Consider the following 62,307-nt stretch of genomic DNA (forward strand, 5'->3'; position numbering starts at 1 on the left):
CTGTCCTCTTGGATTTTTATGGAAGCTTCATGGCAGCAGCATTCTTCCCCCAGAGGTATAGGGTGAGACCCTCTCAAGACTCACAATCAGAAAGGCAGGGGAACATTAGAGTGAAAGGAGGGCAGGACAACGTCAGAGGCCTGTCCCTGAGGCCTAACGCCCCCAACATTATAACAAAAAACTGCATCAAGGGCTATGGGAATTAAGATGCAGAAACTGTGGATGAAAACCAAACAGGGACCATTTGACTTCCTCTTTTCCAACTTGGATGCATTGATTTCCTTCTCTTGTCTAATTGCTCTGGCTAAGACTTACAGTATTATCTGAGTAAGAGTGGTGAAAGTGGGCATCCTTGTCTTGCTCCAGTTCTTAGAGGAAAGGTTCCTAGCATTTTCCTGTCCTGTATGACATTGGTTGTGGGTTTGTCATCTATGGCTTTTATTATGTTGAGGGATGTTCCTTTTATACCTAATTTGTTGAGAGTTTTTATCATGAAGAGATATTGAATTTTATCACATGCTTTTTCTGCATATATTGAATATTAAATTATATTCAACTTAATACTGGCTCCATCATCCAGGCTGGAGTGCAGTGGTGCCATCTCGGCTCACCACAACCTCTGCCTCCAGGCTTAAGCAATCCTCCCACCTCAGCCTCCCGAATAGCTGGGACTACAGGCACTCGCCACCACACCTGGCCAATTCTTGTATTTTTTGTAGAAACGGGTTTTTACCATATTGCTCAGGCTGGTCTCCAACTCTTGAGCTCAAGCAATCCACCTGCCTTGGCCTCCCAAAGTGCTGGCATTATAGGCATGAGCCACTGTGCCCGGCAGAGTTATCGTTTTTGTTATGTTATAGTTTCTATTGATGTGATGTGTCACGTTTATTGAGTGATGTGTCTTGAACTATTTTTGCATCCTTGGAATAAATCCCTCTAGGCCGTAGCATATAATCTTTTTGATGTGCTGTTGGATTTGATGTGCTAGTATTTTGTTGAAGGTTTTTCTGTCTATGTTTATCAGGGATATTGGCCTGTACTTTTCTTTTGTCTTTTTTTTGTGTGTGTGTGTGAGACGGAGTCTCGCTCTGTTGTCCAGGCTGGAGTGCAGTGGTGAGATCTCGGTTCACTGCAAGCTCTGCCTCCCAGGTTCATGCCGTTCTCCTGCCTCGGCCTCTGGAGTAGCTGGTGCCCGCCAACACGCCTGGCTAATTTTTTTTTTTTTTTGTATTTTTAGTAGAGGCGGGGTCTCACTGTGTTAGCCAGGATGGTCTCGATCTCCTGACCTCGTGATCCACCCACCTTGGCCTCCCAAAGTGCTGGGATTACAGGCGTGAGCCGCCGCGCCCGGCCTTGGCCTGTACTTTTCTTTTTTTGCTGTGTCTTTTTCTGGTTTTGGTGTCAGGGTAATGCTGGTATAAAAATAACAATTTCTGTTCTGTGAAAGACACTATTAAGAGATGAGAAGACAAGGCACAGGCTGAAAGAAAATATTTGCAAACATATATCTGATAAAGGACTGTTATCCAACATATACAAAGAACTCTTGTTTTCCTTTTTTTTTTTTTTTTTTTTTTTTTTTGAACTTTTAGTTTTGATTCAGTGGATATTCGTGCAGATTTGCTAGCTGGGTATATTGTGTGATGGTGATGTTTGGGGTATGAATGATCCTGTCATTCAGGATCAGTACCCAATAGTTAGTTTTTCAACCCTTACCACCTCCCATCCTCCCCCCTTTACTAGTCCCCAGTGTCTATTGCCGTCTTTACGTCCATGAGTACCCAATGGTTAGCTCCCACTTATAAGTGAGAACATGTAGCATTTGGTTTTCTGTCCTGGGTTTGTTCACTTAGGATGATGGACTGCAGCTGCATCCATGCTGTTGCAGAGCATAGGAATTTTTTTCCTTTTTATGGTTGCATAGTATTTCATGGTATGTATGTATCATATTTTATCAAATCCACCATTGATGGACACCTCAGTTAATTCTATGTCTTTGCTATTGTGAATAGTGCTGTGATGCACACGTGAGTGCACGTGTCTTTTTGGTAGAACGATTTTTCTTTTAGATATATGCCCAACAAAGGGATTTCTGGGTTGAATCATAGTTCTGTTTTAAGTTCTTTGAGAAATCTCCAAACTGCTTTCCACAGTGGCTGAGCTAATTTACATTCCCACCAAAACTATATAAGAATTCTCTTTTCTCCACAGTCCGGCCAGCATCTGTTGTTTTTTGATTTTGTAATAATAGCCATTCTTACTGGTGTGAGATGGTTTTTCACTGTGGTTTTGATTTGCGTTTCTCTGATGAATTAGTGATATTGAGCATCTTTTCATGTTTCTTAAGCACTTATATATCTTCTTTTGAACAATTTTTCTTTTGCTTGTTGATTTGTTTCCATTCCTTATAGATTCTGGATGGTAGACCTTTGTCAGATGTGTAGTTTGTGAATAGTTTCTCCCATTCTGTAGGCTATCTGTTTACTCCAAATTATACAAAGAATTCTTAACAGCCAATAATGATAAAATTAATGATCTAATTAACAAGTAAGAGATCTGAATAGATATCTCACCAAAGAAGATATACAAATGGCACATAACTGTCTGAAAAGATGCTCAACATCATATGTCACCAGGGAACTGGAAATTAAAACAACAATTGCATATCACTAAACACCGATCAGAATGGCTAAAATCCAGAACACTGACGACATCGAATGCTGGTGAGAATGTGGAGCAACAGGAATTCTCCCTCAATGCTGGTGGGAAAGCAAAACGGCACCACTACTTTGGAAGAGTTTGGCAGTTTCTTACAAAACTAAACATACTCTTACTACACAGTCCAGTAATCAAGTTCCTTGATATTTATCCAAAGAAGTTGTAAAGGTACGTCCCCACCAAAAATGCACATGAGTGCTTATGGCAACTTTATTCACAATTGTCCCAAACTGGAAGCAATAGGTGATTGGATAAACAAACTGTGATATCTCTATATCATGGAATATTATTCAGCAATAAAAGGATATGAAATATATATATGTGTGTGTGTGTGTGTGTGTGTGTGTGTGTGTATATATATATTTTTTTTTTTTTTTTTGAGACAAGTTCTGGTTCTGTTGCCCAAGCTGGAGTGCAGTGGTGCAATCTTGGCTCATTGCAATCTCTGCCTCCCAGGTTGAAGTCCTCCTCCCACCTCAGCCTCCCGAGTACCTGGGACTACAGGCAGGCACTATTATGCCCAGTTAATTTTTTAAAAAATTTTGGTAGAGATAGGATTTTGCCATGTTGCCTAGGCTGGTCTTAAACTTGTGAGCTCAAGCGATCCGCTCACCTCAGCCTCCCAAAGTGCTGAGGTTACAAGCATGAGCCACCACACTGTCCAGGACATGAACTATTAAGTCATGCAAAATCATGGAGAAACTTTAAATGTATGTTGCAAGGTGAAGGAAGCCTGTCAGAAAAGGCTACACACTGTTAAGATTCCAACCATTTGGCATTCTGGAAAAGGCAAAACTATAGAGACAGGAAAATGATCTGTAGTTGGTGGGGGATGGGAGGGAGGAATAAATAGGTGGAGCACAGAGGATTTTTTGGGCAGTAAAACTATTTTGTATGATTCTGTGATGATGAACATATGCCGCTGTGCATTTGTCAAAAGCCCTAGAAGTACAAAACATAAAGGCATAGCCTGGCCAGGGGCGGTGGCTCACGCCTTTAATCCCAGCACTTTGGGAGGCTGAGAAGGGCGGATCACCTGAGGTCAGGAGTCCTCAAGACCAGCCTGGGCAACATGGCGAAACCCTGTCTCTACAAAAATACAAAAATTAGCCAGGCATGGTGGGGTGTGCCTGTAATCCCAGCTACTCGGGAGGCTGAGGCAGGAGAATCGCTTGAATCCGGGAGGCAGAGGTTGCAGTCAGCCGAGATCGCACCATTGCACTCAAACATGGGCAACAGAGAGAGATTCCGTCTAAAAAAAACAAAAACAAAAACAAAACAAAAAAAAAAAAACAAAGAAAACAAATAAACAAACAAACAAAAAAAGTTGCCCTAATTTAACCTAATTAAAATTAAGGATTCAGTGAATAATAATGCATCATTACTGGTTAATCAGTTGTAGCAAATGTATCACAATAAAGTTAATGACAGAGGAAACTGGAAGAGGGGAAATGAGGATTTGAAAGTGGGGGAGGAAGTATAGGAGACATTGTATTTTCTGCTTGGTTTTTCTGTAAAACCAAGCTCTAAACATAGTCTATTAGTTTCTAAAAGGTAATGAAATGCTTGAAAAAAAGGTAAAGCTATTGAGAAAAGTAAGTCATGGCCTTCAATAGTTGGTAATGAGCACAGCACATTGATCGTCAATTTCTGAATCTACATTAACAGCTTAATTAGTTTCTGTACATTCAACTAAATGTATAAGAATAGACAAAGAACTAATTTTCTAAAAACATGTATAGAAGGATTCTAAAGAGATACTAAATCAATCCGGCTGTTCTAGGTGGTGATACTTTTTGGAAATGTTTATAAATGTGCCAATCCCAATTATTTTTTTTTTTTTGTTTTTTTTTGGGTTTTAAAATGTCATTTCGATTCTTAGGAATTGACAGGGTATTTATGAAATTTGCATAGACATTAAGTATGTTTCCATAAATTATCTTCATTTGTTTTAAGGAAAATATGGTATACACAACAGATGGATGCTTGATGGTTTAGATGTGGCTTCCGAACTTCGTGTTAAAATTTAATACCGGAGTTGGAGGTGGGGCCTAATGGGGAGGTGTTTGGTCTATTGTGGGGTGGCTCCCTTATGAGCTATGTCTAAGCCCCTCCTGGGGGGTGTGGTGAGTGAAGTTCTTGCTCTGTTAGTTCCGTGAGAACTTGGTTGTTAAAGGGAGCCTGGCACCTCCTCTCTTTCTCTGTTCCTCTCTGCGCCATGCAGTCTCTGCAAACGACGTCCTTTTCTTTCTCATGAGTGGAGGCAGCCGGGGGCCCTCGCCACATGCCCAATCTTTCAGCCAACCGAATTGTGAGCCAAATATATTTCTTTATAACTACCATGTCTCAGGTATTCCTTTATAGCAACACAGATGGGCTAAGACACATCCCCCAGATAATATCAATCTAGTACATAGACACAAATAAATATAAGATTAATATACTTTCTAATACCTTTGAATTCAATTGTGAGTAATATATAGAAAACATGATTCATACAGCACCATGATCTTCCCCAATATTACTGAAAAATTATTAAGAAATACTCATTATCTTATCAGCATATGAGGTAATAAAAAATACAGCTTTAGTAGTTAAGTGAAATCAATAGGTACGCAAATGTATTTTATTACCTGAGCACGAGCCCCAATTTGGAAAATGACACTTATGACTTAACATTAATTTGACTGACATAATCTAAATTGTTTTGAGGTATAAAAATAGTTTTCCTTCAAATCATTCAAATCAACGACTCAAAAATATTTTTTTAAATATGCCTGATGTTCAAGGACTACTCGCCTATAAGATCATTGATAGGCTCATGCCTGTAATCCCAGCACTTGGTGGGCAAGGTGGGCGGATCAACCTGAGGTCAGGAGTTTGAGCCTGGACACCTGGTTGAAACCCGTCTCTACTAAAAATTACAAATTAGCTGGCGGGATGGCGGATGCTGTTTCCAGTTACTCCGGAGGCTGAGCAGAGAGAACCCAGGAGGCAGAGGGCTTGTATGAGCAAGGATTTGCGCCATTGCACTCCGGCCTGGGGGCAAAAAGAGCAAACTCTGACTCTTAAATATATAAAAAAAAAAAAAACATTCATTCCCATAATACTCTACACACTAACACTTTGGTTCAGTAGTAGTTGAAATTATGTCTAAGGTAAATCTAACTTTTTCTCTGTCTTCTCACACCACTTGTTTAGAATCTTAAGGTTAGAATTGCCATTGGTCTTGCATTTATCCATGTACTACTCTTTACAGGGATCCTAAATTCATAAACTTAAGTTGAAGGAGATGGTAGGAAAAATATTATCTAAAGGCAATTTATTTTGTTAAGGATTTATACCTTTTTTTTTTTTTTTGTCTGAGAGGAGTCTCGCTCTGTCGCCGGGCTGGGAGTGAGTGGGGTGTCATTCTTTGTCGTGTTGGCGTGGACCGGGATCTCAGCGCTCTTATAGCTGCTCTGTTGTTTCCCGGGTTACTTGTCAGTCTGTTGTGTTCAGGTGTTGTTTGAGTGCTGGGATACAGGACCCGCCACCATCGCCGGCTAGTTTTTTGTTATTTTTTTTTTAGTAAAGACGGGTTCACCAGTGTTAGTAAGGTGGTTCGATCTCCTGGACCTCGTGATCCGCCCAAACCTTTTTTTTTTTGAGATGGAGTCTCATTCTGTCGCCAGACTGGAGTGCAGTGACGCGATCTCGGCTCACCGCAACCTCCGCCTTCTAGGTTCAAGCAATTCTCCTGCCTCAGCCTCCTGAGTAGCTGGGACTACAGGCATGCACCATCACACCCAGCTAATTTTTCTATTTTTAATAGAGATGGGGTTTCACCATGTTGGCCAGGATGGTCTCGATCTCCTGACCTCGTGATCTGCCCACGTCAGCTTCCCAAAATGCTGGGATTACAGGTGTGAGCCACCGCACCTGGCCTAACATTTATACTTCTTTAAGAGGATCTGTCTCACAAATTCTTTTTTTTCACTCTGTCACTCAGGCTGGAGTGCAACGGCACGATCTCGGCTCACTGCAACCTCTGCCTCCCGGGTTCACACCATTCTCCTGTCTCAGCCTCCAGAGTAGCTGGGACCACAGGCGCCCACCACCATGCCTGACAAATTATTTTTGTATTTTTAGTTTCACCATGTTAGCCAGGATGGTCTCAATCTCCTGACCTCGTGATCCACCCGCCTCGGCCTCCCAAAGTGCTGGGATTACAGGCGTGAGCCACCACACCCGGCCAGATTCTTATCCTCTAAGTCTAAGCCAAATAAACAACACTAACCAACATACTTTCAATGGACTAATTACAAGTTACCATTCTGTGGAAAATAAAACATTTTGGTTTTTCATTTTCTAGGTGTAAAAATTGCTTAGGCTGCATTATCCCTAAAGGAGTATTTATATTGTAGCCCCCAGTACTATTGCCTAACTCTTCAATTTTCTGTACAACAGAGAATCAGACACAATTCGAATTCTGTATTCCCCATTTTAAAAGCTGGCTTAGGCTAGGCACGGTGGCTCACGCGCCTTGGGAGGCTGAGGCAGGTGGATCACCTGAGGTCAGGAGTTCAGAACCAACCTGGCCAACATGGTGAAACCCCTTCTCTACTAAAAACACAAAAAATTAGCTGGGCATGGTGGCGTATGACTGTAATCCCAGCTACTTGGGAGCCTGAGGCAGGAGAATCGCTTGAAGCCAGGAGGCGGAGGTTGCAGTGAGCCACGATTGTGCCACTGTACTCTGGCCTGGGTGACAGAGTGAGACTCCATCTCAATAAATAAATAAATAAGTAAGACTAGCTTAAAATAAACATGTATGGAAAATGAATTTACCCTTAGTAATAAATTAGAGAGGAAACCATATACTGCCTGAAATATCCCTACAATTTAGCATTTGTGAAAGTTTTAGCATTTTATTCACATGTCTATGAATTGCATTAGGACTTCCCTTTATTATACAACTCAGATGATTTGTTCCAAAGTATAGAAACCTGACTTTGGAGTGAACACCCAGCTGAGTGTCTTTCAATGGAGAGCAGAGAGAGGTATGTTTGGTATGACCAGCGTTCAGAGCAACTGAATGGAACCTCCACAGCAGGCAGTAACACTGACACTTGCCAGCTGATGTGTGAGGAGGCTTCGTCAGAGGATGAGTGTCTTTAGTATCAGCTGAAACAGGGAAGATCACTTTGTTAAAGTTATCAAGAATTTGCAAGAAATACTTTCCAGTGATGGTAAAAGCCATCTATATTGTCCTGAAAATCTCTAAGATGCTTTATATATAAGGTAATAAACCTATGGACAAATAGATGAGTGGAGGCACCCTTTAAGAACAGTTCTGGGGCGGGCACAGTGGCTCACACCTGTAATTCCAGCACTTGGGAGGCTGAGGCGGGTGAATCACCTGAGGTCAGGAGTTTGAGACCAGTCTGGCCTTGTCAGGCGTGGTGAAACATGGCAAAACACTGTCTCTACTAAAAATACAAAAAATTAGTTGGATGTGGTGGCAGGCACCTGTAATCCCAGCTACTTGAAAGGCTGAGGCAGGAGAATTGCTTGAAGCTGGAAGGCAGAGGTTACAGTTAGCTGAGATCATGCCACTGCACTCCAGCCTGGGTGACAGAGTGAGATGCCATCTCAAAAACAACAAAACAAAACAAACAAACAAACAAAAACCAAAAAAACCACTTCTAATAGGTGCAAGATTAGAAACTTTGATAAATAATTACAATTATTATTTAATATGATACAGTTGTTTTTCAGAAATTTAGCCTAATGAATGTTAGAGTTGTCTGGAACTTGACTTGATTTTTAACTACTGACAAGGTCACATAATGTGGTATGTTTTATGGACAATCCATATGCTTTGTTGAATATATATTTCTTCCCTCAACAATAAAACCTGTTCCATAGCAAGTTATACCCTTTGTTAGCTTATCTCCAGAAAAAACTGTGATGTCATACAAGAGTCCCTTTAAAATCTATTTGGATAATAATGAGTATTACAGTCATTCAAACTTAATTAAAATTAACAACAAACTCAAATATATGAAGAGATTTCTCAATGCCAGCTCACTTCTTTTCTGAGCCTCTAAAGCATTTTATAGATTTGTTCATGAATTTTTGAATTTTCAGTATGCTAGAAGTTTGAGTGTGTTTAAATCATGCATAGCCAGAAATATGCAGTTCTCTAAAGTACATCACAGGCTGGCAGTGTTGAAGACATGCTAAGTTAACGTTGTGACAACATGAAAGGCTGCTGTGAACTAATTCTGGCCATAGCACAAGAGTAGTGCATACAAGCACAACCCATAGGAGATTGTGTGGGTAAATGATATTTTTGCTGAGTTCATAGAAAATATAGGAACCATCTCGGTGTTCTGGGTTATGCCAATGGTTGAAAGCAGCAGCAGGGGGCTTTGTAACACCTGAGCTTAACATAGCTGGGCCTGAGATTCCTCACAACTGAATGAGGTTGAACTAAATGACTGGTGGATTCTCACCTAGCTACACTGCCCTTCTCACTTGTCCTCATGAGGCTATTGTAAAAATTTGATAAGGTCAAGGACTTTGCATGGTAGCTGGCATCTACTTAGTGCTGAACAGGTAACAGGAATCACTACAATAATAATAATTACTATTATTATCTTTTTGATTCAGAGTCTTGTTCTGTCACCCAGGCTGTAGTACACTGGCGTGATCTCGTCTCACCGCAACCTCTGCCTCCCAGATTCAAGCAATTCTCCTGACTCAGCTTACTGAGTAGCTGGGATTATAGGCGTGCACCACCACGCCCAGCTAATTTTGGTACTTTTAGTAGAGATGGGGTTTCACCATGTTAGCCAGGCTTGCCTCAAACTCCTGACCTCATGATCTGCCCGCCTCAGCCTCCCAAAGTGCTGGGATTACAGGTGTGAGCCACTGCGCCCGGCCCCACTACTGTAATTATAAAACCTATTTATAAAACCAAAGTAATCTACCTTAGGCATCAGTCAGGTCCCTACACTAGGGCTGTTTAGGAACAGGCTGGATGATCCTTTGTTGATAAGGATTTAGTAACTGGTTAGAACTAGGACTAGGACTCAGGGAGCAGGGGAAAGGAGTCTAGATAACTCTGTTAGTTCTATTTATGTGAAACAAATTACTGGAAACCTCAAATTACCAATTGATTTATGTTGAATGTCTCTCAGACTTCCTTCATTTCTGACCCGTAGGTTCTCTTCCAAAGGACTCTTTTAATTAGACAACAAATATCTCTTGATTATATCACAGTCAGAATACTATGCACCTTAAATACATTTGCAATCCCCGCCCCCCCAGCATTGCCATGTAAGGTTATCTAATTAGGGAAATGACATCCCAATATATTCAGAAGTCCAGGCCCCCCTCAATGGGAGGAGATTATACAGGGGTGGACTGCAGGAGACAGAAACTCAGGAGGTGTGTTAGAATTGTGTCTACCAAAATAGCCTTTCGGTCCCCTTCCAGCTTGGAAAATCAGAGATTCTAATTCACAAGAAGAAGCAGCTCAAGGTTTATCAGAAAGAACTGGGAGAGATGAGAGAGTGAAACAACAGGAATTGAGTACCCGCTGTTCACCAGCGAGAGTGATCTGTGTGCTTCAGCTGATCTGATTTTCACAAGAACTGGTAGCACCCTCATGAGGAGGTGCGAGTTTTCCAGGACTGCACACCCACATCTTCATTGCATTTCCTCTCCTTTTTGGCTGTGATGGTCTAGATACTAAACCTGACATGCCTCATTTGCCTCATCAGTGCCTTGCCTGTCCAACCCTCTTCCTTCTTTCTGCTCCTACTGCCCTTCCTTCCCTGCCACTAGTCCATCCCTGCCCCAGCCACGGCTGGGGACACTCACCCGCATACTGCATGCTCCCGTGGTGTCTCTTGCCTATTTCCTCCCTCCTAACCTCCTCTCTCTGCCCTCTCCTCCTGCCTGTCAAGGTGAGGAATAATCATGGGAGTGTAGGTGGGAAAATATGGACAGGTTTGACATTTTAAAGGAACAATTATATTAACATCAGACTTCAGATAAATTATGTGTTATTTATCCACGTTCATATAAATATTTGCCATGTGTATGAACACGTAATACTAATATAAGGGTTAAGATGCATAATTTTGTGTCCTATGTTTCTCAGTTCATATTCAGTTATTTTCTGATGGATCCACATTTCTACTAATAAAATTATGTTTAGAGCTGCATAAAAAGCTAGAAACTGACCAACATATGGTATTTTTCAGCAATGTTGGCTGCATGTGTATTGAAAAGTATTCATCTATTAAAAAGTATTTAACCTTTACCCTCATCACTTATTACTTGTCACAAAATTTTGCATTCAACAACCCAAATCATATCACAATCCTATTTTATCTTACTTTTAAAATTGAGTTACATAGAAAATTCTGAGTTCTTAAATGAATTGCGAGCTAAAGGATTCTTTTCAGAAATTTTCATTTTATTTTGTGCGTATGTAGTAGGTACATATTCATGGAGTATGTGAGATGTTTTGATTCAGGCATGCAATGCATAATAATCACATCAAGGTAAACGGGGAATCCATCCCCTCAAGCATTTATACTTTCTTTGCATTACAAACAACCCAATTATACTTTTTTAGTTATTTTAAAATGTGCAATACATCATTGTTGACTGTAGTCACCCTGTTGTGCTATCAAATACTAGATATTATTCTTTCCACCTAACTAAATTTTTGTACCCATTAATCATCCCTATTTCCCCTCACCCTCCACTACCCTTCCCGGCCTCTGGTCACCATCCTTCTTTCTGTCTCCATGAATTCAATTGTTTTGATTTTTAGCTCCCACAAATAAGTGAGAACATGGGAAATCTGTTTTTCTGTGCCTGGCTTATTTCACTTAACACTTTGACCTCCAGTTCCCCATCCATGTTGTTGCAAATGACAGGATCCTGTTCTGTTTCTACAGCTGAATAGTACTCCATGGGGTATATGCACCACATTTTCTTGATGCATTTGTCTGTTGATGGACACTTGGGTTGCTTCCAAATCTTGGCTATTGTGAATGGTGCTGCAATGAACATGGGAGTGCAGATATCCCTTCGATATACTGATTTTCTTTCTTTTTGGTATACACCTAGCAGTGGGATTGCTGGATCATTCGGTAGTTCTATTTTTCGTTTTTTGAGAAATCCCCCAAACTGTTTTCCATAGTGGTTGAGCTAATTTACATTCCCTCCAACAGTGGACAGGGGTTCTCTTTTCTGTACCTCACTGCCAGCGTTTGTTATTGCTTGTCTTTTGGATAAGAGCCATTTTAACTAAGGTGGGATGATATCTCATTGTAGTTTTGATTTGCATTTCTCTGATGACCGATGATGTTGAGCACCTTTTTATATGCCTATTTGCCATTTATACGTCTTCTTTGAAGAAATGTCTACTCAGATTTTTGGCCCAGTTTTTAATCACATTATTAGATTTTTTTCCCCATAGAGTTGTTTGAGCTCCCTATATATTCTAGTTATTAATCCATTGTCAGATGAGTAGTCTGCAAATATTTTCTCCCATTCTGTGGATTGACTCTTTACTTTAATTGATTGTTTCCTTTGCTGTGTATAGGCTTTTTAACAAGTGACCCATTTGTCCATTTTTGCTTTGGTCGCCCATGCTTGTAGGGTATTACTCAAAAAATCTGAATCTAGGCCAATGTCCTGGAGAGTTTCCCAGTGTTTTCTTGGGGTAGTTTCATAGCTTGAGGACTTAGATGTAAGTCTTTAATCCATTTTGGTTTGATTTTTGTATATGGCAAGAGACAGCGGTCTAGTTTCATTCTTCTGCATTTGCATATCCAGTTTTCCCAGCACGATTTATCCTTTCTCCAATGTCTGTTCTTGGCATTTTGTTAAAATTGAGTTCACTGCAGATGTATGGATTTGTTTTTGAGTCCTATATTCTGTTCTATTGGTCTATGTGTCTGTTTTTATGCCAGTGCAATGCTGTTTTGATTACTATAGCTCTGTAGTATAACTTGAAGTCAGGTGATGTGATTCTTCCAGTTTTGTTTCTTTTGTTCAGGATAGATTTGGCTATTCTGGGTCTTTTGTGGTTCCATGTAAATTTTAGGATTTTTTTTTTTTCTATTTCTGTGAAGAATGTCTTTGGTATTTTGATAGGGATTGTATTGAACCTGTAGATTGCTTTGAGTAGTATGGACATTTTAACAATATTGATTCTTCCAATCCATAAACATGGAATATCTTTCCATTTCTTTGTGTCCTCTTCAATTCTTTCATCAGTGTTTCGCAGTTTTCATTGTAGAGATCATTCGCTTCTTTGGTTAAGTTTATTTCTAGATATTTTATTTTATTTTATCTGTAGCTATTGTAGATGGGATTTTTCCTTGATTTCTTTTTCAGATTGTTTACTGTTGGCATATAGAAATGCTACTGATTTTTGTATGTTGATTTTGTATTCTGCAACTTTACTGAATTTACCAGTTCTAATAGTTTTTTGGTGGAGTCTTTAGGTTTTTCCAAATTTAAGATCATGTCAAATATAAGAATAATTTGACTTCTTCCTTTCCAATTTGGATGCCCTTTAGATGGGATTTTCCTTGATTTCTTTTCAGATTGTTTACTGTTGGCATATAGAAATGCTACTGATTTTGTATGTTGATTTTGTATTCTGCAACTTTACTGAATTTACCAGTTCTAATAGTTTTTTGGTGGAGTCTTTAGGTTTTCCAAATTTAAGATCATGTCAAATATAAGAATAATTTGACTTCTTCCTTTCCAATTTGGATGCCCTTTATTTCTTTCTCTTGTCTGATTGCTCTAGCTAGCTAGGACTTCCTAAAGGGTTCTTTAGAGTTTTTTCCTGGTTTGAGTTTTCTGATGAATTCCAGCAGATAGTTTTTCTACTTTGACTTTAGGATTAGTATTGCCCCACTGTGAGAACTGTAATACTGACTGAGGAGTGAGTGGTCACTGGGCCCTGTCCCTCGTTGGTTACACTGAAATTGTTCTGTAGCATGTGAATCCTTGTGTGTCCTACAAGAGTTGCTCTGTGAGTAAAAGGTTTCTTATGTTTATTTCACTTCCTTCTCCAGTATAAATTATCTGATGTTCCCCTATTCCATTTTAACCACACCAGGGGTATATGGAAATCCAATTCTGACACTAACTATCAAGAGTTAGCATCAGACCTCACATGTTTAAAGGCTCATTCCCACCAAGCTGCTCTTAAGATTTCAGATGCCAGGCACACCTTGGGGGGCCCCAAGCCACTTGTACTTCTACGCAACTGGCTGTAAAATCAGAGGTTTTCATTTCCCCTCAGATTCAATAATTCACTGAAGTGACTCACAGAGCTCAAGAGTAAGCAATAATTATGATTACAGGTTTATTATAAAACATACAACTTGGTAACAACAAATGAAGGGATGTATAGGGCGAGGTCTGGAGGGAATGTAAAGCTGTGTGCTCCCTCCCCATGGAGTCACTGCTGGTTACCCTCCTGGTCAGCAAAGTGTTCACCAACCTAGAAGCTCCCCTGAGCCTCAGTGTCTAGAGATCTTTCTGAGGTTTCATTATGTAGGCTAGGATGATTAAATCATTGACCACATAATCAAACTCAATCTCCTGCTCCTCCCACCCCCAGGTTGAGCTGGCTCAAAGTAACCACCCTATAATTGCATAGTTGATCTTTCTGGTGACCAGTCCCCACCCTGAAGCTATCTAGGGGCTCACCACAGTTACCTCACTAGCATGTCTAAGACACTCCTATCACTCAGAAAATTCCAAGGGTTTTTGAAGCTCTGTGATAGGAACTAAAGACAGTGTTAGATGTATTCTCTACTATACCACATCCTCCAGTATTTCCCTAAAACACCCAGGAAGCTTCCTCTTCCTGATTCAGAATGTCTATCCTATTTCTTGTTAGAGACTATTTCTCCTCTGGGTTTTCTTGTGCACACTGAAGCTGGACCTCTACTGAATGCTTGTTAAAGGTGATTACAGACCAAGGGCTTATCCCCAGTACAGTTCACTCCTGTTGTTTAAAGGATCAGTTAGGTGTGAAGGCATTTCCACATTGATGACAGGCATAAAATTTCTCCCCCATGTAAGTTCTCTGGTGTTTATAAAGTTTAGAGCTACTGCTGACGGCTCTTATGCACTTATTACATTTATAATGTAGGTTCTCCCAGGTTGTTCATAGACAGAGAATTGACTGAAGACTTTCCCACATATCTGACATTCATATGATTTTTCTTCTCTATAATTCTTTGTGTGTGTGTGTGTGTGTGTGTGTGTGTAAATACAGTGAGAGCTCTTGATATAGGAGAGATAAAGAAATTATTTAGGCAGATAGTGAGGGCCAAAGAGTACTCGACAGAACTTCCCTTCTAACAAAAAGCAGCCCAAGAAATCATTGCTTTTCTAACAAAGAGAAGCCTGAAAGATTGAGCTGCAAGCATCGATAAGGAAGCTGGAAGCTTTCACGGGGGAAGGCCTACAGCTACACCCATAGAAAAGGGCTACTTGGGGCCAGGCATGTCCACCATGGGGCTCCACCTTCCCTTTTTTTGTTACCATGTATACAGTAAGAAAGAAATAAGCAACATGGAGTAGCTACACACCTGCATAATCAAAGATTGGGGTGGGGGCTGCCAGAGATTCATGTCCTATGTAAATGGCACAACTGGTCCTAGCCGGTTTTTCGTGCCCTGTGTAGATCAGACACCATCTCCCCACTAGCTCATCTATAAAAACCCCCTGCATTTCACCATAGATTGGCAACCAATTTTCCTGGGATGCCTCTCTGTAGCAGAGAGCTATTCTCTTTCTTTTTTTTTTTTTTTTGAGGCAGAGTCTCACTCTGTCGCCGGGGCTGGAGTGCAGTGGCCGGATCTCAGCTCACTGCAAGCTCCGCCTCCCGGGTTTACGCCATTCTCCTGCCTCAGCCTCCCGAGTAGCTGGGACTACAGGCGCCCGCCACTTCGCCCGGCTAGTTTTGTATTTTTAGTAGAGACAGGGTTTCACCGTGTTGGCCAGGATGGTCTCGATCTCTTGAACTCATGATCTGCCTGCCTCGGCCTCCCAAAGTGCTGGGATTACAGGCGTGAGCCACCGCGCCCAACAGCTTCTCACAGTTTTCTAAAAATATCATTCACTCAAGGTCATCTGCATTTGTCATTATCAAAGTTCTGTCCCTCACCGACCAGGCACCTCCTGCACTGAGCCTATCTGTCTGCAGCCTACCTGGATTTGGGCTCTGGGGAAATCCTTCCTTCCCTCCACAGCACTGCTCCTTGCTTCAACTGGGAAATCATGAATGATTTGCAGAGCTGATGCTCTGTGGGCAAAGTTGCATGGATTTTGAATTCTGTGTGAGAACTGTGCAAAAAAATTGGTGCACATGTTGGGAAGGACATGATCTCATGATCAGTTCCTGACCTGCCATGAGCATTCCAGGGTTCTGGAGAAACAGAACTTTCATGAATACTTCCCGAACACACTTACTAATAGAAGATCCAGGCCGAGAGGAGAAATGTGCTCATCTGCTGGCAAAGGGTAATCAACTCAGGAAAAAGAGCAAGTCCCCATGCACCCATGGGTTCCTTGTCAGGAACTCAGCCGCCACTTGTCTTCCTTCACAGTCTCCCTCAGGATAGTCTGAAAACTAAGCAGACAAAGCTGAAGAAGGATGAAGAAACCATGAGAGCCTGGTCTTATTCATCCTGTCATGGACCTCCAAGCCTTCATCTGGGAGTGAGTGCCACCAGGTCCAACCCACATGCACCTGCAGGGTGACCTAAGACAAACAGGAGGAGCCCTTTTTCCCAGGTCACAAGGAAGAAGGCTTTGGCTACAGCAGCACATAAGGAACATATGAAAATCCTCATTTTACAGAAAAATAAGAGGACAATTATAGTGTTTTATGCTCTGCTTAGACCTGGTATTCAGGGAGCTCATGTAATTCCCTCCCTGAGGGCAAATCCTAGGAGGACCTGACTCATACCACATGGTGATTCTTGTTTGCACAACCAAGAACAAAACTTTGTGACTTAATACTTCTTGGTTAGGTGCATTAGCATCCTTCCGTAACACTCACCTAGCCCTGCAGAGCAACAACCTCACTGCTGTGCCCTGCCCTCACCCTCCCTGTCCTGTCCCACCCTACCCCCTTCCTCTCCACCCTGCTCTGTCCCCCAGCCCCCACGCTGCTCCCTGCCCGCACCCTCCAATGCACTTGCCCTCAATCATCTTGACTCCTCTACGTGTGGGTTCAGGCAGCACCAGAGACTCAATCCTAGCTCCATGCCCCAGGGTCTGAATGTGCAGCCAAGCACCTTTGGAATCTGTTAAACAGTGGACATAACAGTTCAAAGCCTCATCCCCTGTTGGAGGGTTCAGTGGCTCACTATATTAGTTTAGCAACAAAACCCCTTTTACCAAAAGGAAGAGGGAGTGAGCCCTTTCTAATGCTACTGCTGTGTCTCACAGTCACCCTACAGCAGTGGAGCTCATAGAATACAGGAGGAAGGAGCTTAGTTTTGGGGGACATTTGATTCCTTTGGAAATCTTAGTGAAATGGTAGCTGGAGTTCTGCCTTAGTAATTATCATTGGCAGGAACATCTCAGCATTTCATAATTTATGTTTTTGAAGCATTTGCCAGCAGTAGACTACTTTCCAGAACAACGTTAATAATTGGATGTATTGCATGGACACATAGTGATAATGAGTCATGAACAGGGTGGGAAGACAACTCCTTGAGTGAGGTCCCCAAAAGAGAAAAAAATTCCCATAGCATTAACTGAGACTCTCTGAATCAGTTACTTGCAATTGCTTATTTAATCCTCCGGGTGTGGTGGCTCACACCTGTAATCCCAGCACTTTTGGAGGCTGAAGTGGGTGGATCATGAGGTCAGGAGTTTGAGACCAGCCTGGCCAACATGGTGAAACTCTGTCTCTACTAAAAATATAAAAACTAGCTGGGCGTGGTGGTGCGTGCCTGTAATCCCAGCTACTGAGAAGGCTGAGGCAGAAGAATGGCTTGAACCCAGGAGGCGGAGGTTGCAGTGAGCCAAAATCGTGCCACTGCACTCCAGCCTGGGTGACAGCACAGCACTCCATCTCAAAAAAAAAAAAAAAAAAAAAAAAAAATCCTCACAATAATTGTGCTATTTATGGATCAGCTGTCCATATAACAAGTGATGTGAAGTAAGTTCTAAAAGCTTTATGAATGTGACCAAGTCTCATGCTACAAAATGACAGAACTAGAATTTAAACCAAGCTCTGCCCATCTCTATCTCAAATTTCTACATGTGTTTGTCTTGAGAGAGGTGGACACCAGAGCCAGGTTTTACCAGGTATGTCTCCTGTCTGACCAGCCAGGAGAGGCTTTTCCTTGTTATCACAGCCCTGTTTTTTCAGTCTGTACACACAGTCTCTACCCTACCCCACGCCCAGGTTCTACTCCATACCCCAAACATCAGCTTCCACGTCTCCCCATTTTTACTGTAAACCAATAAGTGCCTGAGACAGATCTTCATTGATTAGAGGTTTATTTTGCCCAGGTTGAGAATATACCCAGGAAAAAGAAATGCAAGTTACAGTAGGATCTATGACCTATGCTTTTTCCAAAGAGAGTTTTGGGAGCTTCAATATTTAAAGGGAAAAGAGCAAGCAGGAGGGGAGGAAAAAAGAGGAGGGAGGGTAGGCAGCGAGGCAAGTGCTTTCATTCTTGTGGGGCTCTGATTAGCGCTCAATGAATTCACATTTCGCATAACACAAGCATGTGGAATTACAGCTGTCTGTCTGGGAACAAAAGGAAGGCAGTTTTTGCCTGACTCAGTCTCCCACGCTTAACTTTCCCTTTGGCATAGTGAGTTTGGGATCCCAAATTCTATTTTTCCTTCACACTACTCATCGTTACGCATTGCAACACATACATACCAAGGACCAACAATTCTCAAGTCCATCTGACTTTTCGTATCTATTGATCAAGAGCCCAATCCCAGATGATTCCAAATATCACCTTTTCACTGGCTGTATTTGCCCTAACACAGACAGGTGCTACGTCAAAGCCACCCTTTGACTGACAACAATCACCAAGGATCTTCCTGTTCATAAATCTCGGTAAGATCACAGTTATCTCCCTATAATTAAATTCCATGGAGTGTTTCTCAGCCTTTGGGTTGGAACTAAAGCAGAATTGGAACATAACCTCTTTTGGGGAATTTTATTTTTCCTAGTATGCTCTGACAGTTCCAATTTCTGTCTATTATCAAACTATTCTAGTCACTCTGAACATGTGGATAATTGGAATAGAAGAGGGAGACCAAAATTAGACCCATGTAAATGCAGTCAACCAATCTTTGTCACAGAGAAAAAGGAGCCTTTTGACTTATAGTCTTCTTAACAAATAGTAAAGGAACAATTTGGTGACCATATGGGGAAAAACGAATATAGACATAAACTTTACACATAAAAAAATTTACTAAGAATAATTCATAGACTTAAATGTAAAATATAAAACTAAAAATCTTTTAGACGAAATGTTAGGAGAAAATCTATGTGGTCTTGGGTTTTGCATGAGTGTTTATACACAAGTCCAAAAGCATGATCCATAAAAGACAAAATTGATAAAGTGAGCTTTTTTTTTTTTTTTTTGGAGATAGAGTGTTGTTTTTGTCGTCGAGGCAGGAGTACAGTGGCGTGATCTTGGCTCACTGCAACCTCCACCTCCCGGTTCAAGTGATTCTTGTTACTCAGTCTCCCAAGTAGCTGAGCTTACAGGTGGCCACAACCATGCCTGGCTGATATTTGTATTTTTAGCAGAGACAAGGTTTCACCATGTTAGGTCAGGGCTTGTCTCGGAACTTCTCTCTCTTGTAATACGATATAGTATATATTATTTTTTTTTTTTATTATACTTTAAGTTCTAGGGTACATGTGCATCTAACATGCAGGTTTGTTACATTGTATACTTGTGCCATGTGGTGTGAGCTTTGCACCCATCAACTCGTCAGCACCCATTCAAGTCATCATCTTATATCATGTATAACCCCAATGCAATTCTTCCCCCGCTCCCCCTCCCCAGATAGGCCCCAATGGTGTGATCGTTCCCCTTTCCCGAGTGCGGGATCTCATTGTTCAGTTCCCACCTATGAGTGAGAACATGCAGGTGGTTTGATTTTCTCTTCTTGTGATAAGTTTGCTAAGAATGATGGTTTCCAGCTGGCCTATCCATGTCCTACAAAGGACGCAAACTATCCTTTTTTTATGGCTGCATAGTATTCCATGGGCTGTATACGTTTTTTTTTTTTGGGTGCCACATTTTCTTAATTCCCAGTCTGTCACAGGATGGGACATTTGGTTGATTCTCCAAGTCATTTGCTATTCGTAATAGCGTGCCGCAATAACATACGGGTGGCATGTGTCTCCTCTCGCTCAGTAGACATAAGTTTATAATCCTTTGGGTATATACCCAGTAGTGGGATGGCTGTGTCATGATGGTTGACATCTAGTTCTTAGATCCGTGAGGAATTGGCCTATACTGGTTTTCCATAACCTGGTTGAACTCAGTTTACAATCCACCAACAGTGTAAAAAAGTGTTCCTATTTCTCCACATTCCTCTCCAACACCTGTTGTTTCGCTGATTTTTTAATGATTGCCATTCTAACTGTGTGAGATGGTCATCTCCATTGTGGTTTTGTTTGCATTTCTCTGATGGCGAGTGGTGATGAGTATTTTTTCATGTGTCTGTTGGCTGTATGAATATCTTCTTTTGAGAAATGTCTGTTCATTCCTTTTCCCCCACTTTTTGATGGGTTGTTTGTTTTCTTTCTTGATATATTTGTTTGAGCTCTTTGTAGATTCTGGATATTAGCCCTTTGTCAGATGAGTAGGTTGCGAAAATGTCTCGAACTCTTACCTCAAGTGATCCACCCACCTCAGCCTCCCAAAGTGCTGAGATTACAGGCGTGAGCCACCGTGCCTGGCCGATAAAATGAAATTTATTAAAGTTAAAATTTTCAGAAGTGTGGAAGACCTTGTTAAGAGAATGAAAAGACAGGACACAGACTGGGAGAAAACCTTTGAAAAGACATAGCTAAAAGGGACTTGTATCTAAAGTACTTTGTAAAAATTAACAACAGGAAAACAAACAACCCAATTAAAAATGGGTAAAGATCTAAACACCTCACCAAAGAAGATATACAGGTAAGCAAGGTAAACATAGGAAATAAACAGGAAACATGCAACATCATTTTTCATTAAGGGAAGAAAAATTAAAACAATATGAGATAGGCCTGAACACTGATTAGATAGGCTAAAATCTTAAAATTAAAAAAACAAAAAAAGACAATACCAATAGTCATCCAGGATGTGGAAGAAAATAAACTCTCATTCATTACTGGTGGGAATGTGTAATGGTACAGACACTGTGGAAGACAGTCTGATGCTTCCCCCCAAAGTTAAATATAATCTCATTCTATGATCCAGCAAATCACACTCCTGCTTATTCAGCCAACTTTTAAAAAAGCTTATGTGCACACAAAAAGCAGCACATAAATATGTACAGCAGCTCTCTTCACAATGGTCAAAGACTGGAATAAATCAGGATGCACTTCAATAGGTGAATGGATAAGCAAACCAGGCTACATCCATGCAATGAAGCAATAGAAAAAAAAAAAAAAAGCCAGTTATCAACCCATGCAAAGATATGGATGAACTCAACTCTATCTATGTTGCTAAGTAAATGAGTCAGTCTGATGAGGCTATGTACTGTATGATCCCATTTACATGACCTTCTGGAAAAGGCAAATCTGCAAAGAGGGTAAACAGATCTGTGGTTGCCAGGGGTTTTGGGAGCAGGGAGCTTGAAGAGGAACATTCTTTATGATGCTTTAACGGTGGACACCCGCTGTTATGCATTAATTAAAACCCATAGAAGGTTATAACCCAAAGAATATGTGGTAAGGTATGCAAATTAACATAGTCACTGAGGAGGTTAGAGGATGTCAGGATGGAATGCAGAATGCGACAAAGAACCTAACCATGTCACAAATGTATGAAACAAACGTCCCACTGATGGTGGGAGAAGGGTGCTGATCAAAGTGGCTTTGGAAATGAGGGAGACCCAGAAAGCTAAAGGCAAAGGGACTGGCCTTAAATGGTGCTGTTTCTTTTAGAAAGTTCCTTCCCACAAGGGTAACAGTTAACAGTTCTGACGCCACTCTACCTCTAGTGTGGAATTGCACAATGAGTTAAATGCCTGGCAGATGGGCGTGAGCCTGGTTTGTCACTGCTGGAGTGAGAAGTCACAGATGGGAAGAGAAGCTAGAATGAGCCTTACGCTAATGGGTTAGTGCTGAAGACACCAGTGTGACTCATGCTTACCTTAATTTAGACACACATTCCAGGAGTCTGTATCCACGTGAGAATACACACATTTCCTTGTACTGTGAGCAGAGAGCACTGAGAAGCAAGGCTTCCCTTGTTAGGATGGCTATTATCAAAAGGACAGGAGATAACGATGGTGGAGAAAAGTGAACTCTTGTACACTGCTCTTGGGAATGTAATGTTTCTCAAACAAGTAAAAATAGAACTACCATATGATCCAGCAATCCCACTTCTTGGAAGATACCCAAAGGAAATGAAATCAGTGTCGTGAAGGCATATCTGCATTACATGTTTAGTGCAGCATTATTCACAAGAACCTTGGTTATGGAAACAACCAAGTGTCTCTCAACAGGTGAGTGGATAAAGCAAATGTGAGGTATATATAGAATATAAGGCAGAATGTTATTCAGCATTAAAAAGCAAGAAATTTTGCCATTGGCAGCAACAACATGGGTAAGCCTCGAGGACATTATACTAAGTGAAATAAGCCAGACATAGAAAGACAAATACTATGTGATATTGTATATATGTGGAATCTGAAAAAGTCAAACTCATAGAAGCAGACAGTAGATTGGTGGTTGCCAGGTGCTGGGGGTGTGGGAGGTGGGGAAATGGGGAGGTGTTGGCCAAAGAACACAAACTTCCAGGTATAAAACAAACAAGTTCTGGGGATCTAATGCACACATGGTGACTCTAGTTAATAATGCTGTGTTGGATACTTGAGTTTGCTAAGAGAGTAGATAGCAAGTGTTCTAACCCCACATGCACACGGGATGCAGGGGATGTGCTAATTAGCTTGATTGTAGCAATCATTTCTCAATGTATATGTATATCAAATCATCACCTTGCACACCTTAAATATATACAATTTTCATTTCTCAATTATGCCTCAATCAAGCTGGAATAAAAGTTTCTTCCAAGGACAGATTTTATTCAGAGGAGAATGCTCTGGCATATTTCAAAATGGTGCCTGTTCTCCTCCACCTGCCTGAAGCCCTCTGAGATTTCTCTCCAGGATTGACTGTGAGAATCTGGTGGAGCTCCAGGAGGCAAGGCTTACACATGTGCCCCCATGACTGGCTTCCCCTGCAGCTATCAGAACCATCCTCACTGAGCCCAGCGCCACCAGCTTTGCAGGCTCCCCTACCACCTGGCGCTCTGGTTCTGCTGCAGTAGTTGTGGTTCCTTTTTTTTTTTTTTTTTCAGACAGAGTCTTGCCCTGTCGCCCAGGCTGGAGTACAGTGGCACAATCTCGGCTCAGTACAACCTCCTCCTCCCGGGTTCAAGTGATTCTCCTGCCTCAGCCTCCTGAGTAGCTGGGATTACAGGTGCGCACCCACCCCCCCAGCTATTTTTTGTATTTTTAGTAGAGACAGGGCTTCACCATGTTGGTCAGGCTGGTCTTGAACTCCTGACCTGTGATCCACCCACCTCAGCCTCCCAAAGTACTGGGATTACAGGTGTGAGCCCCTGTGCCCAGCCAGTTGTGGTTCTTTGTATCTAACTGTTGGTCTCTCTACTCTGGGGGGCTGAGGCTTGTCCTGTGACCTCACTTCTCTTACGGATCTAGGCAGAATTCCAGATATAAGTTTTTAATATGATCTTCCAATAAAAGAAACCAGAGCTTCCTGGGGAAATCGATAACAATGGGATTGGGGCAGCAAAAATACAAGATTGGATAGTAAGATTGAAAATAAGAAAGTGCTCAAAAAACAAAACTAAACACACCCACGAAAATCCAATGTTGTCAAACAAAAGAAGGAGCTTTTGGAAAGCCCTCCCAGTGACCAAAGCAGGAACAATTTGAGCATCAAAATAAATAATGTAGTATTAAACTATAATCAAAAGCTTAAAATAACTATCCAGGTGTCCATGATGGCATATATAAATGATTAAATGAATAAATGAATGAATAGAAGTCTCTTATGCAGAAGAACTCCTAATGATTAATGCAGATAACCAATCAACAAGGAGGCAGCACAAATTGCCCATTTCTTAAGTGAGGGCTTTGCATAGTGATTTCCTTCCAAAGGCCACATGCAGTATAGACAGGGGAAAAGTAGCTTCCCAGTGAAGAAAGCTGATAAACATAACCTCAGGCAGGTGATCAGCATTAATGTGAACAGGGTCTTGGGAGCATGTGCCCTTGCTATGATGTAAGAAGAATGGCACTTTACCTCAGATCAACTTTCTCAGAACCGATAACCCCAATCTAACAATGAGAAAAACATCATTTAAACTGGAGGACATTCTCCAATACACCTGACCGGCACTCCTCAATATCATTCAAGGTTATCAAAAACAAAGAAAGTCTGATGAACTGCCACAGCCAAGAGAAGCCAAAGGAGACATCACTACTAAGTGGTATCCTTGATGGAACTCAAACAAGGGAAATATATCAGTCCTTTCTCACGCTGCTATACAAAACTGCCCCAGACTGTATGAAGCAAAGAGGTTTAATTTACGAAGCAAAGAGCTTTAATTGACTCACAGTTCTCCATGGCTGGGGAGGCCTCAGGAAAGTTACAATCATGGCAGAAGGCACTTCTTCACCGGATGGCAGGAAACAGAATGAGTGCCAGCAGGGGAAATACCAGACGCTTAGAAAATCATCAGATCTCCCAAGAACTCACTCGCTATCAGGAGAACAGCATGGGGGAAACCGCCCCTGTGATTACATTATGGCCCACTCAGTCCCTCCTACCACAAACCTGAGGATTTTGGGGATTACAATTCAAGATGAGATTTGGGTGGGGACACAGCCAAACTATATTAGGAAAACTAAGAAAATCTGAATAAAGTATGAACTTTAGTTTGTAATAATGACTTAATATTGGTTCATTCATTGTGATAAATGTATATCCTGATGTAAGATGTTAGCAAGAGAGGAAACATACGGATGGGTCTGGACAACGTGAAAAGTCTTTGTGATATCTTCCCAAATTTTATGTACGTCTGAAACTATTCAACAATAAAAGCTACTAAAAAACATTATTTTTTCAAACACCTGTTTGTTTAATTAGTTGTACTATTCATCACTAGTAATTGACAGTGATAACTGGTTGTACTTTTTTTTGAAACAGGGTTTCCCTCTGTTGCCCAGACTGGAGTGCAGTGGCACTGTTATAGCTCACTGCAGCCTGAAACTGCTGGGCTCAAGTGTACCACTATGCCTGGCTGTTTTTAATTTTTATTATTTACTTATTTTTTTTTGAGACAGGGTCTCACTCTGTTGCCCAGGCTGGAGTACAGTGGTGTGGTCACAGCCTCAGCCTCCCACCTCAGCCTCCCAAGTAACTGGGACTACAGGTGCGTGCCACCACACCTGGCTAATTTTTAAATTTTTTATAGAGACAGGGTCTCACTGTGTTGTCCAGGCTGGTCTTGAACTTCTGAGTTCAAGCCAATCCTCCCACCTTGGCCTCTTGAAGTGCTGGGATTACAGGAGTGAGCCACTGCACCTGGTCCCTACTGTTTTTTAATAGGAGCATTAAAAACATTTATTATAATGAAAAGTAAATGATACAGACTAACATATAATTCCAAATAATGTCACTTTAACATATTTTATGATAATGCATATAATTATTTGTTATGTGTTACATTATTATTACTTTTCATTGTTGTGTTGCTATGTCCTGAGCTCATTCTCTGTCTCTCTCTCTTTTTTTTTTTTTTTTTTGAGACAAGGTCTCATTCTGTCACCCAGGCTGGAGTGCAGTTGTGTGATCATAGCTCACTGTAGCCTTGACTTCCCCCTCTCAAGCTATCCTCTCCATCAGTCTCTGGAGTAGCTAGGACTATAGGTGTGCACCATCAAATTGTCGTAGAGATGGGTCTCTGTACGTTGCCCAGGCTTGTCTTCAACTCCTGGGCTCATGTAAGCCTCCTGCCCTGGCCTCCCAAAGTGCTGGGATTACAAGCATGAGCCACTATGCCTGGCCAAGGGTTCACTCTGTAAACAGCTGATTACCTTTCACCAGGGAAAGATGCAGACTTTAGAGAATCTATTTCAATTCACGGTCAACATTTCCAAAAGAGTAGCTTTATAAAATGATGCTTCAATGGTGAGTTCTTTCCTTGTGAGTGGCTTTCTTATTCCAAAGAAACTTCTCTTAGTTCTGTTTCATGAGCATCTTTTAGCAGTGATACAAATACTTGTCACTAGAAAAGCAATATTCAAGGATTGGAAGAATGTTAACAATTTATGATGATGATGTTTCACTGTGATGTTTTCTAAAACAGAAGTGATTTTTTTAGAAGTGTTTAAAAGAATATTCAATCTCATAATTTTCTAGATGCTTTGCAGAAAGTGATGAAATCAGAGAAACAAAAATTACAGGATACTGTATGAGTGATTTTAGGTGTTGTTATGTTTTGTAAAATAGAAAATTACCTCATAGAGCTATTATTGGAAGGAATTATTGGAAGCCCAAACACTGGAATGTTCCCAATTTTAGCTGATGTTATGATGTCCATATAGCTAGTCATGTAGCTAACGATAAAAAGGGATCTGTGCCTTATTTGTATAAAAAGTTTAAAAGGAATTTTAATGCTCTTAGGAAGTCACATTAAACCTGAGATATAATTAAGAACATCAGAAGTAAAATACTCTTCTGACCTTTCAATCTGTATAACAGAAGTAGCCAATCATGACCAAATGTATCATATCACAAGCTATGTTCTATTAGCTATGCATACTTAATAAATTAATAAACATATCTTATCAGTTACTGGTATTATATTGCATTGTAATTACTACAGTACTGGTACTGTTCCAGTAACTATATATATATACACACACACATACATATATATACACACACATATATGCACACACAATATGTTACTGAGTCATAAGAAATTGTCAAACATAGCAATTATGTCACTTGAAAACAACATACTCTAAGAAATATATTTTAAGAATATAGTTTTGCTGATGGAAAAAAAAAAGAATAAAAAAGTAGATAAAATTAAGAATCCTGGGCTGGGTATTGTGGCTCACACCTGTAATCTCAGCACTTTTGAAGCCTGAGGCTGGCGGATTGCTTGAGCCCAGGAGTTCGAGACCAGCCTGGGTAACATAGTGAGACCCCTGACTCTAATAATAATAACAATAATAACAAAGTATTCTGTATAAAATGACAAATAGAGGATAAATCAAGTCTTTTAACTGAACAAACTGGAAACCCAGAGGAAATGGGTGATTTCATAGGAAAATGTAAATTACTAAAATGGACCCTGAAATAAGGAAAACACAAACTGCAATTTGCATAAAGAGCTGTCATTTGACCCCACGACCATATGGGTTCACAGCTAAAGGTTAACTGACTTTCAGCTAATTCCGTATTGCAAATGGTCAAGACCTAGAAAAACAAACAAACAAACAAACAAAAATGGGATTCTCCTGAATTCATCTTGTGGTTTAATATGAATACTTGATACAGCTAACATTTCCTCTAATCCACGACTCCGATGACTAAAAACATGCATTACCTATGCACACCTATAAATCTGCTGCCAATTAAACGGTGACTTTCTTAACAAGGGAATGAGAAGTATTGTTGATGCAGTTACTTCCATTATAGCCAGGAAAAGAAGACTGTAGTGAGATCTGATTTTGCTATAAATAATATATTTAAATGTAATGTAGTGGATTCCACGCAGCTGTTTTCCACGCGTGTGCAGGGCTTTGGCCCTGTGGGAAAACAGACCAGCAAAACCTCGGCAACCGGGGCGCCCACCCTGCAGGCCCCAGCGTCTCAGCATCGGGGACTCTCCCAGAAACAAGCCAGAATCCGCAAATACACCCTGATAGGCGATGACCAGGAGAGGCAAAGCCTCGAGGAGGCGAAACTGCTAAAAGTAAGTGTTTTAAAATGTTCTCTGAAAAGTAAAGAGCCACGTGGGAAAATCCCAGAAAAGTGACCGCTTCCGTGGGCAGTTTTTAAGAGGTGTCCGAGGGCCGGGCGCGGTGGCTCATGTCTGTAATCCCAGCACTTTGGGAGGCCGAGGAGGGAGGATCACTTGAGGTCAGATTCGAGACCAGCCTGGCCAACATGGTGAAACTCCATCTCTACCAAAAAATGCAAAAAATATTAGCCAGGCGTGGTGGCGCACGCCTGTAATCCCATCTACTCGGGAGGCTAAGGCACGATAATTGCTTGAACTCGGGAGGCAGAGGTTGCAGTGAGCCGAGATCGCGCCACTGCACTCCAGCTGGGAAGACAGAGTGAGACTCCGTCTCAAAGAAGAAGAAAAAAAAAAAAAAAAAAGGAACTGTAGGGAAAGCCGCGGCAAAGCTCCCTCCTCTGTCCGGGCCGCTCCCCTCCGCGCTCCGCGCGACCTAACTCCTGGGAAGGGAGCTCGGTTCTTCCGCTCACGCTCGGTTCTTCTTCAGCACACAGTGCAAGACCACCTGAGCCCACTATTTTGGAGTGAGTTGCATGCATCGCTTCGCGGCTGCGCCAATGCGTCACTGAAATTCAGTGTACAGATTATGCCAAGCGGTAATTTTGGAAATTCAAACTGAAATGGAGCCTGCTATTCTGTGTCTTGATCAGAATGGATGGATATAAGAATCAAAGTTAAAAAGGGCAATAATACAAGATAATTGATTTCCTACATGTCAGTAAAGAACAATGGGAATTTGATTTGAAATGAAAGAAAAATCATTTACAATACCACCCCTAAAACTGAAGCCCATGTATAAACCTAACAAAATACGTACCAGTGTTCATTCAGAAAACTTTGAAACACAGATGGAAAAAAAATTAGATAAAAGCTAAATCAATAATTCCTCCAAACTTGATCTATAGACCCAGTGTAATTCCAATCAAAATCCCGGCAAAGACACCAATAAAATGTTTCTAAACTTAAAATAGGCAGTATAAGACTGAGGAGGAACAAAGTTGAAGAATTTACACATCCAGATTCCAAGACTTATAAATTTATGAAGAGAGAGTAACATTGGGGAAGAGATGATCACACAGACAAATGGAGCAAGTAGACCAACATAAATATAGCCAACTGATTCTGTACAAGAGCAAAAACTGCTCAGTGGAGAAAAGAGTCTTTTCCACAAATGGTGACGAAACAGCCAGATGACCTTGTGGGATCAAATGAATGTACAGATGAACTTTACAACTTACACAAAAATACACATAAAATTATTCATAGACTTAGAATTTAAAGTAGAAAACTGTAAAAATCCTAGGATAGAACAGAGAAGAAAATCTACCTGACCTTGTATTTGGTGATGAGGTTTTATACACAACACCAAAAGCCAATCCATGAAAGGAAAACATGATCATGTAGACCTTATTAAAACGAAAATGTCTACTCCATAAAAAACCCCATTAGGAGAATGAAAAGGCAAGGCACATACTGGGATAAAATATTTGGAAAACATCTATCTAAAAAAGGACGATTATTCAAAGTATACCAAGAAAGTAAAACTCAACCAGAAGGAAACAGACAATCCAATAAAAGTGGGTGATGATCTGAACAGACACCTCACCAAAGAATATATAAAGATGGCGAATAAGTATTACCAAAAGCAGCACAATAGCATATGTCATTAGGAGATTGCAAGTTACAACAACAGTGAGGTAGCTGTGTGGCTGTGAGGGTGTTTCTGGAAGAGATGGGCACTGAATGGGTAGACTGAGGATGGGCCATGCTCACCAGTGTGGGTGAGTGCCATCCGATCCACTGGGGGCCCAAATAAAGCAATGCAGTCTCTCTCTTTTTGAGTTGCAACTTTCGTCTTCTGTCCTTCCTGGCTCTCAAGCCTTTGGGCTCTGAGATTGCACCAGTGGCTCCCCACTTGACTATCAGGTCTTCAGGCTTGTGTGTTATACCACAGGTGTTCCTGGTTCTCCAGCTTGCGGGCAGTAGACTGTGGGACTTCTTGGCCTCTATAATCATGGGAGTCCATTCCCATAATAAATCTCACTCTCTCTCTTTTTTTTGAGAAAGAGTCTGGCTCGGTTGCCCATGCTATTGTCCTGCAGTGCCATCTCAGCTCTCACTGTAGCCTTGACTTCCTGGGCTTAAGCAATCTTCCCACCTCACCTCCCTGAGGAGCTAGGACCACAAGTGTGCACCACCATGCTGGCTAATTTTTTTTTGGAGACAGTGTTTCGCCATGTTGTCCAGGCTGGTCTCGAACTCCTGAGCAATCCACCCACCTCTGCCTCTCAAAGTGTTGGGATTACAGGCATGGGCCACTGCACTGGGCACAAATATCTCTCTCTCTATAGAGATATGTGTGTATATATATGTAAATATATATGTATATAAATATAAAATTCCTATTGGTTCTCTTAGAACAACTCAAATATAAAAACAATGGCAATAGCAATTGCTGTGGAGGATTAGGAAAAACAGGAGCTCATCACTGTGGGTGGAAGGCATAATGGTACAGCCACTGGCAGTACCAATGGTAGTTTTGTCTCAAAGCTAAACATAGTCTCACCATATGGTCTAAGAAAGCAGCTGTGCTCCTAGGTCAACAACTGCTTTGAAAACTTATGTCCAAACAAAAAAAAATGCAGTTGTGTACAGCACCCTCTATTCAGATACTTTAAGTTTCCAGATACTTTAAATCAGGATGTCCTTCAATAGGTGAGTAAAAAACAAGCTGAAGCACATTCACACCATGGAATACTACTCATCGATGAAAAGGAATGAGCTGTCAAGTCGCTCAAAGGCAGGAGTAAGCCTTCAATGTATACGGCCAGGTGAGAGTGGCGGAGAGAAGAGGTGGCGTTATTCTATTTACATGCCCTTCTGGAAAGGTGAAGGTAGAGAGGCAAGGAGATCAGGGCTTGCTAGTGGTTTGTGAGGAGGCTGTTGAATAGGGGAATGGGGAATGGCAGGAGGTCCCTGGGGCCAGTGGACCATGGGCTTCCTCTGGCTGTCAGCCATGGGGAGAATTTGCAGAGAAGCTTAGCTGGCTTATTAGCATGAGCACGGTTGCTTTCCCCTAGGAAGGTCTTCTCCCATCACACATGGATCTCTTTGGGGGCATTCTGGGAAGGATGTTTTACCCACACTTTGGGATTCCTCAGGACCACGTGGAGGCCCGTCCTCGGGCACAGACCCAGCTCTTCGTATTGGCAAGGTGAAGACGCGCAGATGGAAACAACTTCATTCTCTGGGGCTCAATTTCCCTCTGCAGTGAGACCAAGCTCCAGCATTTCATTCTCTGTTTTAAATTCAATTCCTTTGATCTCATCCTGCCATTCAATGGGTCTTAAGAAATGTTTTCCAGAACCTCAAGGGGTGGACGGGACACTTTCTTTAGGGAAAGGTTTTGTCACGCACATGGCATGCTCCTTGGTCCCTGCAGAGGCTCAGGCCTTAGGGCAGCTGCCTCGCTAGGCTTCAGGACCTCAAAGGTGTCCAGGAGGCCACAGGGGTCTGCAAGCGAGGGCAGGGGCAGCAGGCGGGTGCATCACAATGAGGTGTCGGTGACAGTGACGTCCTGCGGGTTCCCCACCTGCCACCTCCATCCAGGGAGGTCTCCCTTGGGCCCACCCCAGCCAGAGAGGCCTTGCCCGGAGTCCCCCTCTTCCATGCTATGTGCCCTGTAGCTGCAGTTTACTGGTGAGCTTGGTAGAGCACAGAGAGGATGGCGCCACCAGCTGGAGGGGGACAGGCTCCAACCCGGGGCCCAGGATGCACAGAGCGGCAGGGATCGCGGAAGCCCCCTCAGCTCTGGTGTCCTGGCTCTTCCTGCACAGGCTCTCCACATGACACCTAGCAAGCTAGATCTCAATTTGTTCACCCATCCTTTATTTTCTGTATTTATGACTAGTATTTCTCCAGTTTGTCTTTTGTCGGCCTTAGTAACAGTGAGTTTTCCTGTTGAGTTTCTATTCTGTTAGATCTTTATTTTAACAGCGGATAGGCAAATTTGGGGTGATGTTTATTAACGCAAAATGGAAGGTGATATGTCACACACACCCTTCTGCTTCCTGCAGCAGTTTCGCTGTGTGCTGCATCAAAACAAAACAAAACATCAAAAGAAAACAAAAAACCAGTAAAGAGTGATGGGGAGGGCACTTCCTGGAATTCTCTTCGATGCCCATTGCGGGTTATGTCAGAGATGAACTGATTTAGGAAAGGAGCTGGGGAAGAAATCCAAGAATTCAAGAAAGGAGGTGCTGTAACTCAGGCTGTATTTCCGCAGGTGAATGGAATCTTGCCTGTTTCACTCTGGTAAATTACTCATACTAGTTCCTACTACCATGAGAAAACACCGTCTTCAGAAGTTGACAATTAGCAAATTAGAGAATTGCAAAGCCTGTTTTACCCTGAGAACCTGAACCCTTTCTTGTTCCTGAAGGGCTTTCCATCAAGGAGTCAGTGTGGTGGACAAGAGACTGGATCAATTGAAAATAACAGAAATTGTCACAGTGTTCTTCTGGCAACTGTCACTTACCATAACTATCCCACCCGAGGCTTAACCAGAACCCTCCCCTCCAAGAGCTGAGGTCGCCCTGAAAGGGAATAAGCAGGACACCTGTCCACCCCCACAGGGGCCATCGGGCTGCCGTGGAGCTGGGCTGTCCAAGTCTTGGTCTGACCTGTCCCTGGCCCTCATGTGGGGCCCTAATGTATGTCTTACACGCTACCTCTCTCACCATCTAAACATGAAGAAGAAGAAAAGAGAAGCTGATTCCTGGGTCTAACACATTTTAGTGTGGAAGCCAAGTAAAGGCCTCTGAGTCACTCTTGTCTTCCGTCTTTGCTGTTTCACTCCAGTCTCAAAAGCAATCCTGGTCTTAGGTCTTAGTCAGAGTTTGCCAAATGACAGCGCCTACCCTCAGTTCATTTTGTCGCACTTCTTACTTTGACGGCGCCGTTTGTGGGATTCTTTTTTGCCCATCTTCCTTTCATGCCGAGGAGGTAAGTGCATCCCTCGACCAGGCCACCACTGCAGGTGTGTGTGTCAGAGTGAGGAACAGCAGGGAGATGAGAACAGCATACAGTAGGCAGCCCAGGGGAAGCATGCTGGGCCCTTAACCCAGAAGGAGGGTCTCAGTGTGTCCAGTTGCTCGTTTCCCTGAAAGAAAACCCAGATGTCCTGTGAGGTGAACCTGGTGATAGTTTTCCCTTGTAGTTTTAAATGTGCTCATTCAAATTAGAATGCTTAGCCATCCATCCCTTATTCCAGCATTTCTCCTTTAATCTATGTTTGCAGGGTTGTGAGTTGCGCTGGATAGTATGAAATGTGTTATCAGTGGACGCACAACTGTTGACCTCAGAGCATGTGACCAGACAGTACAGGAGGAGATGTTGTTAAGTTACTTTGGATGGAAAATGTCCCTCGGTGACCTTGTGGGCCTGATCCAAGGTGAAAGGTGGGGAGAGGACAGAGGGACTGGATGAGCTTGGGTGGGGAGAAGGTGTGACTGAGGGAAGACAGTTCAGTCCCCCAGCGGAAACCTGAGCCCAGTGTTGGGGAATGTGAGGACACAATGGAGGGGCAGGATGGCCTTGGCACCAGCAGCACTGGGGACCACAGGGGGCCTTGCTTTGTGAGAGGTGAACTTGGCTCCAAGGATGTGAGGCTGGGAGCATGGAGGTGAAAAGGCAGAGAGACAGAGGGGAGCTGAGGCAGGCAGGGCAGAGACAGGGGGCCCAGCAGGGCCTGGAGCAAGAAAGCAAGGATGGGGCAGGGTACCTCCAGCAACTCAGTCACACCAAGGGGATGGCAGGGGCAGCAAGGGACTGGGTGGGGATAAAGTGACAAGACGGGGAGTGTGGATATGGGCACTAGTTTGTGCGTGAATAGATCAGCAAGTCTTTTAGAGTCCTGGGAAGTAAAATAAAAATTAAAACAACAAAAACAAGCTGGGCATGGTGGTACACGCCTGTAGTCTCAGCTACCAGGGAGGCTGAGGTGGGAGGATCACTTGAGCCCAGGAGGTTGTGTCTGCAGTGAGCTACCATCACCACTGCACTCCAGCGGTGACAGAGCTAGACCGTGTCTCCAAACAAAACAAGCAAAACCAAAACCAAAACCACACAAATTTCATGTTTTTGTTTGGGATTATTGCCTGACTCTCATTCCACCTCTGAGAGATCCTCCTCCACTCCAGAGACACCAGCACAGCCAGGCGGCCATCACACCTCTGAGAGACCCTCCTCCACTCCAGAGACACCAGCATAGCCAGGCGGCCATCAGACCTCTGAGAAACCCTCCTCCACTTCACAGACACCAGCACAGCCAGGTGGTCGTCCCACCTCTGAGAGACCCCTCCCTCAGCCAGGTGGTGGTTCCTTCTCAGAATTTCAGCCCCACTTTCTATCTCTTCAATCATTTAGGTTCTGAGAACCCCAAACTCTTACCGTGGTTCCTCCAGCCTTGGGGTTGGCACAGTTTTAGATCTGTGGCATCTTTTTGTTAAATTCCCTGTATTCAAGTCTTTTTTTTTTTTCATTTTTTTGAGACAGAGTCTCGTTCTGCCGCTCAGGCTGGAGTACAGTGGCGTGATCTTGGCTCACTGCAACCTCCACCTCCTGTGTTCAAGTGATTCTTGTGCCTCAGCCTCCTGAGTAGCTGGGATTACAGGTGCATACCACCACACCAGCTATGTTTTTGTGTTTTTAGTAGAGAGGAGGTTTTGCTATGTTGGCCAAGCTGGTCTTTAACTCCTGGCCTCAAGTGATTCGCCCACCTTGGCCTCCCAAAGTGCTGGGATTACAGGCATGAGCCACTGCAACCGGCCAGATCTCTTTATTACAGTAAGCTTGTGAGGTTTCTGTTTTCCTGACAGATTAATGACCAATACAACTGATGAGGGTAAGACAAATTTAGAAGCTCATCTTCTCCAGCGTTGAGGATGCGTCAACATATGGGCACTCATTCAGTGTCAGGAGTGTAAATTACTGCAGCCTTTGTAACAAAAATCTGGCAGTAACTCTTATCGTTCAAAATGCATAAGCAATTCAGCTGAGCAATTTTACTTCTACGTCCCTAAATTAGAGCCGCATTCTCTAATGTGTCTAAAGGCACTCTTGCATATTTATTACTGCAATGTTTGGACTTAAATATCCACAACTGGATAACAGGGTAATTAAACAGTTAATTATAATATGGCTCATCCATCTGTTATACAAATGAAATCAATCTCTGTGCACTGTGGTGGAAAGATTTTCTGAACATAGTTCAGATTTTTTTAAAAAGGCCAACTGTTGAATAACGCTTCTGGTGTAACACCACATACATGAAAATGTATGCAATACACCATAATATCTAACACATGTATATGTCCAAATAAATATTTTTATTTTAATTTACTTTTTCTGTGATTTTTTTGAACTTAATGGTCATTTCCTACTATGAGCCAAATAACATAATCATAATTTGAAATACTTAGATCTATGGAGTATTCAATTATTACAAGATAATTAAGACAATCTGCAATTATTAAGTGATTCAGCAAAATGTTTTTATTATATAACATCTACTAATATCATTCTTAGCCTCAGTTTTAAAAAATATGCTTTTATTATACTTTTATATTATAAAATGAGATTTATTTTATGAAATAAAATTTATGTTATAAAATGAGATTTATTTTACAGTTCATCTCCCTTGGACCTTATCTAAAGGGATTTAGTTCTTGAGCACAAAAATGATGTCATTACATCACAACACACCTTAGGGCAGGATAATAATAAGACTCTAGTGTTAGGAACTTTGACTGCGTTATCCTAGTAATGAGAGATATTAACTAGATCAATGTAATGGATTAAAAATTAAACAAGTTAGAGATGTATTTGTATGAAATGACAACATTGGTCAAGCGATGTATATTTTGCATGTTGATTGGCTGAATGATCCAATTCCATTAAACTACTGAAATAACCAGGTCATGCTTGAGATAGTAACGTAGAAACCAAAGCTATTTATTGTGGATAAAGAAACCTAAAATCTAATATCAAATATCTTTACCTCTCCACACCTATGTTGTATTATAACATTCTAATGACTCAACATTTTCTAAATAAATACATGCTTAGTTTTTGTTTTGGTTCTTATTTAAGTAACTCAGAATTCTTTTATGAGTTACTAGAAACTATTCAAACACTGCTTCTTAAAAGAGAAATCTTTATTTTTTTCTTCTGGGAAGTTTACACAAAGTAAACATATTTACCTCTTGTGTAATTATTAAAACATTAAGAAACTTGGTTCAGTGGCTCACGTCTGTAACCCCAGCACTTTGGGAGGCCGAGGCAGGTGGATCACCTGAGGTCAGGAGTTCCAGACCAGCCTGGCCAACATGGTGAAAACATGTCTCTACTAAAAATACAAAAATTAGCTGGGCATGGTGGCACGCACCTGTTGTCCCAGCCACCCGGGAGGCTGAAGCATGAGAATCGCTTGAACCTGAGAGGCAGAGGTTGCAGTGAGCTGAGATCGCACCACTGCACTCCAGCCTGGTGACAGAGCAAGACTCATCTCAAAACAAAAACAAAAACAATTAAGAAGTATTTTTAACCATGTATGTTAAAACCTATAAAAAATCAAAAGCATCAACTGAGTTTGGTGGCTCACGCCTCTAATCCTAGCACTTTGGGAGGCTGAGGGGGGTGAATTACTTGAGCCCAGGAGTTCAAGACCAGCCTGGGTGACATGGTGAAACCCCATCTCTACAAAAGAATACAAAAATTAGCCGGGCATGGTGATGCGCACCTGTATTCTTAGCTTCTTGGGAGGCTGAGGTGGGAGGATCACCTGAGCCCAGGAGGTCAAGGTGCAGTGAGCCATGATTGTGCCACTGTACTCCAGCCTGGGCATCAGGGTGAGACCCTGTCTAAAGAAAAAAAAAATCAAAATATCCAAGTAATGAAGGACAAGAATCCCAAGGGAAAGTGGTTCAAGGTAGAAAGCGTGGTTAAAAATGAAAAAAAAAAAAAAATCCAGAAATTTAAAATTTGAAATATAAATACACCCGTATAATTTATGATACAGAATTCTGCATTGAACCCCAATTCTTTCAGGACATGTGATCTTAGATAATACACTCAAGCTGCTTGACACTGAATTTTCTTGAAGGTAGTGTTTAAGAGGTGTTTCCAGCTCTGCTGCAGGAAGCACATCCGTGTGTGTTAATGCCCTTCCATAGTGCCTGCCACACAGTAAAAACCAAAAAACAGGCAGCTCTTTGACTTACAAAACTGTCAAAATGGGCATCCTCCGAAAGCAGAACGCTGGCAAGTGTCTTCAATGACACAAAATTCTGGCACCCGGCACATTTCCTCCCTTCCTCCCTGCTCTTTTGTATGGATCCATTCTCTCCTATAGCACAGCGGTTTCCTTCCACTCCAATGTGGAAATGCCTTTCTAGTGGAGAGAAGAACATGAGTACACAGAAATTCCTTTCCAAGGCTGCTTGGCCAAGCTCTTTCTCTGCCCACCTCTCTTTGGCCACCTCCTGTTGGGGTGAGTGAGAGCAGAGAGGGTACCCTGAACAAAGCCCAGCAAGATTTCAGGGCTACAATGTCCAGCAGCCAGGAGCTGAGGTGCCTACCCACCTGCCCAGGCCCTGGCGCCCCTGGCTCCAAGCCTCGTGCATCCTCCCAGGCTGACATGGGAAGAAAAGATGGGGATCTGGGAACATTTTCACTTGGCAGAGGTAGATGAGCAAAGCCCACACAACCATGCTGACCGTTCTGGTCTCCTGGCCCGTCCCCACCACCTCCCTGTGCAGAGCCAAGAGTGCTGTACTCCCTGCTGCCCCAGAGTGTGCCACGTGGTGTGATGGTTAATTTCAGTGTCAGCTTGACGGGCTATGAGATGCCCAGATAGCTGGTAACGATTGATTTCTGGGTGTGCTTTTGCGGTGTTTCTGGAAGAGATTAACATTTGAACCAGTGGACGGAGTAAGAAGATCTCCCTCACCAGCATGGGCGGGCCTCATCCCATCCACAAGGGCCGCACAGAGCAAGACAGCAGAAGAAGAGCAGACTCTCTCTTTCCTTGAGGACTAGAGTCTCCCTCCCCAGCCCACCCTCACCTTGTCCTCAGGCCTTTGGCCTCATGCTGAATGACACTGTTGGCTTCCCTGGGCCTCACACCTTCAGACTCAGCCTGAATTATGCCACCGGCGTTCCTGGGTCTCCAGCTTGCAGATGGCAGATTGTGAGACTTCTCAGCCTCCATAATGGTGTGAGCCAGTTCCCATAATAAATCTCCTCTTATCTATATGTCTATATATATATATCCTACTGCTTCTGTTTCTCTGGAGAACCTTGACACACACACATATGGAGACAGGCAAGGGGAGCTGGTGGGAGCTGACACCCAAGCTTGTGAAGCAGGGAGTGCCTCTCCCCTAGCCTATGTCAGGAAGGGGGTGGGGTCTTCGGCACAGGGAAACCTGAGCCCCACCAAGATATTCAGGGGCATGGATTTCTCCCCACCCTTCTGAACTCAGGGCTGCCCACCCCAAACCTTCAAGTTCCACTTTTGGGATATGCGAGGCCTCTTGTCTTTCACTCACCCTGGATGCTCCGTGGGGAGATTCGGCCCCTAAGGCTCACAGCCTCCTCCACTCCGCCTCGTGCCAAATGCATCTACGGGCAATGGGGGAGGCCTGAGAGGCCCAGGGCATGGGGCTTGTTCTTTCTTGAACATTTTCACTTTTACGAGCCCCGGAACATTTGTTCATCGGGTTTTTGCTTTGTCTTTCTAATGACAGTCTATTAAAAATAACAATTTTTCGGCCAGGTGCGGTGGCTCATGCCTGTAATTCCAGCACCTTGGGAGGCTAAGGCAGGTTGATCACCTGAGGTCAGGAGTTTGAGACTGGCCTAGCCAACATGGTGAAACCCCATCTCTACTAAAGATACAAAAATTTGCTGGGTGTGGTGGTGGGCGCCTGTAATCCCAACTACACTGGAGGCTGAGACAGGAGAATCACTTGAACCCGGGAGGCGGAGGTTGCAGTGAGCCGAGGTCACACCCAATGCACTCCAGCCTAGGCAACAAGAGCAAAACTGCATCTCAAAATGAATGAATGAATGAATGAATGAATGAATGAATGAATAAAAGGCTGGGCATGGTGGCTTACACCTGTAATCCCAGCAATTTGGGAGGCCAAGGCGGGTGGATCACCTGAGGTCAGGAGTTGGAGACCAGCCTGGCCAACATCGTGAAACCTCATCTCTATTAAAAATACAAAAATCAGCTGGGTGTGATGGCGGGTGCCTGCACTAGTTTAGTGCAGAATAGTCTGCACTAATTCCAGCTACTCAGGAGGCTGAGGCAGGAGAATCCATTGAACTGGGGAGGTGGAGGTTGCAGTGAGCCGAGATTGCACCACTGCACTCCAGCCTGGGTGACTGAGTGAGACTCCGTCTCAAAAAATAAATAAATAAATAAATAACAATTTTTAAAACGAGATCACTTCACAAATGCAAGTGAGTGAAACAGGACAATGGCAGGGCAGCAAGCTACTGTTATCCTCTCTCCCTGATCCTTTCCCTTCCTAGAGGCCATGGCCAGCTCTCAGTAACAGCCACAGCTGACGCATTCCTTTCCCTAAGCCCAGGCTCCTAGGAAGCCCCAGACCTTCCCCCATAGGGCACAGACAGATGATGCCTTCTCTTTTGTAAGGAACAAATATATTTGGGAAGAATAAATGTGTTTGTGAGAATCAGAGGCCATCCTGTTTGGAGGATGTGGTGTTGTAAGAACTGACTGATGTTCTGTATTTGTGCTAAGACCCTTCTGGCGACTGTGGAGGAGGACATGGGCCTCAGACACGGCTTAGGGGTGTCCAGGGCTGGCAGGGCCTGGAAGGTGCTGTCTTTCCTGGGGAGTAAAAGAGTGGGATTGCTTAAAACCATGGCATGACCTGGCAGTCTCACAGATCTCAAGGCGTGTGATCCTGTCTCAGGCCCCTCTGCTCTACCTTTCAGCTCTACTGGGCCTCAAGTTCCTCCCAGGTGGGATTTCCTTCCGTGTATCAACCCTGCCCATGAGCCCAGGTGTCTCTGTTAGGACGCTGGTATGTTCCTCTGGTTTCATAGCTCTTTGCCCACAGCAGCTCTGATGTCAGGTGGCCTGGGTCCTGCACAGGTCGGTGGGAGGGTGCAGGCCCTGGGTGAGGAGATCAGGAGCGCGATGGCTCATTGGACCTCAAAGGTGATGGGAAAGAGCAGTGTCTTCTCCGGCTCCCCACATAGCAGTACATAGCATTGACACTATATTAGGTGTTATAAGGAATCCAGAGATGATTGAGAGTACACAGGAAGATATGCTCAGGTCATAAGCAAATACTACACCATTTTCTGTCAGAGACTTGATTGAACCTCTGTGGATTTTGGTGTCCTTGGGGGTCTGGAATCAGTCCCCGATGGACCCTGAGGGCCGAGTGTGCGTTCCTCCTGGGACTGATCAGTACCTCCCCCAGAGTTTCCTAAAGGCTCAGTCTTGCTCTCACAGTGTGATTTTGTGATATTATAAGCACGTGTCTGGTCTGTGTCCCCAGTCTCTGGCACTGTAGAGTTCCTAAACCCTTGCAGTTTTCTGAGACCTGTAGGGGTAACAGGAGCTCCTTTTGTTCTGAGGTGACTCTTGGTAGGCCCCTAGGAAGCTTCAGTGTGGCCCTGGTCACCAGAAAGGCCACTCACATGATCAGAGGGTTGAAACGGTCTGTCCCACCTCTGCACCCCCAGGGAGAGAAGAGGGTGGGAGATTGAGTGAGTCACCCATGGCCAGTGATTTAATAAATCATGCCACATGATGGAACCCCCATAAAGCCCCCAAGCAACTGGGTTCTGAGAGCTCCCAGGTTGGTGACCTGTGCACTCCCTACCACAGTGCCCTGTGCACTCCCTACCACAGTGCCCTGTGCATCTGTTCCTCTTGGCTGTTCTGGAGTAGTGTCCCTTGTGAAAACCAGTGATAGGAAGCTGAGTGCTTTCCTGAGTTCTGTGCATCATTCCAGCAAACCATGGAGCCTGGAGACGGCGTTATGCAAACCCTCCATTGATAGCTGGCCAGTCAGAAGTACGAGAGGCCTGGGGCTTGTGTCCAAAGTGAGGGCAGCCTTATGGGGCTGAGCCCTTAACCTGTGGGGTCTGCACTAACTCTGTTTAGTAAGTGTTAGAATTGAGTTGTGCATAAAAGCAGTTCAGACAAGGCTGGCCTTAGAGGAGATGACAGGCCTGGTGCAGATTCACCTGGGAAGGGAAGGCAGCTGATGAACAGGGGCTGGGGGATACTCTGCTGGGCTGCCTGGAGTGCTTACAACAAGCCAGTCCATGGCCCCAAAAGCATAGTGTGTAGGGTTTTAGCCTGGCATCCAGGAGAGACTGGAGAGAAGCCCCGATCTGCCCTCCACCTCCTGCCCTGCCCAACCTGTTCCTCTAGACTGATGTTCTCCTCTCCTCTCTCCTGTGACTTTCTCCCCTGGGGGGCGGGAGGGGGGGTCATCTCTCTGAGCTAATAATTGATTTAGAAAAGTGAAAAGAAAGCAAATGAAACCAAGAGTCAGACTCTTCTAGCGGGCTGGGCTTAGGGTTCATTTACCAGATGGATGTCTCTGTCTTTCTTGCATATTGGTGACTTTGGATGAACTGAATGCAGTTGTATTCAGTTGTGTGCACCCCACACAAATAATGGAAGAGGGGTCCAAAGCCCCAGGCTCACCAAATGCAGGAGAAGCCACCCTCTAGTCATCTAAAGTGTGCTGTTGCCTCACCTACAAGACCAGAGAACACTCAAAATGGGTGTTGAATTCCAGGCCTGAATCACAGCACTGGGGGAGGAAACTGCTCTGGGCCCATCTGGGCAGACCCACTCCTCCTAGCACCTAGATCCCTCCATCCTGGTCTGGGACTACCTGTTTTTCATCAAATTTACAAGTTTTTTTTACTCCACCTACAACCCAGACATTGGCAGAGTTTCCCTCCCATCCTTAGAGATAGAGGGTCAAACCACATGTTTGGAGGTTTCAAGATTTCTCAGAAGTCTTTTTCTAGTTTTCTGGTATTAAATAAAAAAAAAAGAATGCACAGATGAAACATACAAGGCTACGAATTTTCACAAAGTCAATATGCTGTGCAAGTAGTATTTAGGTCAGAAAACAGATTTATCCCAAATTTATCTGATAAGAGGACCCCAAATCCTCCCCAGGGGTGCTGACTGCTCAGCCTCCTACTCCATGACATCTCCATATGTGCAGCGCCGCCTCCCCACAGCTCCTGTGGAAGGCCTGGATTGCTGCCATGTGACCTTGGAAATGTCATTTCTCCTTCTGGCCTCATTTCTCTGTCTGAACCATGAAAGTGTTGAAGTTAAATGACTTCATATATTGTCTTCCTCCGTTGATCCTTCCAGTGGCTTCTCTTTATATCCAGATTCAAATCCAAGTACCTTTCTTGCCTATGTAGTAGGCAGCCTCCCTAATGGCTCCCTGTGATCCACACCCCTGGGATACACATCCTTGTGCAACGCCCTCCCTTTGAGTGTGCACTAGACCCTGTTCTAATCACACAATGTGGCAAAAGTGATGGGATATCTCCTCCAAGGTTTAGTTGTTAGTAACTATGGCTGACATTTTCCCAGATCTTCTCAGCTCTCTCTTCCCCCCTCTCTCCCTCTCTTTGCCTCCCCTCTCTTTCCCCCTTCCTCTCTCTGAGCCCTGGCTCTGGGGAGCAGCTGCTCTGTTAGGAGCTATCCTCAGGGGAGGCTCCTGTGGCTTAGGACCCAGAGAGGACAACAGAGGGGAACTTGGCCCTTCAGTCCACATGGAATCCTTCCAATAGCCCCATGAATAGCTTGAAGGTGGATCCTGCCCCAGTTGAGTCTCAGAGGAGACCTCAGCCCAGCCCCCTGAGAGACCGTGTGGTAGAAGCACCCTGTTGAGTTGGGTTGGGCCTGGGCCTCCTGTGGAAACAGAGATAGTGAGTGCCTGTTGTTATGGGCAGCTATGGGTGGGGCAGTGTTTCCACACAGCAGTGGGGCCCTCATACAGCAGACCTGGCCCAGGATCTGCTCCACCCTTCCCTCCCTCCCCTGCTCTGCCCCCAGCTCTCTCCAGCCACACTGTCTCCCTTTCTAAGCTTCTTTCTGGACAAACTCGTCTGCCCTGGAGCCCCTGCACAGTTTCACCTCCCCACACTGTGCTGGAAATGTCTGCAGGACCGGCTACCTCTTATCGTTCTGCTCATGGCATGAATGTCACCTCAGGTAGGCCTTTTCAGATCCCCTCACCAAGAAGTGGCCCCCAGGCTCTCCTGCAGCAGTTGCTTTACTTCGACACAGCACTTGTTCCTTTCCCCACTTATATGTTTTGTGGTTTGGTCCCTCTCCCCCTCCAGATCGTGCCTTCCCAGAGGACAGGGACCATACCATGTCTGTCTTTTTCACGGCGGCACCCAGGCTTAACTCAGGCCCTGGACATCACGACTGAATGAGTAAATGGTAGGATCTGGAGCCCCTTGCTCCCACATCCTACCACGGACCAGCTCGGACTGTGGAGATGGATGCTGACAATAGGAGAAGCAGGTCAGGTTGGAGGCGGGAAATGGCCTGAATGACCCCGGCTCTTCCCTGGCTCAGGTGCTCCTGTAGAACACAGTGGGCACATGTCTCCACCTGGTGGCCAGAGCTAGCACTGCATCCAAAGAAGGAAAACCACGACACAGAACTTGGAAGGCAAATCCACTCTCCTGCATCCCAGGCGGCAAAAATCCAAGAGGATTGAGAGAAATATCAGAAACTCTTCTTACCCCTACTGCCAGCACTGTCCCGGGGTCCAGACACTTCCAAGGCCTCCTCACCACATCCAGGGAGGTGGCCCCAGCTCCACTTACACAGTAGGAGGACCCAAGTCTCCCACACTGGGGTCTTTGCCCTTGTCCAGGGATGCATGGTCCATGCTCTGCCATGTCCTGGGCCACTCCAAGTCTCAGGACACCAACTGCCCTGCCTTCCTCTGCTCAGAAGGGCCTCCAGGGGTAGAAAGCATTTTCTAAGAACCTCGGAGCACAGCGGGTCATCTATGGAGAGCTGGGGCAACGGAGGCTTTCTGAGCCTGTGGGAGTCTTGGGGTGACCCACGCCCAGCACCTCAGTATGTGGGGAAGGAAACTGAGGCCTTCTCTCTTGTAGCCCCTTCAGTCTAGGGAGCTCATCCTGGTGGAAGCTGCCCAGAGCAGTGGACGCAGGACTCCAGGTCCTGCTCTCCCCTGACTGCCCTGGAGGTGGCACCAGACCAGGCCGACCCGAGGGACCTTAGGGATCCCCTAGCCTGGCCTCTTGGCATCTCTCCCTTTCCCATTCTATGGGCCCTGGTCATGGTGCTGGTGACTGGATGCTGCTGTCTGTAGCAGAGCTGCCTCAGCCTCTTTCTTCTTTCCCTTTGTTACCTCCCCAGGATCCGCTTCTCCTCCCACCCTACCCTTAGTCATCCCCTGTGATGTCAGCTTGTGTGTGCCTGTGGGTATGCACCATGGGGATGCTGAGAGGAAACAGCCTCTCCTGGGAAAAGTAAGCGGGGATCTGCAGCATTCTAGCGGCTCCCATTCCCAAAACAACCCCATGGGATATGGTTCAGCCCTGGCCTAGGAAGCGGTAACTGGACTCTGCCCATGTCCTGTGTCCTGGGCCAGCCCCTCCTCTCTCTGGGCCTGGGTTTCCCAAGTGTCTAATGAGGAGTTGGACTGGAACTGCATATGGAGGCCTCACCGTGGACCCTGTCCGACTCCTCCATACTTGTTGGGTGTGTGGGATGTGCTCTGGGTGCCCTTGGGCCTCCTAATGAGTGGACATGTGTGGGCTTTGAGGGGGATGCCTGGGCCTCATGTCCATGGCCACATGTGCACACAGGGTCTGCATGGGCCCCAGGTGGCAGGTGCACCAGAGCCACACTGCACAGCACATTGCACGGTACCAATGGTTCCTCCAGCGCGTGTCCCACATGTCCCCTGGTTCCTGTCTCCTGCAACCAGGAAGTAAGCCAAACTTACTTAACCACATGGACTTTGGGGAATGGAGTAGTTCCCCAAGGGGAAACTGGACCTCTGTGACTACTAGAAGTGGCCATGGATGTGGGACCGGCGAGAGCCCCAGATCTTTATAATCATGCCAGTCGCCTACACCCCTGCCTCTTGCGTGTGTCCCAGGGAAGGGCAGGACTGGTCCCAGCTCACAGAGATTCAGGGAAAAGTGAGTACCTCAGCTGGAGTTAGATTTGTCTACACACAGCAGAAAGTTCAGAAGAGTTGTGGCACAGACCAGAGAGAATGCTTTCTCTCTCCTGTTAAAGAACTCTGGAGGTGGCTGTCCATGCTGACTTGGGTTGTCCCCATGGCCATCAGCCAGCACCTGTCCTGCTGTCCCAGAGTCTCAGTAGCTGACTTCTGTCCTCAATGCTGTCTCTGGACCCCAGAGGGCTGTGCTTCAGAGGTAGGCAGAGGAGAGAGGGAAGGACCAAGACCCGCTCAGCTGTGTGAGTTTCAGGCAGGCAGCTTCCCCGAGCCCCTCACAGTGCCTCTGCTCATGCCCAGTTAGCTTGGACTTGTTCTGGTCACCTTAGCTACAAGGTAGGTTAGTTAGGAGCAGTAGCCTTTTTGCTTGGCAAATTGCTGCCCAGGATAAAACTGAGCCCTCTGTTCTTAAGAAAGAGGGAAGTATGAAAATCCCGGGTGAAGACCAGCGTTGTCTCCCTACAGTGAACTGCAAGATGAGGGGGAGGGACTGAGTTACCCTTAGATAAATTGGGAATTTATTTGTCTAAAACAGACTCTCTTTTCTTGGTATTTATTCATTGAAGAGAGAGAAAAAGTCACGACTCCTAGCCAGGATGTGTGAGTAGGACGGCTGTTTTCAGTGCCTAAGCAGGACAATAGGAAGCAATGTGTTGGCTTCTACCTGCCTGTAATTTGTAAGGAGCTCTGAGAAAATCCTCTTCTGTTTCATCAATGGGGCAAGGCCAGCACAGGGGTTTATGGAGACGTCTAGGCAAGCAGCATGTTCCTAGAAGCTAAGACTAATTTAAATCTCTGTAAACTAAAAAAGTAGAATGCTTTGACCCCACCATTTTGACTAGAGATACTTTAATTCTCATAGTGAAGACTAATAATACAAATAATCCGTGCAAAATGGATAATGGTTAAAACTGTATGTGGTACAACTTATGATGACTAAAAATTGTTGGAAGAAAAAGATTTTGGAAAATATTTTGTTGTGTTTAATGTGATCCGGAAAAGTTGACTTAAAGAAATGCTGATTCCTGAAGAAAACTTACAATAGCAGAATCTGTAGTCAGTTAATTTTGATGTGGCCCAAAATGGAGTCATTTAAATAAAAAATGATTAATCCTGATAAAATAGTTCTGGTGAATTAAAAATAAGAGTCGATGAGCTAGAGGCTGGGCATGGTGGCTCACATCTGTAATTCCAGCACTTTGGGAGGCCAAGGCAGGTGGATCACTTGAGACTAGGAGTTTAAGACTCACCTGGCCAACATGGTGAAACCCTGTCTCTACTGAAAATACAAAAAGTAGCCAGGCATAGGTGAGGCATGCCTGTAATCCCAGCTACTCAGGAGGCTGAGGCAGGAGAATGACTTGAGCCCAGGAGGTGGAGGTTGCTGAGAGCTGAGATGATGCCACTGCACTCCAGCCTGGGTGACAGAGCAAGACTCTGTATATATATATTAAAAAAGTGGATGAGTTATAATTGGGTTTCTATCCTGTAGTTTTATAAAATGGATCAAGGTTTTAAAATGTCTGAATAAAATTTGCCCTGGACAGCTGCCCAACCTTGACCTGCTCAATCTCTTCCAGACCTTCTGCCAGAAAGGGGGCCTGTTGTGCACGCTTCAGGATAAGCTGCAGCCCTAGGACTGGATGTCGTTGGCCAGACTGCTGCAGGGCCTGCAGACACGACTGCTCATGGCTCTGTGGCAGGCCTCCCGCCACCCCCACCACTCCTATGGCCTCTTCTTGTGCTACCGTGTGGAGGCCCGAACCCTGTGTGGCATCAATAGCTTCCGCCAGTACAAGTATGACCTGGTGGCAGTGGGCAAGGCTTTGGAGGGCATGTTCTGCAAGCTCAATCACCTCCTGCAGCACCTGCACCAGCCGTTCTTCCTCTACCTGCTCCCCACCCTCTCTCACTTCGTCTCCATCGGCCTCTACTTGCCTGCTACTGACTTCTTGCTCCTGGTCCTTGGTTTCAAGGCTCTGAAACTGTGGATGCAGCTGCCTGAGGCTGGAGCGGGTCTTGAGGAGCCCGAGAGGGGTCCCTGGCCCCAGTGTCCCGCCTCCCCCAGCACAGGGTGGTAAGCCCTCAGGTCCCAGACAGGGGCTGGATGGTGCTGAAGCTGGTAGCCCTGATCTGCCTAGCACTGCAGCTGGGCTGCATCATCCTCACCAGTTTCTCACTGGACTTCTTGCTGGCTGCCACTATGGTGCCTGCCGCTGCGCTCGCCGAGCCTCATGGGCCCCGGACCCTCTACACTGCCCTGCTGGTGCTGACAAGCCCGGCAGCCACGCTCCCTGGCAACCCATTCCTGTGGCAGGAGCTGCAGGAGGCACTACTGTCACTGGCCGAAGGCTGGCAGCTCTTCCTTGCAGTACTGGCCCAGGGTGTGCTGCAGCACCACACCTAAGGCGCCCTGCTCTTCCCACTACTGTCCCTGGGCCTCTACCCTTGCTGGCTGCTTTCCTGGCATGTGCTCTTCTGGAAGTGAGATCTGCCTGTCCAAGGCATCAGGCTGGGACAGAGACTCCCCAAGAACCCCATTCTGCCTCCTTCCGGGGAAATAAACAAGTGCCTATTTCAGCTGCTTTAAAAAAAAATGCGCTGGAAAATACTTTGTTAACAAAAAGATTTAAATATTGGTATAATTCTGATTTAAATGTTTTACTTAGCACAGAATCAAACATAGCATAGGAACAAAGTTTTCTGAGACAAAATGGCTGGGTTAAAATGGGTTTAAATGTCTAGAAAAATACTTAGCTAAGTTAGCAGTGTGGTTAAGTTTTTACTTATTTTATTTTTGAGATGGAATTTCACTCTTGTTGCCCAGGCTGGAGTGCAGTGGTGCAATCTCGGCTCACTGCAACCTCCACCTCCAAGGTTAAAGTGATTCTCCTGCTTCAGCCTCCTGAGTAGCTGGGATTAGAGGCAGTCGCCACCACGCCCAGCTAATTTTTGTATTTTTAGTAGAGATAGGGTTTTGCCATGTTGACCAGGCTGGCCTCGAACTCCTGACCTCAGGTGATCCATCCTCCGTGGCCTCCCAAAGTGCTCGAATTACAGGCGTGGGCCACTGCCTCTGGCCAAGTTTTTTTTCTTTTTTTTCTTTTGAGATGGAGTCTAGCTCTGCCCCCCAGGCTGGAATGCAGTGGCGCCATCTAGGCTCACTGCAACCTCTGCCTCCTGGACTTAAGCAATTCTCCTGCCTCAGCCTCCTGAGTAGCTTGGATTACCGGCACCCACCACCACACCTGGCTAATTTTTTGTATTTTTAGTAGAGATGGGGTTTCACCATGTTGGCCAGGCTGGTCTTGAACTCTTGACCTCAAGTGATCTGCCTGCCTTGGCCTCTCAAAGTGCTGGGACTACAGGCGTGAGCCAACACGCCCGGCCCTGGGCCAAGGTTTTAAGCAGATGAATTAGTTATATTGTACTGAAGTACCAGATGACTCCCCCAGATTGACTTCACATATTTTGGGCCCACCAGAGCTTGCGGGCTGGGCGTTCAGGATTGAGGCTGCTCCCCACTGCATGGCCATGCAGGAACCCAGAATCTTTCCATCAGGTGCCTTCGTCATCTCTGGGACCTCCTCCCACCTGCATCTACCGGTAGAAGGGGAGAGTGTGAGAAAGGCATTGGAGGCTTTTGTGGGCCAGCTCTGGAAGTGGCTCACGTTAGTCCATTGTCTCCCTTTGGCAAAAGCTGGTCATAGGACTACACCTAACACAAAAGGGGACTGTGAACTACTCTTTCTCTCCTTCCTTCCTTCCTTCCTTGCAGAGGTGCTTGGGACTCAAGCGCCTGCGATAATCTGTGTGTATTTGTGATAACTGTCTGTATGCGAAGCACCGACGAAGCCGTGTGCACCTGCAAGGCTTCATCTTGTGCCACAAGGAGCGAACTGCCGTACAGGAACTCGACTAGCTGGCGCATCGTCTGCACGGGCATCACCGAAGGTACACGGATCTCAGAGTGGCCGAGTAGCAGCTTGTCTTGGAAGGAGGGCGAGCCGACTGCCAGCACGCAGCGGTGCGCACGCAGTGAAGCTTCACGAATGCACACAGTCACGTCGCTGAAGTGCCCACCCAGCTTCTGCCCATTGAGAGTCTCAAGCAGAGAGCTTGAGAAGTTCTGCGGGTGTATATGGCGCACAGTCTCTGCAACCGCCAACTCCGACTCCTCTTCAGGCTCCAGGCCCGGCCGTGGCCGCCTTCTCCTCCCTGACTCCAAGGCGGCACTTCCGGGCGCTTCTCTTTATTTTTATAGTTTTATTGAGATATACTTTACATGCTATCCAGCCCGTCTATTTAAAGTGTACCATGCAAGGGGTTTTTGTATATTCACAGAGTTGTGTGGCTGTCACCATCATTTTGGAACATTCATCACCCCAGAAGAAACCGTGTGCGCATCAGCAGGCACTGCCCATTTCCCCGATCTGCCCCGACCTAGGACATCCGTAATCACTTTCAGTCTATGGATTTGCCTGTTATAGACCATTCATATAAATGAAGTCACACAACACTGGGTCTTATGTGACTGGCTTCTATCAAAGTCTGCAAAGTTTATTCATGGTCATGGCATGTATCAGTAGCTTGTTACTTTTTAGGTTTGACTTCTGTTACTTACCTACACCATATTTTATCTCTTCTGCAGTTTGTGGGATTTAGGTTGTTTCTACCTTTTGACTATTGTAAATAATGCTGCTCTGAGCATTCACATACAGGCTTTTCACATGATTTCATCGCTCCAGATCTAGGAGTGCAGTTGCTGTATTATATGGCAACCCCGTGTTTCACTTCCTGACGAAGTGCCAGACTGCTTTTCAAAGGACAGCATCATTTTATATTCCTGCCAGCAATGTCGAGGGGTCCAATTGCTACACGTTCTCACAAACAAATTGTTATCTGTCTCTCTAGTTATTGCCTTCCTGATGGATGTGGAATGCTTTCTCATTGGTTTTGATTTGCACTGTTTAAATGAGTTATAAGATTGGGCATGTTTTCGTGTGTTTATTGGCTGCTTGTATATCTTCTTTGGAGAAATGTCTATTCAGATTGTCTCTCCATTTTAAAATTGTGTTATTTTCTTTTTTACTATTGACTTGTAAATGTTCAAACATATACGTGTGTGTGTGTGTGTGTGTATATATATATATATATATATATATATATATAGAGAGAGAGAGAGAGAGAGAGAGAGAGAGAAAGAGAGAGAGTCTTGCTCTGTCGCCAGGCTGGAGTGCAGTTGCACGATCTTGATTCATTGCAACCTCTGCCTCCGGGGTTCAAGTGATTCTCCTGCCTCAGCCTCCTGAGTAGCTGGGACTACAGGCGTGCACCATCACACCTGGCTAATTTTTGTATTTTTAGTAGAGACGGGGTTTCACCATGTTGGCCAGGATAGTCTCGATCTCCTGACCTTGTTAATCCACCCACCTCAGTCTCCCAAAGTGCTGGGATTACAGACGTGAGCCACCACGCTTGGCCCAAACATATTCTTATACAATTCTCTTCTTAGATACAGGATTTGCAAACATTTTATCTCACATTGTAATTATTTTTCATTTTCTTGAAAGTCTGCTTTGATACACGAATGTTTGTGATTTTTATAAAGTACAGTTTATGTATATTTTCTGTTATACTTGTGGTTTTGGTATCATATCTATAAAATCATTGCCTAACCCAAGGTCACAAAGTCTCAGTCCCATATTTTCTCCTACGTGTACTAAACTTTTGGCTCTTATATTCAGGTCTTTGATCCATTTAGGGTTAACTTTTATAAATGGTGTGAGGGAGGGGACTAACTTCAGTCTGTACATGTGAACATCAATCTGTCCCAGGATTTTTTTTTTTTTTTTTTTTTTTTTTTTTTTTTTTTTTTTGCGACATAAGCTTTATTCAGGGAATTTATGTACAGGGAGCCCAGGAGCAGCAGGTGAGACAAGAAATCCCCTCGTGTTTGTCAAATGCATGCAGGTTATATGATATTCTTCCCAGAGCAACCTCCACTTAGCAACCTCTGCCAAGAAACCTCCACCTAGCCCAAAACAAAAGGGCTTGGTTCCTTGCATGACCTCTGATCCAAGGAATGTGCCAGCACTGAAGTGTTCCTTATAGATATGATGTAAACATTTGGATTAGCCTTTTTGTTCAGCTGGGAACACGGAACAAAAATTCACCAAGGGACGTACAGTCATTTTCAGAAGATGCTTGAGTTGTAGCTGTCTGACAGGACAAGCTAAACCTGCGCTGCACCCCAGCATGCCTTTGAATGGCCCTCAAATTCTCACCACACTGTTTTTCTGTGGTTTCCCTGGGGCCAGTTTTGTGGAAGAGCATTGCTGCCAAACAACCCAGCAGCAATATAAGCCACAAAAAAGGATTATAAATGCAGTTGCAATTACACTAGATACAAAGTTCCTCCATGTGTCTGGTACTTGATTAAACCATGAGGTGATAGGACCATAAGACAAAGACTGACTGGACTCTAATTATCTAAAGCCAGCATAGCCTATATTATGTTATGAGAGTAGTGAGGGCTATATATACAACATTGTGTTTTAATTAACGCACAAGTTCCACCCTGGGCAGCAGTTATGTGATTTTAGGTCATATGTCCTGGGTCACACAATTTTGCAGAGGGACACACCTCGGACACAGCCTCAGCTCGATGGTTTCTTCCATTGAGAAGCATTAAAGGAGATGAGTATCAGCAAAGGGCTGCAGCCCATGCTGTTTAGCCAGGGCCTCAGTTGCCACTCTGGCAATGATGGTTGCGCACTTTGGACGTAAACATGGCAAAGGGGAAGAACCACCAGGATGCACGTTCTGGTGATGCTCAGGCTTCTACTGTTCCGGCGGTAATTGAGGGTCTGCGCAATGGGGGCACTATGTCTCCTGGCCATTCAGGATGGCTGGCATCTGCCAGTCTCATTGAATGGCAAGTAAGGCCAGGTGTGGGTGCCACAGGCCCACAGCCATCTGCATGGGGAGAGGGAGGCACTCACATGTAGGGACTTGTTCTACATCCCAGCTGTGTGTCATTGCTTTAGTGTCCCAGGACATTTTTGAAAAGACTATTTACTGCCCAGTGAATTGCCTTGTCTCCCTTGTCAAAGTCACAACAATTACTGTCCTCATTTTTGTATCTGGTCACATGTTCCTACTTGGTAATTATAACTACCCTCTTGCACTACCCATTCGGTATTCCCTTAGCTTTCAGCAAGAAACTCAGTTGGTCTTGGTTCTTTATATGGGATGATGACCCAAACCTTCCTTCCTGAAGGAATTGGGCCATTGGCAGCTGTGCTTGAATTGAGTTGTTGTAGTTTTCTGTTAAATTAATCACAGGGCATGGTAGTAGGTAGCACTGAAGACACCCTAGAAGATCTCCTGTATTCCAAAAGTATTATTTCTTACTTCTACTGTGGAGTAGAAGCAATTTCCCCTCGGTAGTCAGGATCAACCACCCCTGCCAGCACGGTATCTCCCTTCTTTGCCTGTTTATTCAGAGGCATGAGGAGCTCAGAGTGGACAGGGATTATCTTAACTTCTAGTTCAGTAGAATCGTTTCTTTGTATTCTGTGGGATGCACTCCTCCTTTTGGGACCAAGACTTCTAGACCAGCAGAGCATAAGATTGAGGGACAGGAAATGAAAATTTTGCTAGTGTGTCACTAGGGGTAATAGTGATGATGAGAACCAATTTGTGTGGGAGACCACAAGGATGGATAAGGCACTCTGTAAGTCTAGACAGTAGTGTAATTTTTATGAAGTACAATTTATCAGGTGTAAATTGTATGGTGACAGGAACATTGAGGGTAGGAGGGGAAATTCTCATACATAGTGTCTGTTTCGGTGAGAATGAGACCCTGCCCCTTCTATCATGGAAGTGGTTCTGAGCCACAGCCAGGTTGCCTTGGGAGTGGAAGTCCATGTTGCAGAGCCCAGGCATCACCTCCGACCCCGCCACCATGGCCACTGTATCCACGAGCCCATTGAGCAATGACAGGGGTGGCTGGGGAAAGAAGCTGAGTGGTGTCCACAGAACAGGTCATCCTATCTGCTTGATTACTGAAATCCTTCTCCACCAAGGCCACGTTGGAGAGCATTTACATAGCACTCAATGCACTCTTGCTTTTGGTTTACTATTTTACTAGGTCGAACCAGTCCTAGTGCCTTTTAATTGGGTTTTCCTATCATAATTGTCCTCAGTCCATAGGTGAGACAACGAACGTAGGGATGCTGAAAGTTGCTGAGTATGTGTCTATTCCAACCACAGGGTGGGTTCAGGAACACATTGGATTCCCTGTGATACAGACATGAGCTAACACTCCATCCACCAGCTGACCTCCATAAGTCCCTACGCCGGTGGACCACAGTGATGTTTTTGGTCTCTGGGAATTCCTGCCAAATCAGAGCGAGTGTCCACTAATTCCCCAAATTTCTGAGAATTTTTTTTTTTGCCCCAAGTCACAGTCATTCTGGTAGAAGGCTGTAGGTCCCTTTGGGGAAAACTGGGAGAAAGATTAACAATGTAAAATTTTGGCAATGTGGTAGCATACTTCCCCAAGATCACCCAGCCTCCCCTTCACTTAAGGGGTTGTGGTCCTGTGAACTGGCCCAAGTCTGGGAATTGACTGAGGGTTTTAGATCTGTGTGTCATTAATTTGAGTTAGTCTTCTATTCAGTTGACCTAGAATTCTTCATTTTTTAAAGAACAAGTAAGACTTTTGCACAGCCCATTAGCTCTCCCCTGTGGATACCATGGACTGCACAATGCTGTGGGTTTCTGTGAGTCAAACCATTCTGACTGCTGCTTTGACACTGCTTTCCACTGTGGTGATCACACTTACCTCATCTTTGATGATTAAGGACAGCTCATATTCCCTGCCACCCCAGGATTCAATTATCCTCATTTTATTTAAAGATCCCAGTCCAGTGGCAGCAGTTCCTGCTGTAACATTTTGCCTACTGAGAACACAAGCTCAAAGCTCTTTCAGGATACTGGGCTCCTCTCACAATATTCTTTCTTGTGATCGTTGTGAGAAGTATGTTCTCTAAATCCTCCAGTGTGAGTGAGCAGGTCTGACATAATAAACCCAATCTTCCTTATGTGCACAGGAAAGTTATGTGCACAACTTTCCTGTGCATATAAACCAAGGAAGTTGTGGCATCTCAACTTTGTGTACCTTAGGTAAACTCTGATTCTGTTTCAGCCAACCAACCAAGCAACCAAAGAAACAAGCAAACAGCCAACAAATCAACCAACAAGCAAGCAAGCAAGCAAGCAAGCAAGACACAAACCAACCAAACAACCAAGAAAGCAAGCTAGCAAGCAACGAACCAACCAAACAACCAAGCAAGCCATGAAGCAACCAATTAAGCACCAACCAACCAATCAGGCAACCAACCAAGTAACTGATCAAACCAACCCTTGGAGCCCTTTCGAAAGCTTTGACCTGCAACCCTGAATCCAGAATCTCTGTTTAGTGGGCCCACATTAATACATTTAGCCTAATCCAACTTTATGTTACTTCCACCATTGTGTCACACATTTAATATCCATTCCCACATATACTCTCCAGATTTCTTTCTGTATAAATTGTGTGTGTGTGTGTGTGTGTGTAGAAAGAGACTGTCAACTGAAAAATCACACAATTTATAAATTTAGAAAAGAGAGCTTTATTTCTTATAAAGGTTTGCAGCCTGCAAGGTGGCCATCATGACAGGCTGGGAAGTGTGGCCTACAGCCAAGGCCAGAGGCAGGCACTTCCAGGGAGGGAAGGAGAGGACAGGAATTTGAGCCGAATAAGTTGGCTACATATACATATTTAACAGGATATCGGAGGAGCTATATCATTTTATGAGAATACTCATAAAAGAGGTTCTAACACATGCATATTCAATAAACATGCATGTTCATTCTGGGGTGGAGACTTGACATTTAAATGTATTATAATTAGGCCCTACACATCAAAAAGTGAAGCAGGGACATGAAGGTACACAGCCTCTGTAAAGGCACAGCCTCTAAAACTGGCCAGAACCAGTCCACGGAGGATGGTCTCTTATCAGGAGGAAGTTACTGAAATCAGTCCCTTGCCCACTGAAAGCTGTCGTTAAGGTTGGTGGGGCAGGAGGTCAGTTACTCAGCGCCTGTGAACTGGGTGAGTTGTAATTGTTTTAACCCTGCTTCTACTACGGCCAGTGCTTGCTTGGCTGCTAGAGAAAAATAAAAACCATATGGTAATTAGAATCTAGTTCATTCGTTAAGGGTAGGGTGCAAGACTTAACCCTTGCCTGGCATGGCCCTAGGTCCTGTTTATAATTTGGGGTCTTATTGCCACAAAGAGTCTGTTCTGTCAGTCTCATGGTCTCTATTTTAACATTAACGCTTTTCAGTTGTTGGGTCTAAACCATAAGAGGGAGGGACGTACAGGGAAGTACGTCTGACCTCCTATCCTGTCATGGCCAAGAACTCAATTTTAAGATTTATTTGAGGTTTGTTGGCCAAGAGGGGGTCTGTTAAGTTGGATGGGGGGCTTAGGATTTTATTCTTAGTTCTCAAGGAAAAGAATTTAATCTATTGGCCCCTGTGACTGTGGGACTAACATGGCTATGACCTGTGGGACAGACTTCAGGCTGGCCCCCAGGCAAAATTCTATGCTGTAGTAAATGCATCATGCACATTTGTAACAACATGTACACAACAATGTCACAAAATACTTTCACGGTGACACCTAGATGAGTATTTTATTGAATAACTGATGATATAACCTAGCTCATTTGATGCCAAGACTGACCATCACCACCATACCAAGGTCATCACTGATCAGAGGCCTTACCCAAGAAGGGGGTGGTGTGCAGACCCAACAGTGGGGAGGAAAGATGCTGCAGAAGAGATGGGTGCCCACATAGGCCCCTGAGGGGATACAATGCTCACTAAGTGGTAAGTACAGACTTAACGCAGGCTGTTAGTTTACCCCCTGTGCAAATGGGACCCCATCCACTTGAGAGTCCAGGGTCTGTTTTGGTGGCAAGGATAGCCATTTGTGAAGGTAGAAAGGAAAATAAGCCACCAAATTGGTAGCTTTCTGAGAAATGGACATCGTGCTTAGAATCTCCATTTTCCCCACAACCTGGAAGAATAAGTATTGTCATCTGCATTTTATAGCTGAGGAATCTGACTCAACAAAATTAAATTACTTGCCTAAGCAATTAGCAATTAACCAAGTCTTTCTGACTCAGAAATGCAGCTGTTGCCTGTTCATATCCAGCCCCTATATTGGGGTCAAGATCTGCCCTGTTCTCTATGCAGCAAGATCCGGGCAGGTCACACTGGACTCCCAGCACTGAATCTGGCTCAAGGGGACATCAAGCTTGACTAGGTCATGGGGCTCAGGACCATCACTCTCAAAAATACCAGCACAGGAAGAGGCGATGGCCCTAAACAGCATTTGCAGGCAGATCCCATGTTAATCGCAAAGGTCAGGACTCTCTCACTGTCTGTCTCTCTCTCTGCCTCTCCTCTAGGGCTGACCCCACACTGGACACCGCTGCATCCATGTCCACCACACACCACAGCTGCCTTTTCTTCTTCTGCCTGCTCATGGGAAAGTCCCCTCCTCTCCTCCGTTTTCTTCTCTTCCTGCCCTATCACACTGCCCACTTCTCTTCTCCCTTTCCTTAAAGAACCACCATCAACTTTAGGAGGAGGGAAAGGGGTGGCTCTGGCAGGAAGAGCCAGAATCCCCTCTAGCCAGCAGAGAGAGAGGAATGGCTGCATGTTTTCTCCCCCAGTCCAAGGCACTGGGTCTTGGCTGGGTTGCAGGTTCCAAGCTGCTCTCCTGCTGTGTCGGTGAGTTCTGGTCAACCTGCAACTTTCTGATGTGGCCACTGCAGTTCGAGTCTTCAGGGACTCCCCATGGCCTGGAGTGCTTTGCCTTGCTTACACGAGAGACGAGAATGGATTTATAGAGAACATCATCTAAATCCAACTTGGCCATTGTCTGATCACACTTGCCAGATTGCTGTAGTCTAAATCTACCATTGTAGAAAGATAGGGGAGCTTGGAGTTGCACAAACCCGGGTCTGGAACTGACTCCTTACCTTGGAAGGTGAATAATCCTGGCAGGACTCTTAGCCTCCCTGGGCCTCAGTTTCTTTATCTGTTTCATGTGAATGAGGATCTCTGCTGGATGGTTGGGTGATGTGGGGGCTGTGTGGAAGCAGTTTGTCGATACAAGCTGAAATAGAAATATTTCTCCACAGAGTACGAAGGTCAAATGAGAGAATACACTTAAATTAAATGGAAAATTAAAATGGCAAAAAAGACAAAGCTGTATTGAAAGTTCCAAGCTTCTCTATAAGGAGCTTTTTGACTATGAAGGAATCCTGTACTCGTTCCCCCTAAATATAAAAAAAAGAGTTGAAGGAGGCAGAAGGGAGAGTGATGCGTGATGGGCGAGGACTTCACCTGCTGTTGCTGGCTTTGAGAATGGAGGAAGGAGGCCACAAACCTAGATGCTGGAGCCCCTAGAAGCTGGAAAAGGCAGGGACCTGATTCTTCCCTTGAGCCTCCAGAAGGGACACAGCCCTGCCAGCACCTTGACTTTAGTCGGGTGAGATCCTCTTAGGACTTCTGGCAACCAGAATTGTAAGATAGAAATGGAAGCCACTGAGTCTGTAGCTGTTTGTTGCAGCAGCAATAGAAAACTAATGCAGAGCCCAAGAAATCACTGGTGATGAGATCGGGAAAGTGGGCTCAGGAGGTCTGGATCCGTGATGAGATGGGGGAAGTGGGCTCAGGAGGTCTGGATCTGGGGTGGGAATCTGAAGTGGAAGGGGAATTCATTTGTTCATTGTCTATCCTTTCGCAATGATTGAATTTTTTACTATATATATATATGTGTGTGTGTGTGTGTGTGTGTGTGAATTTTCACAATAAAAGTTTTTTCCAAAATAAAATAAAAGAAACAAAAGGGGCTTTTTGCAACCCAATTCCCTTCTGTGTCTGAGCCCACTTGCATTGAATGAGTCTTTCTGCTAACGTCCTTATATTTGGGTGACAATCTGAATGCCAGTGACCAATCAGAGCAGAGGTAGACCTTGGAGTGGGCAGGGCGTCCTGAGGGCCCTGTTTTCCGCCATGAGGCATAACCCTTTAGGCGCCAGACCATGGGGAGGTCCAGGGGTTGCAGGGGAGGGCCATGCATCTGCAATGACTCTCAGGGGGCTCCCGGTGGTGGCAATTGGTGAACCCGCACAGTGGTGCTTCAATATTGTCACAACCCTGCTGTCTCTCATGCTCTCAAAAAGCATTTCTCTTACCTGTGGCAGACTTCCTATACCTAACAGCTTGCAAAAATGTTCCAGGTTAATGCGAATAGTCTCTCGGAGCCATACCTTCCTGCTTGGAATCTCAGTTTCCCCAACTGTCTCCAGAGAGGTTAGGCTAGAAGGCCCCTGAGCCTCAGCCCCTTTATCGCCCTCCTGTCACCCAGACCTGACCTGGGTCTTGCATCCTGGGTGCAGTATGACAGGGGTGGGCAGGGGCTGCCTCTGGGCCAGAGGACCCTTTCTAATGGACTTCAGTTATCAGCTTTCCAGGGGAGACTGATCAACCTCACAAGAGTCATAAGGTGAGCAGCAGTGGGCAGATCCATCCCCCTCATCTTAGATTTATGGGGATACAGAGGGAAGGAGGAGACGCTCCAGGAAGACTGGCGGGTGGGAGTACCAGGTTGAAACCAAGGACACCTTCCTGGAGGAGCAGCTGTTTGAGCCAGCTCTGAGAACAGGCGGGGTCTGGACAGGACTGGAGAGGAGGAGGGGGTTTCCTATGAGCAAAGACTGACCACCACCCCATCTAGCACCCCCACCAGGCCCCTCCAGCATCCCTGTCCAGGCCCTGTCACCACCCCATTTTTCCCTTTAGCCCCAGGAATGCAAAGTAACCAAGAAGGTCCGCTGCTCCAGTTGGCTGCAAATAATTACAACCTTGAGCCCAAGCAGCACTTGGGTTCTGGTTTGGGACCATGAAGCAGTTTGATGAGATTGTGTAAGGCCAGGGCAGGAATTGGGACAGTAGGATTGCATTCTCCCTGGAGGCCCGCCTCAGAAAGCCTGTGGCCATGGCCTCTTGGTCAGCATCAGACCCTATGGTCTGACCCTAGGTCAGACCTCACTCTGGACAGGCCCTGGGAGGGGGCGCTGGTGAGACTCCTGGTAGCCTCACAGCCACCCTTCTGTCTGTAGCTACAACCTGTCACGCCAGCTGGCTGCTCCCTCCCAGTTGGCTGGGAGCACAAAGGCCAGGAAGACAGACATCACCCACCACAGGGGCCAGTCAGGGCCTGAACCAGGGCAGGCAGAGGTTGGCTGCCTTGGGCTATGGATGGGCTCAGGGAGTCAGACAACAAGGGACTAGCCTCTAACCCTTCTGCTGACCAGCCCTGTGACTGGGGAGAGTCACTTTACTTCTCTGGGCCTCAGTTTCCCCCTCTGTGGAGTGACACTAAATCATCTCTCTGGAGACTGGGATCAATGGGGCCCTGGTGATTGACCAGGCACTCAGCACATGCCTGGAGCACACAGTGCAGGGGCTGTGGTAGGGAGGTGGTCTGAGTCCCTGGGGAGGCACCCGTGTGTGCCTGCCCTTCCGACCAGCCACCAGGCCCTCAGGGCAGAGCCCACTACCAGCAGCAGCTCACACCCTGAGACCAGCTCAGAAGTGACCCCTACCTCAGCAGCAGGGACACCACAGACACTTTCAGCTGGTACTAGGGCGGCTTCTCCAGCTCCCACGTGGAGAGGGAGCCCACCTGAGTCCCACTCACGTGGAGTCTCATGCTCCTGAAAGTGCCATTCACCACTGGCCAGGCTCATGAGGCCACATGAGAGGCGGGTCACTGCGGAGGAGATGTGGGGGGAACAGAGAGGGTGGCTGAATTTTTGTATAATAGGCAGTGCAAGAGTTTACCATTTGGGAGGGGAAATGTTTGTTATTATCAGCAATGCTACACTTGAATATTATACTAAAATCCAGTTTCTCTATATCCTGGGAGTTGCTCTTTTGTTCTTTTTTTTCCTGTCTTAATTAAAATGAGATGCAGACTCTCACGGTCCACAGTCGATTAAGACATCTTGCAGGGCCATCAGGTTATGTCTTGGAGAGCAGGGTTTTAGTACCATCAGCCTGGCAAGGAGCCTGGCCTGCCCCTCAGAGCTCCTGGGACTGCGAGATTTGGCACATTCACAGGGCACCGCCACAGCCTCTGAAACACGCTGTCTTTAAAGACATTTGCAGGCTGGATGCGGTGGCTCACTCCTGTAATCCCAGCACTTTGGGAGGTTGAAGCGGGTGGATCTCCTGAGGTCAGGAGTTCAAGACCAACATGGCCAACATGGCAAAACCCCATCTCTACTAAAAATATAAAAAATTAGCCAATTGTGGTGCCTGTAATCCCAGCTACTCGGGAGGCTGAGGCAGGAGAATCGCTTGAACCCGGGAGGTGGAGGTTGCAGTGAGCAGAGATTGCACCACTGCAATCCAGCCTGGGTGACAAGAGCAAAATTTCGTCTCAAAATAAAATAAAACATAAAAAAGACATTTGCCAAGGACCACGTCCTCGCCAGGAAAGGTGCCTGCCTTTCTACAATTTTCCAGGAAGAGGAAACATTTTCTGCTTCTCTCACTGAGGTTTCTTTTAACCACCCATTAAGAACCTATGGATTTCAGGATCAAACACTGGGATTCCCTCAGCACTAAGGGAGGAAAATTGCAAACAGAGCTGAAAGTGCAATGTGGAAAAGCCAGGCTGAGGAAGGTTCTTAGCCAGTAGACCAAGGGCAGGAAGGACACTGCCTCATCAGTCTCCCACTAGGGAACTTGTGGTTCTTGTCTTCTGACCTTAGAATTCCTTGTCAAGTTTGTTTTGCCTCAAAGGGAAGGGTTTGCATTGCAGAGTTTAAGGCTAGAGTGGGCCTCGTGCAGTTAACATTAACCCTCTCTCTCCTTCGCTGGCCGAGGTGAAGTCTGAGACCATGTAGTTCCGACGTCCACTCTCTCGGTGGATCACCAGTTCACCCACCTCACCTGGCAAGCTGGGCCTTAGTTTGGTGACAGGCATCTCCTACCCACCTGGGAAGCAGGGTTCAACGCTCTGTCTCTGAACTTGTTTCCATCCTCTGCCACCTCTTAGGCAGCCAGAAGGGGTTGTCCAGCCAGCACCTGGGCTTTGGCATTCCTCAAGCAGGTGGAGGAAGTTTTAGGCACCTGGCTCCTCAGGTGTCTGGATCCAGGTGCTCTTCAGGCCTGCCCAGCAGGGCTCTCTTGATCCAGCTCCAGCTGACAGAACTGACTCACTCAGGAATGTGTAGACTTTGGCATCAGGGGCTGCTTTAATTTGCACAATTTCCAGATACCTCTTTTTTCTTCTTTTTTCTGATGAGTCATCTCCCTAGGCTTGCATTTTAAAGAGATAGTTATCAGGTTCTAGAGAAGACGTGGTAGAACATTTATATCTCAAAGGCACAGAGCTGAGACTTCAGGTTTAGATACCATCATTTGCCTAAATCAAAAAGGAGGCTGTAGGTAAAGTTCTAGTTAAGACAGGATGGCCAGGAAAAACACCTTAAACAAAGGGACGGCTTGCTTTGCTGATTTAAGCCAACAGCTTCTTTATCGTAAGACTTCCCAGTGATTTAGTCCTCCTTCTCTTCCAGTGCACAGAGACATACCCCTCTTTACGAGGCCAAGACGGGCGGATCACGAGGTCAGGAGATCGAGACCATCCTGGCTAACCCGGTGAAACCCTGTCTCTACTAAAAAATACAAAAAACTAGCTGGGCGAGGTGGCAGACGCCTGTAATCCCAGCTACTTGGGAGGCTGAGGCAGGAGAATGGCGTAAACCCGGGACGTGGAGCTTGCAGTGAGCTGAGATCTGGCC

At 44.9% G+C, this 62,307-nt stretch overlaps 1 protein-coding gene and 1 pseudogene across 1 annotated transcript; both read left to right on the plus strand.

Annotated features, from left to right (window-relative positions):
• The first annotated feature begins 16,323 nt into the window (after window positions 1-16,323).
• On the plus strand, window positions 16,324-47,849 carry LOC108538919 (glycosylphosphatidylinositol anchor attachment 1 protein pseudogene; annotated as a pseudogene).
• A 1,302-nt stretch (window positions 47,850-49,151) lies between these two features.
• Window positions 49,152-50,265, plus strand: LOC108538921 (uncharacterized). The gene is given in 2 exon segments (XM_017887245.1): window positions 49,152-49,622; window positions 49,624-50,265. Coding segments are annotated over 2 exon segments (621 nt in total). The 5' UTR covers window positions 49,152-49,197; the 3' UTR covers window positions 49,820-50,265.
• Window positions 50,266-62,307: the final 12,042 nt, after the last annotated feature.

Source organism: Rhinopithecus bieti, unplaced genomic scaffold, assembly GCF_001698545.2.
Source record: "Rhinopithecus bieti isolate Rb0 unplaced genomic scaffold, ASM169854v2 scaffold_15133, whole genome shotgun sequence".
In the NCBI taxonomy this organism is placed as follows: Eukaryota; Metazoa; Chordata; class Mammalia; order Primates; family Cercopithecidae; genus Rhinopithecus; species Rhinopithecus bieti.